Source organism: Gossypium raimondii, chromosome 11 (genome assembly GCF_025698545.1).
Source record: "Gossypium raimondii isolate GPD5lz chromosome 11, ASM2569854v1, whole genome shotgun sequence".
Lineage (NCBI taxonomy): Eukaryota > Viridiplantae > Streptophyta > Magnoliopsida > Malvales > Malvaceae > Gossypium > Gossypium raimondii.
This window is the reverse complement of record NC_068575.1, coordinates 52,187,078-52,257,157: the sequence shown is the minus strand read 5'-3', so window position 1 is coordinate 52,257,157 and position 70,080 is coordinate 52,187,078. Positions and strand designations below refer to the sequence as shown.

Genomic DNA, 70,080 nt, shown 5'->3' with positions numbered 1-70,080 from the left:
GCTAACATGCTATCTAACATTCGAGGCTCAATTCCTATGATTTTTCTTATTACTGATGTGTCTGTCGAAAGCAAGAGAAACATTTGTCACTCTATCAAAGGCGAGAGAAACATTTATCACTGTATACAAAAGCGTTTGACAAATCAAGAAGTGTGATGCAATCCATCCATACTTTCGGCATAGGTAATTTTCACGTGTTAGGGTCTCTTTTTGATTTCCTTTAAGTTCACTGAATTTAGTTCTCGATGTTGTTGACCAACGCCAGCTTGTTCGGTTAGTTCTTTACATCGTAATTGTTAGTTAACTTGTTGCGTGGGAAATGGGAATGTTTCAGGTTCATTCCGTAATCATTATTTTCTACGCATGCTTGCCATGATTGGTGGGAGGAATACAGTGCTGCTTTTGATTTAGGTCTGTATGCACTTTGACATTTTACATTTGAACTTCAAGCCAAATAATTATTTTGATTTCCCAAATTCTACAAGCATAAGTCTGAACCATAGGATAAATCCTTAAATTGTAAGGATATACAAAAGTTCACGTCATATTTCATTAATCTTACTAATTATTATTTTTGTTATTTCAAATTCTATTGAGGTTCAGATCAATAAACTATTTAGCACAGGTTTATCTAGTGTTCTAGCAAATATCACCATTGATGCATTTTTATGATTGGGAAGAAATAGAGGTACGTTCGTCCCCTCTGTATATCACTGATATATATCATGATGGTTATTGTGTATGCCTAGTTTCTCTGATTCGTTTTTTTTTTGCAACAACCATTCCAATTTAGGTTCTCTTCTAATTTGGGTTTCTTTACAATGTTTTCGACTCTTCCTATAAATAGATGACACCGGTAGAGTTATTTACACAACTTTTGAGAGATTGTTATTCTGTCGAAAAATAAAGAGAATTTATTTTTAACTTATAAATATATGTTTCAGAATAACAATTTTACCAGTTTCTATTATACAAGAGAGAATTTATGTTTTCACCCCAAAAGGAAAACTTTTTCTAGTTCTGTGTTTTGATTCAATTCGTTCGAGTCCACACTCGAAGCAATTTGTGGTACGAGAATAGTGCAAAATATTGTTAGGTTGAAAACTAGAAAATATCAAGGATCCGCTTATCCAAAAACGCATGTATGAATTCGGTTAAGGTTTATTGCTATAAAAATTACAAACCGGATCGATTTTCAAAAATTTAATTTTTCGTTGTGTAAGAAAATCGTTTTTAAACCAGAATTTTTCCAACACGTGTTTCATTTAGAAGTCCTATAATCAATGAGCATTCACATTTGCACCATGTACTATTTCATTGTGGCTAATATTCACATAATTTTTCAATTCAGTCCATATAAGCCACACATACCAATTTCACTAAATTTCAATTATATCTAAACATATAGATCAAATCAAATACAATTCACACGTAATATAAAATAAGATAGTAAGTTTTATATGAATTTGCCTGTCCAAAATGTGAAAAGAATAGATACTTCAAGAATCCACAATTTTAGTTTTTCTCCGACTAACTCCACTTCGATCCGATTCTTGATCTAAACAATTATTTATATCACAAATCAATATCAAACATTCTTATACTATACTATGATATGCATGATCCTATAAAATTTACTTTTCGATTTCCCCCAAAATGTTCATTTTATTCAATTTAGTACCTAAACTCCGGATAAGCTTAACTTTTGATTTCTAGCTTCGAATTAAAATCCGATTTCATGTCAAGTTTTACATTTATTTAATTTAGTCTCTAATATAACAAGGTTTACAATAAGCTAAATTAACTTTACAATCTAGTTCTTTTCATAACATAGGCTTAAAATCTATCAATTTCAAGTCTAATTCTTCAAGAAATCAACAATTATAACATTCTAAAACTTTAACAGTTTTACAAATTGGCACATGGGCTAGCTAAATGAAGCTCCATTGACTTTAAATTCATAAAGATCACAAGAAAATGACTTGAATTTGCTTACCAAATAATGGCCGAAAGTTTGTAGAATTTCCTTAGATTTTTAATTCCATGGACGGCAAGAAGAAAATAAATGAGGAAGATGACAGTTTTTTCCACCAATTTAACATTTTATACTTTAATTAACCTTAATTAATTAACTAAACCTTTAACTATTTTACATTAATTACCAGTAACCTTATTAGTGGAAAATAACATCATCATCCATTATCCTATGCTATAAAATAATTTATTTACCATTTTGGATCTTTGGCTAATTGCTATTTGAGTCCTTAAGCCTTTTGGCAATTAAAACTCTATAGCAATTGAACTTTTACAATTTAGTTTCTCAGTCTTAATTAACTATTAATTCGAGAAAAATTACTAGACCAATCTTTAATATTTTACAATTTAGTTTCTAAGTCTTAATTTATGAACTCAGTTTACAGAAATGGGGTTTTGAAACCGCATTTTTTGGTACCACTGGAAATTGAGCCGTTACAACTACATTCGTTGTCGGAGAAACTTCATTTAAACAAAACATATTTTCCATTAATACAACAAATAAATTCTAATAACACGATTATTAAACCATTATATCAATACATATTCCAAATCGGGTTTATACGAGCTTACGAAAACTCTTTGTTAACTTGGACCATTGAAGGATGAAATTGCAACACTTTCAAAAGATTTAAGGTTGATGTCATGACCTCGAGACAGTAAACAAGCTTCACTCCTCGAGGACCAAATTGCAAAGTTTTCCAAACTATACCGATTGGACGTCGTGACCTTGGGGTTGAATGTAGTCACTTCAAAGGTTGGCGTCGTGACATTAAGGGATGGTGTTCCGACCCTAAAGACAATATACTATGGTTCATCCTATCTTTCATCTAAAGTCACGACATCAAGGTTTTCAACGTCGCGACGTTGAGGTTGGCGTTGCGACATCCAAGAGATGGTGTTGCGACTTTACTGATAGTCCACTATCAACTCAAATCCTTCTTTAGTTTTACTCTATAAAACACATATGTGCAACCATGTACACTTACTTGTTTCAAACAAACATCAATTTGCCCATTTTACCAATGCATATTATCATATCAAACTATGCCAAATCTTCATTATAGCACTTTTTCATTCATGGAGCACAAAACACAACCACATTCTCAAACTTAGATATTCCAAGTCATATTCCCACATTAACAAGCCAAAGCACCTCATTTAGTATATTATGACATATAAAGCCTAAGTAAGCTTAAAATATTAAGTTCAAAATGGCATTTAGCATGATAAAACTAAGCACCAATTCAATCATATACCAAGCTTATAAAGCGACACAAACTTAGTCACAAATTACATCTTTGGCACACACATTAAATTGACCATCTACATGACATAGTGATCCTAAATACATGCCACAACATTAAGAACAAAAAAAAAATTATATATTTATACCGTTTTGTCAATAGTGTGATGTCCGCAAAGATTTGACTTTGAAAGTTCTGCAAGTTGATAATCTACAAGTAGGAGAAGCAACTAAAGTAAGCATACAAATGCTTAGTAGATTCAAATGGAAAATACTATGTTTACCTTGATCATACCTAAGCATGTTAGCTACCATAGTTTTAGCATAAATTTTGGCTAGAACATGACACTTAAAATAGCAACAAGGTGAGCATAAGTGTTCATACTCATTAAACATCAAAAGCAAAACTCAAAACATAACTGGTTTATACCACTTCCACATAACTCATATTAATTTCATTCTATCATTAATTTATAGGATTATACCAATTTCACCTATTTCATTTCAATGTCACATTCTATTGTCAATCTATAACTTTACACCAATTACATATTATTCATTTCAATATCGTATCCAATTGATCAATCGAATTCATTTTATTACATTTTCAAGTGTCCAATTTCAATTATAATGTTTTGCTCGATGAAACCCTAATAAAATGGACCCGGATACATAGATTAACTACACTACACCAAGTAGGTTGTAAGAACTTAAACTACATCACACTAGTGCACCAAAGTGCAAAACCCTTAGGCATCAAATGCATATTCATATGCAAATACATCTTTTCTAATTTTAGTTCATAATAAAACATTAAAATGTTCAATTTCTCTTTTAACAATTCAAATTTCCTTTTCATTAATATATTTTCCGATTCCTTTGAAATGGATTAAGATGAGCATGATCCACAATAAAAAATTAAAACAAATGAAATGTCATTCTTTTATTATTATTATTATTATTTCCGATTTCTTTCTTAGCATTCTATTTGGAAAAAGGAGATTGTGTGTCCAATTTAGTTTATTGTGTATTGTATTGGTTAACTCTATATATTATTGTAGTTGGTCGAAGTTTTATTTATTCTTATACTTACAATTTATATCATATCTTATACTTATAATTGTACTATGAATGGAACTTTCTATTTATATGCAAGACCTTAATACTTTTCAAATATGAAAATGTTAAGATAAATAGAAAGATTATTAATATTTTCTTCTCTGTCACTCATAAAATAGTTTGCACAAGTAGCTTTAAAATTCTGTTTTATTTTATTTGAATTTTATTTTCAGAGTTTTAAGATAAAAATTAGTTTTTTTTATTTCATTTGATTAAGCTTATTTTTAATAAAAAAAGTTTGATTTCAATCTCGATTTTGAGTTTTCTCAATTTGTTCAATAGTTTTAGAAATTTAAATTATAGTAGAAATAATTTAATTTTTTGAATTAAACTTATGTATATAAAAATACGAATATAAACAATGGTGTCAAAAACATAATTTAATAAAAAACAAAATTGAACATGGAGATAATTTATTAAGGACTAACAATATTGCTATTCTTTTATGTGTTTTAGTATAATCAATATATTTTAGGAATGAGAAGGAAAGTTTTGTGTGCCAAAAGAAGAAGAAGAAGAATGTAAGTTTTATTTGGTCTCGAGAAGCATATGTTATTTTCTTTTCATGGAAAATGAAAAGCATTCAAGAAAATGTATTTAGTTGAATTTCTTAAAATGATATTTAAAAAGTGAAAATATGTGAAAAGTAGAAAATAATAAAAAGTTGTTTTCATTATTTTTATTATAAAATAGAAATTAAATGAATTAACAACGTAAAATATTTTTAATAGTTTTATAATATTAACTCTAGTTGGATTTTATATACATGTAATTTATTTTATTTATTATGTTTTTATTATAGAAAAATGGAAACTGTTCTTTAAAAATAAAAATAAAAAGTAGTTTCAGAAAATTTAAAAAATGAATTTTTTCATGTTGTCGAAAGCCACTTGATTTCAAAAAGTTGACCAACTTTCATTTTCTTAGATGTCTAAGTAAACACAAAGAAATTTAAATTTTTGAAAATAAAAATATGTTAGATTTAGAAAACAATAAAAGTTGAAATTTTTGTTTTTAATTTAAATTTAATTAGTGAGTTATTCAAATCTATTTAAACGTAAAAATATTCTCTTGGTTAAAATATGCCATAAGTTCTTGTATTTTCTAAAATTTAGAGTTTAGTCACTTTATTTTTATTTTCAAGAATTTATTCCATTAACTTTTCAGATTTTAAAATTTAAATCTAATTGTTACTATTGTTAATTTTTTTGTTAAATTTGTTGGTGTGACATTGTTGAAAAAAATCACTTAGTAGTCATGTAATAAAAAGATGACATTATAATAAACTTAAATTTAACTAAAAAATTAATAGTGTTAATAGTTAGATCTAAATTTTAAATTTTGAAATATAAAAGACTAAATTCCTAAAAATGACAATACAATAACTAAATTCTAAATTTTGAATAATAAAAAACTTATCGCGTATCTTAACTTCTTTTTTTAGCAAATTTTAAATTTTAAATTTTTACCTCATTCAAATCTAATAAATGTAGTGATTTTTAAATTTTATTTCTCATAAATTTTATTTTGTTTATCAAATATAATTTTAATTTTAAAATATAAAATAAAAACATAAAATATTTTAAAACCTAGTTTGCTTAAGATATCAATGTAAAAGAAATCTGGGCCTTGCATAGTATATGAACATTGAACAGTCAACATCTATTGATGATACAATCTTCAAAATCTAAAGTTACTTATTTATTTTATTATTACTATAAATGCAAAAGGATAAGAAAAAAGCTACATCAACATTGAATAGTCAATATCTACTGACGACAGGCTCATTTATAAGCAGATTCAATATCTAACTAACCAATATAAATTTTCTACTTTTTCTATGGATATGAAAGTACGAGATCGTTGGCATTTTTAATACTCTTTGACTCAAACATAAACATTAGTTAATTTATAGGAGATAATGGGTAAAAGTGTCATGAACGTAGTTAATTTTTTTATATATTAAATAATAGATAAATTAGTCTTCGATCGTTTTTGTTAAAAATTTCATTTATTTATAGTGTTAAAAATTGGTGTGGATGTCAGAATAGGTAGACAGTACAGTACCATGTGTACCTTAGAGGTGATCATGGGTTGGGCTACCCGGCCCGGCCCAACAGTTTGCCCAAAAAATAGGAGGGTTCGGGTAAAAAAATATAGGCCCGAAATATGGGTTTGGGCAAAAAAACGAGGCCCGTTGTAAGACTTTTTTGCCCGGGCCTGGCCTGAATTGTATATTAAATATATATTTATTAAATATATATTTTTTGGACTTTTAATCCGAATTATATATTAAATATATATTATTTTTAATCAAATATGGGTCGGGCCGGGCCAGGTTCAGGCTTAGCAATTTTCTTTCGTGCCGGGCTTGACAAATTTTTAGGCCCATATTTCGGGTCGGGTCAAGCTCGGGCCTAGAAAACGAGCCTAAAATTTTGTCTGGGCCCAGCCTGGCCGGCCCATGATCACCTCTAGTGTACCTCATGTTGATGTATGGGGAGATAGAGATTATTTTTTAACAATAGAAAACAATGAAAATTTTAATACAATGACCAATTTACTTTTTGATCTAACGCCGAGAGACTAAATTGCCCATTTTGAGTAGAGGATGTAAAATGGAATTGCCTAGTACAAAGGCCTCCATAATACTTTTACTGTGATAATGACATTATGTGATGTTGAAAATGTTTAAAGTAGCTTCAAGTTTGCAATTAAAAAATTTTAATTATTATGCATCTAAAAAATCTAAAAAAGACATTTAACCTAACAAAGGATTATCCGCCATTTTATTATCTAATAAAGAATTACTTGCCACTAACTAGATTATTTCGAAATATAAATTTTAACATTCTTGCGTGAAAACAATTAAACACAGATAAGAGATTATCCGAAGTCTCTTAATCGGGACAGAACTCACCTTACTATTAATTAGATTGAATTAGATATCACATTAAGTCTCTTGCAAATATTAGGAATGCTAAGAAGTTTAAAAACCTAAAAATGACAAATTTATACGACAATCGGTAGCGCAAAGGAAGTGTACACCCTCTCCAACTCTTTGAAAGTTTTATTGATTCCTACTATCATCTTGTTTTCGTGGAAAAGTCCACATGTAATTGATAACCTAGGGATGGCAAAGATCGATGATGATATTAAGAAATGGGTGATAGGTAAGCGAACTGATACTCGTAAAGATGCCAGTATCAGCTAGATGTCATCACTAATCATTGTTTGTCTACTTTGATGCATGATTGCGAGAATTTTTTTTCAAAGAAAACAATAAATGTATCTAATTTTAAATTTATTCGAAATGAAACCTATTTTTTTTCCACTTATTTTACATGAGGAGACCATGTCACTCTCCAATAACACAACGAAATGGTTTAGGTTCAAAGACACAAACCTTAATAATATTTTTCGCATCCATAACAAAATATGTAAAAGAAAATGAATTTAAATGTTAATTGAAATTGATAAATGTTTTTTTCATCAATCCAAGTAATAAAAAAATGGAATTTAAAAAAAAATGACAAAATTTTAATTATATTATCAAATGGAAAGAGAACTGAAACTCTATATAAGTTGATTGGTAACTTGAATTTCCCATCTTCAATTATCTCCCTTTTTTTTCTGTTCTCTCTCTTGGAAACCCTAGAAATTCATTCTCGTAATAACAGAAAACAAGAAAAGAAACCTAAATTTTCTCAAAGAACCCTCTTCCCTAGAAAATCCTTATCGATTTTAACAGAGAAGAAAGTTTTAAAAAGCTACAATTCCAGGTTAAGGAAATTACTATTTCCTCTGGGGGAATATGGGGAGGGTTTTACGGGAAACGTTGAAGCCGTCGACCTCCTCCGTCAGCGCCACCACGACTTCGACGTCGGTGACGGAGACGGTGAATGGGTCACATCAGTTCAAGATCACGGGGTACTCGCTGTCGAAAGGTTCTGGGATTGGCAAATACATAGCTTCAGACACATTCATGGTGGGTGGATATTTGTGGGCGATCTATTTTTATCCCGATGGGAAAAGCCCCGAAGACAATGCCGCCTACATTTCGTTGTTCATTGCCTTAGCAAGCGAGGGGACCGACGTTAGGGCGCTCTTTGAGCTCACACTTTTGGATCAAAGCGGCAAAGAGAGGCATAAGGTTCATAGCCATTTTGGGAGGACGCTTGAGAGTGGGCCCTATACGCTTAAGTATCGCGGCAGCATGTGGTAAATTTTATTTTATTTCACTGGATTGGTCTTTGGCTTGGTTTTTCGTTGGAGCTAGGGGGTGGTTTTTTTAGGCTTTACAATGGCGAGTTATCTTTGGGTTGATTGATGTTTTGGTCGGTTTTGAGGGTTTGACGTGTTAATCATGGCTCTTGGTCCTCTGTCGTAATGTTTTACGGAGTTTAAAGTGTATTGCTACCCAGTAAGAACTGCTCGATGGGTTGGTTATGTTTCCTGTTCTGTAATTTGTTATTCCTAGGTTGACAAAAGGATGGATCCTGGGCCTTTTTCTGCTTCATTTTTGAGCTTTATGTTGGTTCGTACGGAGTTGGGATGTTTGCATGACAAGTGTGTTGCCTATTATGGTAGATAGCAACATGTTAGAAGAAATTGAGGAATGAACTTCTATCTGGTGTTATATTTTTTTTGACATCAAAAGAAGTTGGGGTGGCTGGCTGATCATAATGTTTCAAGAATTTTTTTAAAATTGGTTAGTGGCCTAGATGCTATTAGCCACTATTCTATGTTACTTGCCTGTGCATTATGCTTTTCCCATTATTGTTAGCTAGCTAAGTTCCTGGCTGACTTTAACATTCACTACTAGTATTAGATTTTAAAGTCATTAGTACTATTATTTTGGTTTTCTCTGTCATTCGTCTCGCCTCATTAAGATTATATGACATGTACTGTTAATTTGAATTTGGTAATATGTCTGGTTTGCTATTTCGAGCTTTGCATGTGTATGAGTTACTTTTTATTGGATATTGTACTAAAATTGAATGTTTTGAGGCTAATGTTTAAGTTTTGAGGTTCTTTTTTTAATTTGTTTAATATATTTTAGTTCTAGTATTTTGCATAGTGCCTTCAGTTTGATTGTTTGTCTACATTGATTATTTTTTGAAGCCATGCTTCTTGTGCTTGATGTCAATCCATACAGTTTAACCTCACTGCAGCTTGTGTATTTTGTGGCATCATAAAACAATTTGGTTACAAGTACAATCCTGTCAGAAATGATCCACAAAGATATATGCAACAACACTATTGCTAGCCTAATTGAATAACTCCATTGTTTGTAGCTTTTGTTTGCCTCATTGTCTGGTTGTTCATTATGTCTGACTTTAACTAACTAGATGTTAAATGTTAGTTATACATTTTTGGGTTGTGATATTTCAGAATTTTGGCTTAGCTGGTTTTCCTATAGGTTCTTAACTGAATGTTTGTTGGGGGATTTGTCAAGTTCCTGGTTTTGACTCTTCCAGTCTCTTTTGCTTCCCCCCCCCCCTCGGCCCCCAAAAGTAAAAAAAACAATGAGCTAACTGAAGAAGTATATTTGTTTGTTTCCCTTCCAATTGCATATCAAAACTTTTGGTGAGTAGTGAAGTAATTAGTTTGATTTGACACAGGGGATATAAACGATTTTTCAAAAGAATGCTACTGGAACAATCAGACTACCTCAAGGATGATTGTCTATCTGTTCACTGTAGTGTTGGCGTTGTTATGTCACATACTGAGGGTCCTAAGATTTTCTCCATAGCTGTTCCGCCTTCAAACATTGGTCATCATTTTGGACAGCTACTAGAAAGTGGAAAGCAAACTGATGTTAGCTTTGAAGTTGATGGGGAATTCTTTCCAGCCCACAAGTTGGTACTTGCTGCTCGTTCACCCGTGTTTAGGGCACAGCTTTTTGGTCCAATGAAGGATCATAATACAAAGCAAATAGAAGTTGAAGATATGGAAGCTCCTGTTTTTAAGGTTCAGTGCAATACCTCCTCCTCTTGTGTAGGACTAAAGCTCATGCTACTTCTTATAGCATTCACTGGACTCAGATTCATGATGGCTACTTCCCATTGATAGCATGCCTGATGTGAATAAGTAGTTATGGACACTTCGCATTAGAAACCATATGCTGTAGTGTCTGATTTTAGTAGTCTGAAATCAGAATCATAGCATGTATTGTCTTAAGCTTTTAGTTAATTGCTTCATATAAAGCACGTGTGGGTGGTCAAGTTGTATGTGTCTGTGCATTTCTGAAAAATCTTCATGCCATATTTTAAGTTTCTATAAGTTACTAGTCAAGCTAAAGTAAATTGACTACTAATGTGTACGCAATTATTGTACTGATTACTGATAAAGTATTGTCTCTATGCCATATTTTGCACATTTCAGGCCCTACTTCATTTTATATACTGGGATTCTCTTCCCGACATGGAGGAGCTCACTGGTCTCACCTCAAAGTGGGCCTTTACTTTGATGTCTCAACATCTGCTCGCAGCTGCTGATAGGTATGGACTAGACAGGCTGCGACTAATGTGTGAGGCTAACCTTTGTGAGGTTGTTGCCATTAACACTGTGGCAACTACTTTGGCCTTGGCGGAACAACACCATTGTTTCCGACTGAAAGCTGTGTGTCTCAAGTTTGTTGCAATGCCCGAAAATCTAAGGGGTGAGTCTTTTAAACTGGAAATCTTTGAAAATGGACTGCTCACCGCAGGCAGACAAATTGGTGAGAATTGGTTTTAGATAAAATCCTAGGAAGTCATCTTCTAGCTCCTTATTTCTGGGACCTTGCTTTTCAGCCTTGTAGATTGGGTGGAAAGACAATAGGTTTGAACATTTATTAGGATATGTCTTACTTTTATATTGGTCACACAAATGCCACTGCTTAATGCAGTCAAAGCTGGTCTGACCTTGGAGTTCCATGTAGTGCTATTCTTATCCTCCATGATATGGTGCAACCATTTTTCTTGCGAACAGATATAACAAATGCATAGGGCCTGTTACAAGCTTTTGTTGAGATCTCAGACTTTTCCACCCTTTATACAGTTATCCTGTATCCCTCATTTGGGATTTCAGTGGGTAATGACTTCATATGCATTATGTAAAAGTTGTTGCAATCTAATAAACGTCTGAAGAATCAGTTTTAAATATCCATAGTTGTTACAAGATTTATCCCATTGTCAGCATTGTGGTTGTAAGTTATCTTAGTTGGATGAAAGTCAACGGTGTGCTCTTTTCTAACAATGTTTCTTAACTGAACCGCTGGTTTAATTTTCTTGTTTGCAGCTGTAATGCAAACTGATGGTTTTGAGTACTTGAAGCAAAGTTGCCCTTCTGTCCTAACTGAGCTATTGGAGTATGTGGCTAGAGTGAATGAACACCCAGTGATCGTATGCAGACATGGGAATGAAGCCATCCTTGACGGAAGTGATGCCAATGGTAGGCGGGTGAAGCAGCGGCTATAATAGCTGCAGCTTTTGCAGTTGAAAAGGAAAAGCAAATGATTTTTTTTTCTTTCTTAAAGGAAAATATAAATTTCTGTAGGATTAGGAAATAGTTCCAGTAGTAAAAGGTTTTGGTGTTTTTTCAGTAAGAGATGTAAATGCAGTTGTTCATTTGGTGTCCATCTGTTTGCTTTGTATTGGGAATGAGAAGTTGTCCAAAATTGAAGCTCCCCCATTTCTTACCGCTGATGTTTGTTTGAAGAACGCATGAATCAGCTGCTAATTTTGACGTTATGAATAAAATAAATGCCGAGGACAATTAAATGGAGGAGTAAAATAATTTAATGTGGGGAGTCGTTCTGATTTCGAATTATTTGAAGCTCAATGTGGAAATTTCTTTTTGATATTTAAAAAGAAAAAAAATCTGGAGAATTTCAATTATGGCAGAAAAGCCTCATGCTTATGAAAGAAAGGTGAGGCTATATTCGTAATTGAGTAATGGAGTTGTTAAGTAATTCGTTTGGTTTTCGTTGTGCAACTCGGTTCAGCTTTAGGAAGGTTACTGGCTATGCTCCATCAAATTCTTATTTTAATTTTCTTCGCAACAAAACCCTGAAAACTATCTTGTTCAGGGATAATATTTTATTGCTGTAATTTGGATTTCCTTTTCTGTTAATTCTGTTATGTTTTCTTTTTTGTTCTTTCCTGTTAATGAAACGGTGTGTGTTAAGGCATGGTATGGGATGTCACTGTTTAATGAAACGGTGCGTTTCATGACTACAGCGGTACGTAACGACCTTTAATCGAAATTCAATTTCCTTGTAACTCCTCCCTCGTGTTTTTAACAGCAGAGGCAAGGGGCAATTGGTTACCATTCTGTTATGGAATAAAATTTTCATTTTCTTCCTCCTCCTCCATTGCTTCCTTCTCTTCTTGTGGACTTTTGGAGATTTCTCTTAACAAGATATCAGAGCAAGATGATCCTCGATGGCCGGTGATGAAATTTCAATGCAACTACAAAAGGAGGTTACCCATCTTCAACAGGAGGTGACCAAACTTCAAATTGAGTTATCTGAATGGGACATCAAATTGGAGGGACGTTCGAAGGATTTGAACGATGATTTTGTTGAAATACGTGTTGAAACCCATATATTTTGGGATATTGTTTAAGTTATTTAGATAGATAAGTCTTAGAATAATCAATTGAGATTTGTTGAGTTTTTTTTTAATTTTTTTAATAGTTTACTATAAGGGAATTATTTCTCAATTATGTTGTGAGTCTTTTTCCTATTTAAATTCAATTTTGTACATAATAAAATTAGAACGGTTTTATTGAATACTCTTTTGAAAGCTTTCATGGCATAAAAGCTAGGTTAAATCTCCAATAACACCATGTTTAAAACAACCAAATGGAGATAGAAAATTTTGACGTTGGAACAAGTACCGAGAGTGCAATGACTCAAGGTGAAAAGGCATCTCACCCTCTTTTTAGCTAACATCTCACAAGCTGAATGACAAGAATTAGCTCGAATGGTCGCAGTCTGTGAAGTTAGCAATTGATGAGCACGACAAGTTAGGCCATTTAATTGGGGAAGTCAAGCAACTACAAGTGGGCGATCCAAGGATGAGCACGTGGAGGTTAGAAAATTTTATAATAATTGTGTGACTTATCAATTCCATGGAAGCATCCATAGGTAAACTTTTTGTTTTCTCCCGACTGTTAAAATATTTGTGACGCTATGAAAAACACCTATTTAGATTTAGAAAACACTTTACAGATCTTTGAGTTAAAAATAAAACTCTAGAAGGCTAGGCAAGGGGAAAAGGAGGTTACTTTTTATTATAATGAGATGATGTCTCTTTGGGGCAAGAACCAAATCAATGTTATAATGATGAATGAGAGTGTCCTTAAGATAGTGTAAAAGCTATGAAAAAAGAAGAGAATGAGAGAATTTATTTATTTCTGGCTGGTTTAAATAGAGAATTTGACGAAGTGAGATATCAAATCCTAGGGAAAAATCGCTTCCAACACTCCATGAGATTTTTTCTGAGGTTAGAAGAGAGGAGACTAGGAGAAAAGTAATGTTAAGGCCAAGTTTTGAAGCTAATGATGATAATTATGCTCTTATGACTGTTAAAAATGATGATGACAGTGAAAAAAAGAAAGAAACCTTGTTCCCACCTCTGTAAACAAATATTGGCACACTCGAGATACGTGTTGGAAGCTTCATGGAAAACAAATGAACGAGAGAAAGAAGAGTGACAATGGTCGTGGTTCACAATTTGGAGATAGCAGAGCTTTCCAAACGACTAATTGAAATCATGAGCAACAAATTTCTCTAGAAGAGTCTCCATTCACTAAGGAACAACTAGAGCATCTACACAAGTTTTTTCAATCACCACAGTTTCAAATGAATCCTTCTATTCTTAACTCATCCAATACTCCTTCTTGCTCTTTTGTCCAATTAGGTATTGATTCTTCTGTTTTTTTTTTAGTATCAAGCATTGTAAAACAAACACGTGGATAATTGATTCTGGAGCTAGTGATCACATGACTAGTAGTCATTTCCTTTTCTCAAGTTACACACCTAGTGTAGAAAACAAAAAGATCAAAATAGCAGATGAGTCGTTCTCGGCAATAGTCGAGAAAGGCACTATTAAAATTTCACACTTCTTGGTTTTACATGTAATCACATATTTGTCAATAAATTATCCCATTCCTCGAATTGTCGTGTTATATTTGACTCATCTATGTATAAATTTTAGGACATGGTCTCGAGGAGGATGATTCACAGTACTAAATAATTTGGTGGAATTTACTTACCATCTAAGTCGACCAACAACTACTCTATGTTTGAACTATGTTTCTAGTTTTGATAAGGTTATGATTTGACATTATAGGCTTGGACACCCTAATTTCTACTATTTAAGACACTTGTTACTTGATCTGTTTAAGAATAAAGTCCTTCATATCGCCGTGAATTTTGTAATTGGCTAAACATCATTGGTCATTTATTTCTACCTCAGAAATATAAAGCTTCCAAACCTTTTTTCGTTCATTCATAGTGATATTTTATGACCCTCGAGAGTAAACTTTTTTAGGAAAACGTTGGTTTGTCACATTTATTTATGATCATACTCACATTTGTCGGGTGTTTTTATTAAAATATAAGTCTGATGTTAAAAATGTGTTTCAATCTTTTTATACTACGGTGAAAACACAAATTGGTGTGAAAATAAAAATATTTTGAAGTGATAATGGTGAATAATTTTTTAGTAACCAATTAGACGTTTTCTTAATTAAACATGGAATAGTCCACCAAAACTTTTGTACAAATACACTACAACAAAATGTGATTGCGAAAACAAAAAATCATCATCTTTTGAAAGTAATTAGAGCCTTGATGTTTACTAATCAAGTACCACGTTATCTTTAGAGAGAGACCTTGTTAATGGCCACTTATCTTATTAATAAAATGTCTAGTAAAACTCTAAACTATAGAACTCGTTTTAGCCTTTTTAAAGATAGCTTTCTCTGAACTAGGACCCTTATTGATTTTGGGCTAACTAGTCTAAATAAAAATTTTATGATTTTTTTTATAATTTTTACAAGTTTATATCTATTTATGTTAATTCTGTTTCCTTTCTGTTCATTTCTATTTATGTTGTTAGTCGAACACACGTTTAGTATCTTAGGGTCTGTTTGATTGCCAGTAAAATATTTTCTGTAAAATGATTTCTGGAAAATGTTTTACTTTTCTGTAAAATGATTTACTAGAAAATATTTTCTGCTGTTTGGCAGATTTCCTGAAAATATTTTCTGGAAAAGTTGTTTTTACATATATTAATAAGTTTTTATATTTTAAATTGTTTTAACATATATTGCAATGATTTATTTATAATAATATTCAATTATTAAGCTACAATATTAATCGTTATAAATTGAAAAAAACTAATATCAAATAAATTATTTGTAATTTTGTTAAAAAAATAAGTATTAAATAATTAAAAAAATAAGTTACTGGAAAATCAATAAACAGAAGCAGTTTTCTACCGGAAATGAAGGAAGGAATGAAGGAGGCGATAGAGAGGAGAGCACGGAAAATGTCTTACGGAAATTGAAAGGGTAAGACATTTTCCCTAAAATGTAACCCATTTCCCCTTGTTTTGGAGTTCATTTTCCAAATGGAAAATGTTTTCTGCCAATCAAACGTTGGAAAAGTTAGAAATGATTTTCCGAAAAATCAATTCCGTCAATCAAACAGACCCTTAATTTAATGAAACAGTGTGTTTTAACTTGAGGTTAAAACGATACGTGCGAAGGCTTGGTATGAGATGTCACCCTTTAATGAAAACGGTGCGTTCCATAACTACAGCTTACATAACGATTAACGATGTTTAACCGAAATTCAATTTCCCTGTAACTCCTCCCTCGTGTTTTAACAGTTTTTAACAGCAGAGGCGGGGGCAATTGGTTACCATTCAGTTATGGAATGAAATTTTCATTTTCTTCTTCCTCCATTGCTTTCTGTTCTCTGCTGCCTTCTCTTCTTCTCGACTTCTGGAGATTTCTCACATATCTCTTGGCTTCTGATTAGAGGATCAAAATCATGGTAATCTTCTTTTCCTTTCCTCTTTTTCGTATATTTTTTCTGGCTGCCATTTTTTTTATAATCTTTTAGATTCAATTGAGTTCAGAAACTATTTCCCCTTAATTCCACTGGGCTCCCCTTTGATTATCTTTTTGTTCTTTCTGTTGTTGGGGGTTGCAGTTGTTTTTTTCGTATTTCAAGGACTTAGTGGGAAGAGAAGTGACGGTGGAGCTGAAGAATGATTTAGCAATTAGAGGAACTCTTCACTCCGTTGATCAATATCTCAACATCAAGCTCGAGAATACTAGGGTTGTCGATCAAGACAAGTACCCTCACATGGTATGCCCCCCCCCCCCCGGTTCATCTGCTAATTGATTTCCACCTCCATTTTCTTATTTTCATTGGGATTTTATCAAGGAATTACTTTAAAATTAGGTGTATAAAGATTTAGGGTTCTTTTGGAAAAAAATTAAATTGGGTCCTTCTAGTCCCTGCACTCGCCCCCTTCCCCTCCCTCTCAGAAAAGGGTAAACATGAGATGATGGAAGCTGAATTTAGGGCTTTTCAGTTCTTTTTTACACTGTGACAGTCTTCCTTTATTTAGGTTATCTCTTTTTTTAGTTGATTTTGTACTGAGTATCTGCCAGCTACTTCATAATTTAGCCTTTAACTAGTATTCGCCATTGTTTTACTTGAGAGGTGATGAATATAGTAAACTTCGCATTTTTCAACACCCCAAAGTCCAAAACCTCTCATCTTAGTTTAAATTGCCACTCCCCAGCGTTTCTTCTTTGCATCTAAAATCCTGGCTCTTCCTTTACGTCTGTTAAAAATTGTCTCCTCTTATCATCTATTGTTATTTACTTTTTGTATTTTTTTTTTGTTTGCACGAATGGTATGTCTCTTCCCTGTGTCATGTGAATGCCAATTTTATCCTCTAAGGAGGTTTATCTTTAGGTGAAAATCCACAAGCACTCGTATTTTTTATGGGAACTTCTTGTTCCTATTTTTTTACCCATGGCTGTAGAGCGATAGTCAGAAAAGTGGATTCAGGAACATTACACTCAGTACTGCAAAATATGCCTTGTCAATATCATGGTTACCTGAAAGAAGTCGTCCCAGTATTATGTATTACCTGAAAGACTTTCATCCCAATATTGGCATTGGATTCGGCTCAACTTTGAAAACCCATGTAGTAATTGATCGCTTGATCTTGCCCCATGATGCTTTGAGAATAGAGTAGCAATGTAATCCAACTTGTTTGCTGCTATGAAAGATTGGTTTGTTTTGGACCCAGATAAACCTGTCAATGCTAGACCTGCCAATTCTGTTGCCAACCTAGAAACTCAACCCGATAATCTGAACCCTAACTCGTCTCAATCCTGATTTGACCATAAAAGCCAGTAACCGAAACCCACCTAACCCAAATCTGAAAATGTTTTGAACCAGAAATGGCTCAAATCCTAACAAAAAATTATTCAAACCTGAAATGATGCAAATATGAAATGATCAGAACTGGAGATGACCTGACCTGAGAACCCAGTTGTCCTAAACCCAAAATGACTGAACTCAAAACTGACCTGAACTTACTCGAATTGGTCCAATTTAAAGCCGATTCAACTCATCCAATGGATGGGTATAGCTACAGTGATCCTCTGTTGTGGCTAGCCTGATACAAATCTGTTGATCATTTATGAAATAGATTTTGCTAGGTTTTGGTTAGTGCATCTTTTCTCTTAAAAGTACATGCATTTTGAAACTTTCTATGTTTCTTTCTGTTTTCAGCTTTCAGTGAGGAACTGTTTCATCAGGGGTTCGGTTGTGAGGTACGTCCCGCTACCTCCCGAGGAAGTCGACATTGAATTGCTTCATGATGCCACAAGAAGAGAAGCTCGGGGAGGCTGAAATACTTTTTAATGAACATCTGATTTGAGATACTTATAGTTTCTGAATTGAGCAAAGATAAGTTACTTAGTAATGAAAGAGATCCTTTTTTGCATTAATGTACACACAAATTGATGTTGGTTTGTTTATCAACATATTTTATTTGCTGCAAGAATATTGAATTATCAGAGACGTGTAAAATGCATGCTGTGAAATGTCCACTGTTGAAGATGCTGTCTGAAAAATGAAAATATTTCATGTTTATTACAGTTATTACCGTTCCTAGTTATATTATCAATACCAATTTGGGAAACTCTGTATTTATTCTCCAGAAGTTATAATATTCAAGGCAATCGATCATCAATCAAATCATAACCCCCCCAAAAAAGAGCAATTAATCAAACCTTATTTAGGGGTCATTTCGGGTATCTTATCTTCAAAGAACAAACGTAAATTCTTGTCATCATTTATGGAAAAGTAATCTTTCCCATTGTACAACATGGTTTTTTTCCCCTTAAGTAAAAAAGAAAGGAAATAAATCATCGAGATTTTCCTTTTAAGTAGCCATCAACACGCTTCAAGGAACACGTAACTAGATTACTCCTCTCTTTACTGTCTTCTAACTACCGTCAGTTCCATCAACCATTTTTCTCTGTTTTGCTAAGCTTTTCTTAGACTCCAATGGCAGATGCTCCGACTGTCCCAGTATGAAACTCTTTACTTTATTTTATTTTATTTATCTTTTTCATGGTTTTTAACCTTTGCTTTTAATCTCATTGCAGAGTTGTGTTTTGAAAGTGAACGCCCATTGCTGTCCTGCATGTCCCAAGAAAGTGAAGAAAATGTTGCAGAAAATCAATGGTAAAGAATATTAAAAAAAAACACCTTTTAAAAATGCTTTCCCATTTTTTTTATTTGATTTTGTCACCTAGGGGTGAATGCCGTCGACATAGATACCGAAAACGGGCTGGTCACTGTTCATGGCATTGTCCAACTCTCTACGCTCATTCAAACGATATCAGAAAAGATGGGCAAAAAAGCAGAGCTTTACGCCTACGAGAAGAACCCCGAGACTAGAAACGAGAAACTAGACAATGACAACACTTGTTCTGCTTGTAAATACGAGGAAAAGAACCAAACATGTTCTTTTGCTGATAAATCTAATGACGGTAAAGCTAAAGACCCTGTCCCACAAGGACCCGAAGTATCGAATCACCCACAACTTATCACGGAAAAGAAGAAACACTGGCTTGGTGGTTGGTTTGGCAAGAAGAGCAGTGTTGAACCAAGAATGTTTGGCAGTTTTCGAGGAGCAAGGCCAGGGTGTTACTCATGGCTGCCGCCACCACCATTACCACCTGCATTTCAACTGCCACCATATAGATGTGGACAATATCGACCAGTTTATCCTTACTCGCCACCTTACCGGATAACACAGCCGCCGCGACCATATCCCTATGATTTCTATGAGGATACGGAACCGCCAATAGGCAACTCTGTTTTTCACACATTTCGTGATGATAATGTTAATGCTTGCAGCATAATCTGAGCTGTGTGCTGTAAACTTGACTACTTTCATTGATTTATGACTATTTTTTCCATGTTGTCCCGGAAATATATATTTTAACATATTATTTACTTTGCTCTATATACCATTTATTACCACATTTTTCTTAATTTGTTTTTTTATCAACTAAGATTTTAGTATTACATGCAGGGCGAAGCTAAAAATACTGATTAGAGATCCGCGTATTCATATAAAGTTTGAAATATTTAAATTCAGAATACTGTTGGCTATCAATCACGTTGTAAGTCCACGTGGTTAAAAGCTCGTAACAATTATATAAGAGATATCTTATAGGGCTATATTAGGGGTGAACATTTGATTAAGTCGAGTCAAATCGAGTAAAAAAAATTCGAGTTAGTCGAATTGATAAATTATATTTTAACCACTGAACTCACTTTGAAAATTTTTCGAATTGAGTCAAAAAAATTTTGAGTCAAGTCAAGTCGTGTTAACAATCATATTATTTATACAATGTTATATTTACATGGACTAATTATTTAACTAGTAAACGGAGTACAATATTACTTAACTACATAAACAATAATTAATTGGTAAACATTTATCAAAATAACATAGTTTTATCTTTGAACTTAATAGTTTTGATTTTATATTTTTCTGTTCAAATTTTTGGATAACTCGAATTGTATAATTCATATTTGTGTTAAACCGAAAAATTTAATTTTTTATTGAAGTTGATCTGAATGACTCAATTAACTCAAATAACTCGAACTATTTAATTTAAAATTTAATTTTTTATAAATTTTTCAAATCGAATCGAATTTTACTTACTCTTAATCTGCATAATAAATCGGTCTGTCTACAGTAATTACCAAAAAGGTTCACGGCGTTCAAAACGGCATCGTCGTTTTATGTTTTTTTTTTTATCTCAGTTGCACTTCCCACTCCGTCTCTCCCCCTCGTCGAAGAGTTCAATTGCTAACTTCTTTTTACCCAAACTCCGAAACCCACGTCTCTGTTTACCGGAAAATTTATCTTCTTATTTTAAAAAATTCCGGTGCTACTTCCGATGGCCTCTGATCCCGATCCTCCAAAGCCCAAAACCCCAAGGTCCCATTTCTCTCTAATCTTTTGATCGTTTATTTATGAGATGGGTTTGGCTGCTTCTTACGTATGGGCAAGAATGTGGAAGAAAATGTGTCATTGGTTCACTTACTTTGCTTTTACTTGATTTTTTACTTCTGGGTGCTAAAGAAAGTAACACATGCACTTAGTTCCTTTTGTTTGCTCGAAATTTCTGGGAGCCACTCTTTTATTGTGTTTCTTTTGCTCTGAGGTTTTATTTGGTTTCTAATGCCTACTTTTTGAGCTACAATGTTGAAAAGGGCTTACCCTTTTTCCCCTTAACCTCTTACTTTGTTGTTGCTTCTAGTTATGGACACAATAGACATAGGGAATCAGCAATTGGAGTTAAAACTGTTTGAGCATGATACTGTGAAATAAGGGGAGAAATAAGATATTGCTGGAAAGTTCCCAAAGCTTCAGTAGCCTCCTCTCTATTTAGATCTTTTAGCTGATATATTGTCTTTGTTTGATGATGATGCATTGGTTGTGATTATAATGCATGTGAAGTAAACGTTTCATTGTTCTTCATTTTCTATTACAGGCACAAATGCCCTGCATGCTATAAACAATTTAATAGAAAGCTGCATCTTATTGAGCACATGAAAATCTCGTACCATTCAGTTCATCAACCTAGATGTTGGGTGTGTCAAAAGCACTGCAAATCTTTTGAATCGGTGCGGGAACATATTAATAGTAAGACAATCTGCATGTTCATTCTCATTTGTCAACGATTTTATTGTGTAATTTTCTTATTTCTTTCCTTCTACATAGGTCCACTATCGAAAACAAATTGTTTGAAGATTTTTGTGGAACAAGGTTGCAATCTTTGTTTAAAAGTTTTGGATAGCCCCTCTGCTCTTAAGGAACATAAGCAAATGTGCTGCCTAGTGGCCCCTGTTCCCCTTGTAAGTAAGCTTTGTGATTAAAATGCTAATTGGAACCTTATCACTTATAGAGCTTTACTCCGCTTCCCTTGTTTAATTGTCTATAATATTAATCATTAATATGCCTGTTGCGTGTATTTTGACTATATTTTTCTTGATTTTGTATTTTGGATGTCTGATTTCTAAGTTCTATGTCAAAATAATCTTGAAAACAAGGAAAATTTTGGCTAAAATTGAGACTAGATGGTTGAATACCTTATGTGTAGGGACTGGAACACATTCATATTACATTATAACTTGATATAACCTAATATTATGTTGTTGTTGTTGCAGGGAACAAAGATCACGCCTTGTATAGAATCTAATTTCACTATGTCAGGTTCAATCATGGATGAAATGCACAATGGCAAAGCTCAAAAAGCCGTTGCTATGGATTGTGAAATGGTTGGTGGTGGAAGTGATGGATCAATTGATCTTTGTGCTAGAGTATGTCTTGTTGATGAAGCTGAGAATATAATTTTGCACACATATGTTCAACCACAAATTCCTGTCACCAATTACAGGTATTTCTATGCTCCATCTTCACTTAAAATAGCCACCTTAAAGCCGAACTACCTATTATGCTTTTATTCATACATATATGCAGATATGAAGTAACTGGGCTAACAGAAGACCATCTGAGAGATGCCATACCACTTAATGAAGTGCAAGATAAAATAAAGAAAATTCTATACAATGGAGAGTCTGTTGGAAGGATGCCCCCAGATGGGGTGAAGGCTAGGCTTCTTGTGGGCCATGACATACAGCATGATTTGAACTGCTTGAGAATGAAATACCCTGGCTTTCTGTTGAGGTTGGTTGAAATATTTCAGGCGCATTCAAAATCCTTTTGACAAGTGATTCTGCTGAAAATGGTGTCTGCATTTTTTAATGAAACCCTTTGTGATGTGTTTCCTTGATTGTCAGTTGGCATAACCTAGTTCGTTTTTAGGTGAAACATGTCTTGATATTAACATATAACAAACTAATGGCAAGTGGCAACATATTAGTATAATAAGGGTCATCAGATAACCTTCACAAATTAACTCATTCTGTATTTGTGTCTCATTTAATCCTATGCTTCTTAAGAGGAAATGATGCATGGTATAGCCAAGCACGGATGAAAAGTAAGTGTAGAAGGGTTGGAATAATTTTAGATTTTGGCCTTTTTTCACTATGATTCGACTTTGAATTTTCCCAAACCCCTTTCCCCCTTTCTGTATTTCTTTTTTTCGTATCTTCGACCTTCTAAAATAAAGATATGCAGAGATGTCTTCCATTACACAAGCTATTTTCTATTGTGCAGGGACACTGCAAAATACCGTCCATTGATGAAAACAAATCTTGTTAGCCACTCACTGAAGCACCTCACAAAAACATATCTAGGGCAAGTTGCTATTTCAGGATCTACATTACAGTTTTAGATAAAAGAAAATTGCTCTTGCTACTGCTCTCTGTACACTATTTTCTCCTTTTACTCCCTTTTCTTTCTGTAGCATCATGGTGTATTGTTTTACAGGTACAACATCCAGTCTGGAATTCACGATCCATACGAAGATTGTATATCTGTGATGAGACTGTACAAGCGAATGCGTGGCCAAGACCATCGGCAAGTGTTCAGACTTGGAGATGAAAAAGCTAACAGTGGCTTTGATTCTTTTCGATCAATGGAATTGGAAAAGAAGGCTCCGGATGAACTATATGAGATCTCAACATCTGATTATAAGTGTTGGTGTCTGGACTTGACCAAGATTGCAACCCTGGCAGCTGACTATCCATTTTCCTTTTAACACCTGCAATATCTACCCAAGAAAGGCACGGTTTTTGGTTTATGTATGTTTGGTTTCCTTTGGTGGGTTGTTGGGGCAAGATCAGATCATATAACTTTGGGTTTGGTCGATGTTTTGGTTTGTATGTTCCCTAGTGAAAGCAAAATGAAAGTTTGATTGGCTTTGTTCAATTTGTATGTAAATTAAGTGAAAGCAAAATGAAAGTTTGATTGGCTTTGTTCAATTTGTATGTAAATATTTTCATGTTAAATCAACTTCTAGGCGTGCAAGACCGAAGTCCATAAAAAAGGTTTAACATTTACGTTAAAAATTTTGAATTCTCCGTAAATTTTGAATTCTCATTAAACTATTAGCAAGACCGAAGTCATTCAACTGTAAAATGGTTGATGTATGAGATTTTCTTTTTGCATCAATTGCAAGTTTTTATTTATTTCTCTTCTACAATTTGATTTTTCTATATGAAATAGCTTTAAATGTTATAAATTTGTAAATAATTTTTTTCAATTTTAATATTTGATGTCGATCAACTTAGATTTAAGGAATATTGTTCTACTTGTCTATGAATAGTTTGTAATTTTTTAAAATTGACTCATCAAAATATGAACTTACTAATAAATTAGTGATTCATAAATTTATTATAAAAAAAGAATAAAAAAGTCATAAAAGAACAAATTTGGAAGAAATTATTGATGAGTGCTATCCCCCTAAGAACAGAGAACTGGTCGTTTGGGTGGAAAATTAAAACGGTCCGCAAAATTGACTTCAGTGGCCCCTTCATTTGACAAGCAGGCACGGATGGTCAAATTTTAAATCTCCCATACACGTTAAATCTCAGAGGGTGAAAAAATTTCCTAAGCGAACTTGTCCATTTTTACCCATTTATGTTCTCTTTCGATCAAGGTACCCCCATTGATTAATAATCTTGGTCTCAAGTTTTGATTTTGAAAAAACAGCCGACTCAACTCTCTACTTTAACTGAATCCACTGTAAGTACAAGCATAATCAAGCTCCATTGCAGCACCAGCTTGCGGCGGCAGCCGGCATGGCGGTTTCCGTACAGGCGGCGAGTCCGGTATGGGAGTCGGTGCTGGAGCTGACCAAGTCGGCCCAGTACAAGAACAGAGATCCACTTCTCTGGGCTGTTCAGCTCAGTTCTAGTCTTAACTCGGCTGGGATTTCTTTGCCTTCAATCGACCTGGCTCACCTCCTTGTCTCCCACATCTGCTGGGATAATCACGTGCCCATCACGTGGAAGTTCCTAGAGAAGGCCTTGACTGTCAAATTCGTGCCTTCAATGCTCGTCCTCGCCCTCCTCTCTACCAGGTCCGTTCCCTCCCCCCCTCCCCCCCCTTTTAAGTTTTTTTTTTAATAGAAAAACAGGGTCGATGAGTTTTATGACATATAAGTTCGACTTGTTTCTTAGCCATTTTTGTTATTTGGTGTGTACGCGTGTGTGCTTTTTTTCCCGGTGGCTATACTGCTTGGTTCTCGGTTTTTGAGCTGATTGAAGTTGATAGTATAGCCCTTTTGGTTGGCCTTGGTTTAAGATTCTAAACACAATAATATTCTATGGTTCATGCGAAAAGATGCTGTATATTTTGTTGTTCTCTTGTCTTGTAAGAATTAGCCATACGTTTAGGTTCTCACACCTTACCCTTGGTTGCCTATTATGATCTGTAATCTGTTTTAAACTCTATTGCCAGTGTACATGATAAACTTGTATGTACGTGTTTGTACTTGTTAACAGATCATGTAATATTAGGTGTTCCGAAAGTTATTTTAAGGCCATTTGCTAGCGAGTGACTAAACTTCAAGATATGTGACAACCAGCCGTTCTATTGTGGTTCATTTCTGTGGATTGTTGTTAATGTTGCTTTTTTAATGTCAGTGCAGGTTTGGAAAAAAAAATTCTGTTTGGTTTTATGTTCGATTGCAATCTTTAAAGAGCTAAATTTTGGTTTTTTTTGGCAAAATGTTCATCTTAAAGTATTCCACCAGTACATGTTGTCTAACATTTGCTGGCCTGTGGAATCATGATTTTGGTGGAAGTTCCCATTGACTTGATATTTCTAAGACTGAAATTGACTACACCTGGTGTCTATGACAGGGTCATTCCAAATCGTAAGTTTCATCCTGCAGCATATCGGCTCTACATGGAACTCCTCAGGAGACATGCCTTCTCACTTCAATGTCAAATCAATGGACCAAATTATCAAAAGTAAACTTCAATTTCACCCCCACCCTTCTTGTCATAGAAGTATGCTTTATTTATGAAATGCCATTCAAGTTGACTGCTTGCACTGGCTATAGTAAAATGGATGATTCATTAGAGCGGTTGTATATTTTATTTTATCTGCAAAGATATGTTATATATTAGTTAAATTATACATTTAAAAAAACAAAAACTATATAGCATGTTACAAAATAATGAAACCTAAATTTACGTCTGCTAATATTCTATGAAACTGGTTTGATCTAGTCATGTAAAATATCATATCTTTGCCAGTCTTTCACTTTATGTCATTTTAGGGATACTTGGCTAAGCTACTACTGTAAGTATTAATGCAAGTTGCTGGTGAAATGGCAGGATTATGAAATCAGTAGGTGATGTTCTTCATCTTTCCCAGATATTTGGTGTTCAAGTGTCTGAACCTGGTCTGCTTTTAGTTGAATTTGTTTTTTCAATTGTATGGCAACTGCTTGATGCATCACTAGATGATGAAGGGTTACTAGAACTTACACCAGAAAAGAGATCAATATGGCCTACAGTAACTCAAGACATGGAAATAGATAGCGTTGATAACTTTAATGAGAAGAGAAGTGAGCACCATGATGTGCTGTGTAAAGGAAACACTACAATGGCTATTGAGATCATTGGGGAGTTTTTGCAAAATAAAGTAACTTCAAGGATTCTTTTCTTGGCACGGAGGAACATGTAAGACTTACTTCTAGTGTTGAGTTTTCTTTCTGTTGAGGCATTATGGTACTAATTATGCCCTATGAATAAGAGAGAGATGCGAAAAAGGCAGTTCATGTAGTGCCTTTCCGATTTATGTAATTCCATCATTTGGTAGCTAAAAGAAAAAAGAAGAAGAAACGACTTTACTGAACTAGTGAACTTTGGGTGGGATCCTTGTAATACTTTGCGATAATTTAGTAAGATGTGACTAACACTTATATTCCTTTATTCTTCTTAGGTCTTCGCATTGGGGAACTTTCCTTCAGCAATTAAGAGTTCTTGCAGCAAAGTCAGTGGCATTGAGGAATGCAAAACATATAACTCCAGAGGCCTTTCTTAATTTGACGTCTGATATGCATAAAGTTGTGTCTAGGAAATGTAAAACAATATCACAACAGGAGCTTAATGCTGTCATTGGTTCTGGGTCTTTAACAACTTCATCTGGTCAATATCACGGGACTAGTCCATCTGCACATTGGCTTCCTATTGATCTGTTTCTTGAGGATGCTATGGATGGATCACAGGTGGCTGCAACTGGTGCTGTTGAAAGTCTCACTGGTACTTGTTAATTGCTGTCTTCAGATTCCGAATTCGTTGCTTTGTTTGAAGCATAGTGACTATGCGTCCTTGATCATGTTGCTAAGGCAAAATTAATATTGCAGGTTTGGTCAAGGCTTTACAGGCTGTAAATGGTACAACATGGCATGATACATTTCTTGGTCTATGGATTGCAGCTTTGAGGCTTGTTCAAAGGGTAGGAATTTGTGTAAACTTGATCAAGCTCTTGTTTACCTTCGACCATCATTCTTCTCTTTTTCCCTGAGAATAAAAGTTTTGAATTTGCATGTGTTGTGTGTATATGTATGCTATAGCATTTATGTATTCATTTATCTAGATGGATGGATGTGTTTGTGTACCTGTCTGTTGCAGGTAGAGAAGCTTCTGCATTTGTGGCTTCCTACTTTTGTGCTTTAAAAGCCACTTTAAGTTTAGTTCTCTGTTTTGATCTTATAAACTTGTCAATTTGTGAGGAAATTTAATGTGATTTGTTGTGACAAACCAGGAGATAATACAACTATTCTCTGGGAATACTGGAATATTTGAATGATTATATCTAATAGGAGAACATGATATTGAGAAATGATTAGTTTCTACTGAGTTCTGTTTCTAAAAGCATATAAATTAGAAATTATGATCTGGGACACTCTGATATTCTTTGTCCACTATTTTGTGTTACAAACTGATGCCTCTTTGTTCTGTTTGTTTCTTAGGAAAGGGACATTAGTGAGGGTCCTGTACCTCGCCTTGACACATGCTTGTGCATGTTGTTGTCAATTACACCACTTGTGGTGGCCAATATTGTTGAGGAAGAGGAAAGTGAATTGATTGATGGATGTGATTGCAGCCCAACCAATCAAATAAAAGAGAAACAATCCCCAGGAAGATGTCGTCAGGATTTAATTTGCAGCTTACAGATGTTGGGTGATTATGAGGCTTTATTGACCCCACCTCAACCAGTTCGTTCAGTAGCCAATCAGGCTGCTGCCAAAGCTATCATGTTTGTTTCTGGTCTCACTGTTGGTAATGGATACCATGAGTGCATGAGCATTAATGACATGCCCATGAATTGCTGTAAGCACTAGTACCCTTATAAAATAAATAGTTTACCTGATCTATTAAGGCTGTTTTGAAATGTGTTACTTGCATAGTTAACTTTAGTGCAGATGACTATTAGATCAGTTCAAGTGGAACAAGGGTAGCCACTTTTTTACTATTTAAGATTTTTGAAAAACACTCAAGTATGCTTCTTAGAAATTTCAGTTATGCTATTAAAATATTGATTTTGTTGACTGAACTACTCTGTTTGAGCATGCTTATTGTGGACTCTTTCTCTCTTTAGATTTGTTTTCTTTCCTGAAAACTAGTTGATTTTTTTTCTCTTCATTCTTTTCAGAAGGATTTATTTGCCCCATTTTCTAATTCTCTTATGTCTGTTGAAAGTTGTTTCTTTCCATAAATTCTTTCTCTAGCTAATGCTTTTCCAAATTCTTCAATTTATTCCTTGCAGCTGGGAACATGCGGCATCTGATTGTTGAGGCTTGTATTGCTAGAAATCTATTGGACACATCCGCATATGTTTGGCCTGGTTATGTAAATGCTCGTGCAAATATACCCCGTAATGTTCCTGTTCAAGTGATTGGTTGGTCATCACTGATGAAAGGATCCCCTCTAACTCCTACGTTGATAAATGCTCTGATTGCAACTCCAGCTTCTAGGTATGCTGCAAATAATTTTTTCCTTTTCTTTTGTTGTTGCTGTCGCTTTAGTAATGGGGAGAGTTAGGCTTGGTCACTTAGTTGGCCACCTTTCTCTTTCATTGTCCCAAATGTCTAAGATGGGGCTGTTGAAGCAAACATCAAACCTCTGGACCTAATACTATCCATGCAAGCTCTGCCATCTGCTTCTTTCTCAGTTGCAGGGGCCATAAAATTCATGGAATAGACCCATTATCTATTTTTTTATTATATTCTGACATCTCAGAGAAGAATGCACGGTTTTTATGAGGGTTCATATTCGCTATGCCTGGTCCCTAAAGTTTTATAAGTTACTAATACTACTACTTTGATTTTATTGGAATGTCTTTTGGCTTCATTGGAACCTTTTTTTATCTGCTTGTCTTTTTGGTTTTCCCAAATGGTTATTCTTTCTGCTTTTTATGAGTTTGAATGAACTGTGATCCTACTACTTTATGTTATTACTATACTTAAACGATATTTGGGAACCTGTCAATGGGATGGATGAAAGATGCCAAGAGTATCAGTATACCTTATGGTTATTATGTACAGCTTAGGAGTTGGTCATATGGAATTTGATTTAACTAATATCTGCAAAAGTTTTATATCATTTCCAATTCTCGCCGACTTCAGTATGTTTTTTCATTTTGCATTTGGGTGTTTGATTTATGATGCTGTAATTGAAATTAATTAGCTGAAAGATGGCTTAGTGATAGTGTGCTTCAACTTCATAGCATCATATTTTCTCTCTTTCTGTTCCCCTATGATTATTTTCTTCATCTTAATTTAAGCTCCTATATATGATATATATATACACACATGCATACAGAAATAAGAAATGTATGTCAGTATGTCTCCACCTCACAGATACTGGATATTTATCTCATTATGGTCTGGGTCTATGTCTGTGTTGTTGTGGGGACTGAAAGTGTCCAGACTGATTAACTGTTGTATCCAAGTAATCTGGTGTCCATGACCTGGTCTTCAGTTACAACCTTCATTATCCTGAAGCCAGGTATATGAGATGCTCTTTTTTGTAAATTTACCCAGTGTTAAGGCAACTGAATTTAAGCTCATGGATTTGATGGAAGCTTAGCAGAGATCGAGAAAATATATGAGATTGCAACCAAAGGTTCAGATGATGAGAAGATCTCTGCTGCTAGCATTCTTTGCGGGGCTTCTCTAGTTCGTGGTTGGAATATACAGGTAATTTGACAGAAAGTCCCTTGCTACAAGGTGCATTACAATCACATAATCTGTCACTACTACACTTAAGTGCTTCTGAAGTTTTGTTATCCTTTATTTCTTTAAATTTATTGTATGTTTACTATTTTTGGGTTTATTTTGGTGTTGCTTTGTAGGAACACACCATTCTCTTCATTACAAGCTTGTTGTCGCCACCAGTTCCTGCTGATTATTCTGGGAGTGAGAGTCATTTAATCAGTTATGGTCCATTTTTTAATATTCTTCTCGTTGGAATATCACCTGTAGATTGTGTCCAGATATTCTCTTTACATGGCTTGGTAGGTTTTTTTTTCACTTCGTGATCCATGTTTTTTGCTGGTTTATGTGTGTATTCTGTGTATCATATGAATTGAAGAATGTTCAGTGGAGCTAATCTTTTAGCAAGCATGCTAAAAAGATCCTCCTCATATATTGCACATAAATAATATATGGATTTCCCCCATTTTCTGTAGAACTGAAGGGAATTCCTTCTTATCTTTGCAACTTTGGACCATAAAAATTTAGTCAGCTGTTCCTCTCTGCACTGACAGAGAGAATATGTTGCATGAATCATTATGCATGCAATGTAGCATGCATCCACTTAACAAAAGAAGAGGATACAAACAATTTTCTAGTGGAAGTAGAAACCGTATGTGCTCCATGCACTGATATCATTTGATATTCTTGTCAGGTTCCACTGCTTGCTGGTACATTGATGCCCCTTTGTGAGGTTTTTGGGTCAACTTCTCCCAATGTGTCATGGACACTTCCAACAGGGGAGGAGCTGACTAGTCATGCGGTCTTCAGCAATGCATTTACTCTTCTACTGAGATTATGGAGGTTTAATCATCCACCTTTTGAAAATGCGATGGGAGATGCAACACCAGTGGGATCCCAACTAACTCCTGAATATCTGTTGTTGGTTCGAAACTCTAAATTATCAGATTTTGGGAAATCACCAAAGGATCATATGAAGCTTAAAAGAATGTCAAAAAATTTAAATATCTCCTTGGAACTCATATTTATGGATTCCTTTCCCAAGCTAAAAAGCTGGTACCGGCAGCATCAAGAGTGTATTGCTTCCACCCTGACAGGACTTGTACAAGGGACAACTGTCCATCAGATTGTTGATGCACTCCTCAATATGATGTTCAGGAAGATAAGCAGGGGTGGTCAGTCTTTAACTTCTACAACTTCTGGAAGTAGTAGTTCCCCTGCATCTGGAGCTGAGGATGTATCTATGAGACTAAAAGTGCCCGCATGGGATATCCTGGAAGGAGCTCCCTATGTGCTTGATGCGGCTCTGACAGCATGTGCACATGGAAGACTCTTGCCCCGTGACCTGGCAACAGGTTTGGTTTTTTTTTTAATTTTTTTATTATTGCCTCAAAGTAGACAAATAAATGGAAAATATATCAGTTTACCATGAATTAGAGATGATAATATATCAAGATCTTTTTGAGGAAGACACTGATACATCTTGTCAAGTTAAAGTGGATTGAATCTCATGATATCAGAGCTGGGGGTCATTTCATGCATGGTATCATATTCATATGCTTCTTCCTGATATGTTGGGGTCGATTAATAAATTGACCCTCTGGTTAATTACTCGTATTCTGCAGAAGTGTAATTACTTGATTTTACTCTCTTGAGTTTGTTTCCTATTCTAAAGCATGATATCACATATAGTAGGAATAGTTGCAAACTGTTTTTTTTTTTTTCTTTTTCTATATGGCATAATCTAACCAATTGCACATAACATTTATTGAAACAGTCTTTAAAGTGACCAAGGTTCCCTGTTCTTCTAGATGCCTTTATTCCTTTACAAAATAATTTTATTGCCTGCAATATCTCAGGACTCAAAGATCTTGCTGATCTCCTTCCGGCTACCCTGGCAACCATTGTCAGCTACTTATCTGCTGAAGTAACACGAGGTATATGGAAGCCAGTTTTTATGAATGGAACAGATTGGCCGAGTCCCTCAGCAAATTTATTCATGGTTGAGCAGCAAATCAAAAAAATTATAGCTGCTACTGGTGTTGATATCCCAAGCCTTGCCATAGGTATTATTCTATACCATTATGTAAATTTTCTACTGACCTACATCTCCAGATCTCCAGAAGTGACTTTTTGAACTAAGGTTGCATCAGTTATACTGGCCACTGAATAGGTTTTCTGTATCTTTGAATGTAATTAAGAAGAAAAAGGAGAGAAAAGATTGGACGTGTGTGTTTTGAGTTTTTTCCATGCTTAACAGAAACATGAATGGAAAGCGAATCCAAAATCTGGAGGAACCTACACTTACTTTAGACACAGACTGCTGCCAGTTATTTAGCAGGATTCTGGCAATTTTAGAAATGTTGGAAAACTGAATTTTACTCCAAGCTTATATTGGGAATTTTATGATTTGACAAATCTGTCAGTAATATTTTGGTCTCTGATCTTGTTTTCTTTACTTGCAGGGGGGAGCTCTCCAGCCATGCTTCCTCTGCCCTTGGCTGCCCTTGTTAGCCTCACTATAACCTATAAACTTGATAAAGCTTCTGAACGTTTCATTGTGTTAATTGGCCCAGCATTGAGTTCACTAGCTGAAAGTTGTCCCTGGCCATGCATGCCCATCATAGCCTCTTTATGGGCTCAGAAGGTTAAGCGTTGGAGTGATTTCCTTGTGTTCTCTGCTTCTCGTACCGTCTTCCACCACAATATTGATGCTGTAGTCCAACTTCTTAGGAGTTGCTTCACATCGATCCCCGGATTAAGCCCCTCTACCATTTACAGCAATGGTGGAGTTGGTGCACTCCTCGGCCATGGATTTGGCTCCCATTTCTCTGGGGGAATGTCTGCAGTTGCCCCAGGGATTCTGTACTTACGAGTGCATCGATCGGTCAGAAATATCATGTTTATGACAGAAGAAATCGTCTCTCTTTTAATGTCTTCCGTAAGAGATATTGCCAATAGTGGGTTATTCAGGGAGAATTTGGAGAAACTGAAAAAGGCGAAGTTTGGATTGAGATATAGACAAGTTTCTCTTGGTGCAGCAACAACACGAGTCCGATTTGCTGCATCACTTGGGGCTTCATTGGTTTGGCTATCCGGTGGATTAAGCTTGGTCCAGTTGTTAATCCAAGAAACATTACCGTCTTGGTTTCTATCAGCCCATACTCCAGATCAAGATGGTGGGGAACCTGGAGGTCTAGTTGCCATGCTGAGCGGCTATGCACTTGCATACTTTGTAGTGCTTTGTGGTACCTTGGCGTGGGGTGTGGATTCCTCCTCACCGACATCAAAACGGCGACCAAAGGTCCTTGGGGCGCATTTGGAATTTCTTGCGAGCGCAATAGATGGAAAAATATCACTTGGATGTGAGTATGCCACTTGGCATGCATATGTAACAGGGTTTGTGAGCTTGATGGTAGGTTGTACGAAGAAGTGGGTTTTGGACGTCAATGTTGATGTTTTGAGAAGGTTAAGCAATGGATTGAGGCAGTGGAATGAGGAAGAACTGGCTATCGCATTGTTGGGACTTGGTGGTGCTGAAGCTACCGCCTCCGCAGCTGAACTGATTATTGAAATTGGACCGTAGACAACTTGTTAGCTACTTATCCACTTCCAATTCTATGCGGCGTTGTTGCTTTCCTATAAAAGATCATAGCATGAGTTCTAACAGGGGAATTGACAAACCAATCTTATTAACATTTTGTAAATATGGTTTTAAACGTTGTTTTTGTTGGAAAATCTGAAAGCACTTCGCTCGCTTATGAAGCTGAAGTTTTATATTTCCTTAAGAACGTTGATACAGAAACATTCACTCAAAGATTAATTGAAAAGAAGTGGATATGCAACATTGCTTACCCTGAAAACCTTTAATGTTTTTGCTTACTTAAATCTGTTGCCATTACAATTATACAACAAAAGTAATGATACAGAAAAGAAGGTTGTTCCTATAGCATTTAATATTCTAAAAAGTTTTCAATGAAGAAAATGGAGGGTTAACTATATTATTAACTACCATCAGTGCAAGCTTCAAACAAAATGCAGCTGCGAGACTTCATTTTGTAAGCAACTAACCCCATCATTTGCTCACAAATAGGCTTACCATCAGTTGAGAAAAAGCCGGGGTAAGGTAAAGCTGTATCGACTAATTGACGCCATGCCATCCCATCTGGAGGTGGGGGTAGAATAATGGTCTCCGCTCTATCAGCTGCATTGAAGGCAATAAACAGGTCACCCTTTAATTGAGATGCCTCAGAGCTCAACTGGCCCTCTGCTTTATCAGCTTTCAATCTCATAGCCAGGAATTTGCAGGAGGGGTCTTCCCATCCTGGCGGTGACCGATTGCTTCCATGCCATTCAATGTTTTCTTCTTTGAGAAAGTTCCTTTTTTGAAGGAGGTCACTTCGGCTCTTTCTAAGCGAAATCAAGAATGAGATAAACTTTGTTGTTTGAATACCAAAACCTGTTGTCATGGTATTCCAATCTAAATGTTTTCTGCTACCACATGACGGGGAACCACTGGAAGAGTGGCCACATTCATCTCCCATGTTAAGAACAGGAATGCCCAGCGAAATGTACAAAACAAAGAGAAAATTACGAATTTGTTTCAGCCTTCTTTCGAGCACAGCAGTGTTAATTGTAGGTCCTTCTTCCCCACAGTTCCAACTTACTTCTGAAGCTAACTCAGCATTACTATAGCTGACCAAGTCCACAAGAGGAAGTCCAAAATTCCTAGCAATAAAATTGAATGAAAATGCTGGGCCTCGGCCATCAGAGAATATGTCCCCACTCCCACAAAGCCGTGTAGCAAGACTACTCAGAGCACCTTGGCCTCTCAAAAAGTTCCTTATATCGGAACAAAACTTTGTATTCATTTCTGCCCATTTTTTCCAATGAGGAAAACGTATCTCCTTTGGCATCTTGTCATATGGATCCCAGCAATCTGCAATGATTTTAGTCATGGACAGCACTGGTTCAAAAGCTATTGCTTCAACCAAAGGAGGACGAGACAAGCGTTCACCATGAACCCCTCTCAACAGACATGAAGCATTGATGAAACAGAAACCATCAATGTGGAATTCAGTCACCCAATGCCGAAGGCTATCTAAAATAAACTGTTGAACAACGGGATAGTTACAATTCAAAGCATTTCTAGCTTCTAAATCTTCAACACTATTGTGATAATAGGATAAATCATCAAGTCCTTGCAGGGCTCCACCCTCAGCAGTATGGGTAAAAACCACTTCCAGGAAGACCTCTATCCCATTGGCATGCAAGTTCTTAACCATCCCCTTCATTGAGTTGATAGCAGATACAGAAACATTGGAAGGCCCATACAGGTTTGCTGGTGAAAAGAAATGACATGGGAAATACGGTCCCTTCTGCTCACTGAATGTAAGTATTGGCTCTAATAAGACAGCATTAATGCCGAGATCTTTTAAATGCTGTACTTTCTCAGTTACACCTGAGAAAGTCCCTGCCACATCAGCTGGTAGCTTACTAGATTTGTCTTTAGTAAATTGCATAACATTCAACCGATACACCAGTAATTGTTCCAAAGGTATGTTTGGAGAAAGATCACCACTCCAGTCAAAAGCAGGCTCCTTGCATAGTCGCCCAAGGTGTTTCGGGAGCAAACCAGACTCATGATGATTAGGAATGGAACTCCCAATTATTTTAGCATAAGGATCCAAAAGAACATGTTCTGCATGGAATGTGTCCCTGTTTCCCTTGCACCGATAACCATAGCTCACAAAAGTCCATGCACCTTCTATTGAAGCATGCCAAATATTACCAGTCCGATTAACGTAAGGATCAAGGTCAAGCTCTAAAGCAGGTTTTTCTGATGCATTATCATCATACAAGCACAGGACCAAACTTTCTGCGTTTCTTGAATAAACTGCAAAGTTCATGGAACCATCTGTTGAAAAGGAAAGACCCAATGGAGCTGGATACCCTTGATCTAAACCAATCGGTACACAAAAACTAGACTTCCTATGACTCCTGATTTCTGAGCCACTTGAACTTGCACCTGATGAAGCTTTCAGCAAGAACGATAAGTAGCATGGGACTTCTTTAGCTTCAAACTCCAACTCAAGTGCCAACTCACTGGAAGACCTTGCTATAAATGGGGTTTCAATGATCTGGTTTATTATATCATGATTGGATCTGTACAGGCCCCCACTTAGCTTCAGCTGGCTGTCATCACTGGACAACTGCAGGGATGAAACTTCAATATCTACTACATATTTGACACTTCTCTTGCAAACAAAAACTTTGACCTGACCACCAGTTTCTGTTCGAAAGAGATAAGTCGATTGCTTTTGAAGTTCATCAACTTGGCTAGTTTTAGTGACTGATTCTTCAGTTTGCTCAACAGAAACTCGTGCTGCAGCAAAGCATCTCAAATCAAGACTCCAACGAGGAGATTGAGCGACATTATGTACAACTTCTCCAGGTAAAAGCTTTCTTCCTACATCTATTCTCTGAAGGCTCTGTCCCACTTTGCTTTTACAAACACAACTGGTAATAGCCGATTTAGACAGTTCATTGGCTCCCAAGTTTAGGCAATGGGACCCTATTGTATGGAAAGGAGAAAGAGTAGCCATAAAATCTTGCAGAAGAAAAAGGATTCTGAACCAGAGAACAGCACAGAATCTTCTCAAGGAGGATAATTTTTCCTTACTGAATTAGAGATATCTTTCTGCTAGAAATTAGAAACAAGTTAGCTTACTGAATCAGTAAAACTTAAACAGAATAACTGTTTTCGTCGGGTTTAGATACCAAAGCCTTAAGAAACATTCAGACCCAGAAAGCAATCAAATACATGTTAACGAATGCAATTGCGGAACATCAAGAACTCCCCGAAGAAGATCGATCAGATACATAACTAACATAAAGAAAGTAGAGAATGCATAAAAGAAATGAAGGTTTTACATACAAGAAAATCAAAAGAATGAAAAACCCAGATCAATTGCAGCCTAAGAAACTATGGAAATTTGAAATAAGAAGTGTTGATAATAAAAATGAACTGATTCCCAGTTGATAAAAGAAACGTACAGTAGCAGTAATAAACCCAGATAATCAAGAAATCAAAAGAATGAAAAAGTAGCATACCAGAAGCAGAGAAGGAGTAAATTGAAAGTAGAATTTACAGCATTGGAGACTTTCAGCCGAAATTGATTAGTGATCAAAAGTCGGAGTACTGAGTTAAGGAGAGCGAGTTAGCAGAGAATGAGAAGAAAAAGAGAGAATTGGGAGAAGTTAGTTGCAGTAACCGAAATCAGTGCAGAGTTGTCGTTTCCTGGAAATTGGAATTTATAGCTTCCGCAATGACCGCACAACGCATTCGTCTTTGATCTACGCTTTTTCTTTCCTCAAGGCATCGTTAACTTAAACGGTGCGTTATGGTTCCAACAAATAAAGAGATTTTTTCTTTTTCCTGTTTTCAGATAATAATTTTCTTTGACTTGCTGTGAGGGAAGGGAATTTTTTCTTTCTTATGTAGTAATGATTGGTTATAGAGAAATGTACGAACGGTCCATAATATTAAAAGTGTCCATCAACTATTTCATTTTCTTTTCTTAAATAAAAAGTTCAATTATTAAAGCTTCTATCCAAAAAAATATTAAACTATTAAAGAGCTTGCTTATTTGGAAAAAATTGAAAAATAAAGCTTTATTTGGATGTTAAATAAAAACATGAAATTTGTTTAAATAAAGTGATAAATTTTCATCAACATTAATAATAAAGTATCACGATCTATTTTGAATCTATTAAAAGTTTATCAAATTAAAAAACCATGTAAGAAGCATTGAATTGAAGAGAGAATATCTTATTCAATTGTTAAGGTATTTTAACTGTCAATCAAATTTGATAATTGAGATAAACAATCACTTTATCACAATCAAACTCAAAAATAAAATACGATTCAATCTTTTACCTACTATCACACAGTGTGGATAGTCATTGCTTTTGCAACCTCAATGAATGTCACAGGGACATCAAATAGAGCTTTCTGAGTTGTTATTTGTCATTTGACATACCACAAAAATTTAAATATAAATCTAAATTTACCATTTTAAAAAAAGTCCGATGATAAGGGTGTGAAAATTTTACCAAACCAAACAATTTAATGTTTTTCGTTTTAATGTTGAAAAGCAAGAGAATCATCTTAAGTTCATTCAGAACCAACTTAATGAATAAGCAATTTGTTTCGACCATCTTTCTGGCTACGTTTTAATAACTCAATACCAAAATCTTGTTGTATACTTATATTATACCTACAAGAAGATAGAATAAGAATATGAAGACCAAATGCTAATACTGAACACCCATGCTGGTTTATTCCATCTCTAACTACCATCAGAACTTGATACCGAGCACCGTTAACTGCTCCTCCTTGTCAGAACGAGCGTGTTGTTCTCTTCATCAGGAACCAACAGAGGGCTGTCGAAGTGGCTTCTGCCCTTGAAAACTGGATGTACATAAGCATCCTTAAGGTAGGCTCTCAAGTTTAGGTTAGGCTCTGTTGCCCGTTCTAGGGTATCTTTGGTCATTGCATCCTGTGTTTTAATAATAAAAAAAGTCACCAAGACAAAGATCAAGGAAGAAATATGATATTTTTCCTAAAACCTTGATCCAAATTAAATGGCTTCATAGAAACTCTAGAATTCCAAAGTGCATGTTACATTTTAGCAGTATCATGTAAATATATTCCTTTATATTGATGTTTCATCAAGTTTAAGTTCTGCAAACTCTTTTCTTTTAAAAGATTAATGTAGATCATAAAGCAAAGAGATCCTCACCTGCAACGAGAACCTTACAAATGCAGATTGGAAACGGCCCTTGCAGTATACATGAAACCAAATGGTCAAAATAGGAAGAGGAAGAAGTGCAATTGTTGACTTCTCAATGTTCTTTGTGCTCAACAATCCCATTAGAAGAAATTGAGATATTAGTAAACCAATAAGCAGACGTCGATGCACATCTGGCCAAAATGAGCCTCCACTCTCATATCTTTGATCGTACACGTTGATGACCTTGCAACATGAAACAGCATTGTGAACCAATAACGGATGAGTATTACACCATGAGAGGAACATTTTGCGATCATAACCATAAAAAGCAGGACATATTGAATATTGGCGCAATACGCTTCATTGTAGCCAAAAGAGAGGTTGTCTTATGGGGCAAAAGGCTGCCCCTACCTCAAAGGGATGTGCTATACCTTTATTTCACCATATTAATAGTTGTTCGACCAGATAACTCTGTATGATGAAATTAGCCCCTTGGATTCACTCCGCTTAATAATTAATCAAGGATACTATTTCTTCATCTTGGATTGGTCTACATGTACGGTATTGTACAACTATAAAATATCTATGTATATTTCCAGCATTCATATAAAAATTATGTATGAAAGGAAGAAAACAAAATGCTTATGTATATTTCCAGCATTTATTTAGCATCTAATGGAATGAAAGGAAACCTAAAAAGCTTCATATAGCTTAGAAATGCAAAGACAATAAAATAGGTTGAATAGTGTACCTGGTGACGAAATACCACATAGGAAAAAGCAAAGAAGATGATGACAAAAGGAAGAAGTACAGGTGTGACAGCAGAGTAAACAAGTCCAAGCAAGAAATAAAATTGTATCTTTGGTTCATATGTTGCAAAGTTCAAACAACCAGGATCCATTGCTTCCTCCCTATCTTGTTCTGTTTTCACTAAAAACATATTTTTCAGGTGGAAAATGACTAACGGTACTAATCTGAGGATTTCTGCAGCAATCCCCGCCCATCCATCAACCATTGTATAAGTAATGAAAAAAGTGGCTTTCATTGGGATAGATTCACCAACAGTTTTTGGAATCCTGCAGTACAATATCTCTAGTCAATCACACTTCCATATTCTGGTATGTTAAGATAAAATAGAATGATATAAATAGCATGAGAGGAGGGGTTTGATTTCAGGGGTGCAGACATAATGGTATGCTTATCAGCATAGCATCAACTCATAAACACATGAATAGAGGATCATGGCAGAGAAAAGCATGCACTGTGACTGAAAGAGTATGATAGGAACTAAAGAGTGAAAAAGTGAAAGAAAATCAGTGGCCCAGCATGGATTAAAAACTATGAAGGTAATATGTCTCAGTTCTGGTCACAAAAACATAGAACGGATTTATAAGAATACCTAATGAATTGGCATGTTGGAGTCCAGTACAAATAACTAAATGTCTTTCAGAATATATAGCAATCATTGCTTCTCAAACTTAATAAGTTTCTTGTTGCGGTAACCTGGGTTTTTAACCACCAACTTGTCTCAGTATTCAAACTGCATGTGTATATCATAGTATTAAACGTGTTACCCCGTCCATTTTTTTTGGAAAGAGTTTGTACATACTCTGTTGGAGGCTGGTGAAGGAAAGTTTTAAGCTGCTGAAATGCCGTGCCAGTGATAATACTTCCAAGAAATACATTTACGAGAAGGAATAGGTGATATTTCCCAGCTGATCTTCTATCCAAAGATGAGCGTGATGAAAATCCTTCTACCTTGGACATCATCATAAGAATTGTTGGAAGTAGAATGAGAAATATCTTTAGTACAATCCCAGGGAGAAACCCTTGGATGAAGGACCTGACAGACTTCCTGAAAATGCATTTTCCAACAGTTGAAATTTCACATACATCAAATCTCAGTCGTTAATAATTGAAAGGAATGGTAAGCCTAATGATTATGTCTAAGATATCAGCCTGTGGCGAAGATCAGGAAATAGACCACAGCTGCTAATATATTCATTTTCTTAACTTTTTCTTCCCCTCCCATTGAGAGCAAGTTATGCATTAAGCAGGTGAAAATATTCTACAGGTTTTCTCTGGAAATTACACCAAAAAGAAGTTTAACTTTTCAGCTTTGCAAAGCCAGAAATTTAACTATTTTACTTGTTGCAAATAACAGGAGCAGAAGTAATCGGTGCTATAGTGTGTCCATGAGGTTCAAGAAATTAACAGTTAAATACTTCTTTCTTTCCATAACAATATATATTATGTAGTGCAAGATGCCATCCCTATCCATGCCCTGCTTGAGAAAATGGTTAGACGAGATGGAGATGTGAACCAGGATTCATTTAGGTCAAGCACATGAATGACTGATTATATGGAGGAAAATATTGAGGACATATAAAGAAATGTGACACTAATAGAACAACACTGACAAGGAACTTACGTTTCTATTAAAGGCGTCAAGAAAGGAAAAACCTTCTCAATCCCTTCAATATTGGCTAGAGATTGAACAAAAGCTATAGGGATCATGAAGAAGAAAATAAGAAAAAAAAGTGCAATGGCCATGAGCAACCTTCGAATGGTGAGATCAAAATATGGTATTGCAAGATTCCTCCAATAAACATCACGTGGCTCAGGGGCCCATTCTGTCAACCAAATTGTTGGGTTATGGGATAACTGAGTTTGAGCACAGACAGCAGCCGCCCATCGGGACTTGAATGAAACAAATGCTGCTCGAACTATGGCCTTTGGATCACTCAGGACTTTTTCTCTTCCTAAAGCTTCCTACATAACAATAACAACATTACAGTTTTCCCTGTAACTAAATTACCCATTAACATAAAGGGAAGAAACAACAAACTCTATTGTTGTCTTTGACAGCATACAGCTTCATGTTTTTTCGTATTCCTTATTAAGAGAAGAGAAGAAAAGAGGAGAGAGAATATGATGTTTCCTGGAAGTAAACTTTATATGATCTTATTGTATTGTTGCCTTGCTCCTGTCAATTCTTTCCTTAATCGAATAAGAAATGGAGAAAAAAAGTTGCCTCACGTGTCAATGTATGTGTGTGTGAATGTAAGGAAGGGAGTGCGTCTTAACCAAGAGAGACAATATAGCAATTTCCAAAAGATAGACTCTTCATTGGAAACTTTAACCATCTAACACGGTTTCAGCATCAAAATAAGAAATGCTATTAAAAATTATTTCCCTTTAAGCCAAGAATGATTATAGCAAAAAAAGATGTAATGACAAATTGTCAAAGAATAGCAGGTACAAAGCATCACATGAAACAACAGTGGAATTTAAAAGCAAAAATCCCTGGTACAGTCGCTACAGTGCACTGAAACTTACTGCTTCACTCAGCTTCTGAATCTCAGAAGAGTAATAATCGATTGCATCAACTTTAGTGCCAACAACACCACCGAAACCTGTCTATAATAACAAAAAATTTGATAATGAACTACGCAGCTAAAAATCAATATGGAATAGTAAATTGCTTTGCTGTACACATCAACTTTATTCTGCCAAGAAATGGAATGGAGCCAAACAAACGTTAATAGTAAGATTGTTGTGCAAAGATATTACCCTTGTGGTCGGCCTCTTTGAAGTCCTCTCATACTTATTAAGGTAGTAAGTATACCAATTTTGTAAACTCTTCTTCTTTTGAACCAATTTTGCAAGCTTATTTGCGTTATATACAACCTATCAAGTTACAGAGTAAAGTAGTTTATGTTATAGAAACTTATATCACTGGCAAATAGAAAGATAGTACTTCTAGACACCATCAGTTCCAAAATTACGTCTTATTATTTTCTATGTTAAACAGCCTATTATTATCCTTTCCTGCACCGGTGCTACTTCAAACTAATTTACCGGCTGAATTATCATAGGTGATGCAACTTTTCAAAGAAACACACCTGATGAGTGAGATAAGAGTCGGGGTGATTTACACGAAAAAAATGTTCAATGTGCTCACTAACTGTTTCATCAGGATCAGGAGGAACATTTCTCACTAGAACCTGCGAAACATATTAAAGCAAACAAAAGAAAGGAAAATTAAGTGCTAAAGCTGGGATAAGACAGAAATGCTTCAGATACATGCACATGTACATTGATTGTTTCAAACATGACAGGCAGCTGCAAATAATTGTTACAACTCACAACTGCCATCTATCTTACACCAACAGCATGTGACCCTCTAAGTCGATCAACTTTAGGTAGAATGACAGGGTCCTCATGGAGACACCATGATTCTATAATTGACTTGCACAAAACTGGGAGCTTTCAAGGTTGAATCTTTAGTTTTAAGATGGAGGATCTTGTTTACAGAATGGGAGAGTGCTACCTCCCATCATATATCCCAAGGCTCAATGTACCCAAAACATTTTCAGTTGAATAAAGGAGCAATGATACGAGTATGTCAGTTGTTATAAATTATAATAAAAAAATGATCCTGGAAGACCAAAACTGGGGGATGAGAAAAGAGGGGAAAAACTAGAAGAAAAGTGCCAAATTCAATAATAATGCAATGCCATTGACAAAGATACTTGCAAAAGCTTGATCAATAGGAAGTTATATGACAGTTCATGTTATACTAGATGCACAACTTCATCATGTGCTAAAATACTTGATTAAGACAAAGCAAACCTTTCTCTATTTAATTGTATAATACGTTAGGGAGCATAACTTTAGGTTATCTGATTCAGATATTACGCATGAATGCATGATTTGTCTAGTCAGAGACTTGAGTATCTCTATATTCATCATGAAAAACATCTTAGCCTGCAATTTTAATACGAATAAAATATTAAATACCATTTAATGATGTTTGAAAATTTTAAGGACAGCCTTTTGAAGCTGTTGCGAGACATCCAATCTAAGTACTTCAAATGTTCAAGCTAGATATGGTGCCAGGATCAGGATATGCATGTGTTTTTATGTTTGCAATTAGAGATTCTGGTGCACTTAACAGATCAGCTTGTATAAGATAATCAACAGTTGTAAATAACAGCACAACAATATAGGCATTAAGCAATGAACAGAGCAAAAACTCACAGTGAATTGATCAGGACGACGATTTTCTGATGCTAGATACCGTAACCTCATAGCAGCTACTTCTTTGTATTCAACATATAGCACATAAAATGTCCAAAGTGCAAATACATATGACATAACAATATGCACCCAGAACCTGAAAAGGATAAACTGAAACCTCGTAACAGAGAAATGGAATAGATATTTCGTGCAAAATGAAAACTTTACAGTATAACAATACTCGGGCAAATGTAAAAGCTGAAAAGGAAAAGAGACAAAGTACTGTATTACTTGGATGAGGGCCTAAAACTGGATTTTTATCTCTAACATGCCTCGTGCACAATCCTTTAGAAATGGAAGTGCTAAGCACAAGCTTTACTTTTGCCTTGTGCTAATAATACAATGATGGCACCAGATGTTTGAACCATTCAACCCTAAAATGCATGTTACTGCATGAGGACCTTGAGAACAGGTAGCAACAAACCAAAACAGTGTAAGAATCAGATTTCAGAACTCCAAAAAGGAGATGGAGTACAGTAACACGGTATTTAATATAGTTTGCAACACCTCCTCAGAGCTGCATATAACATAAATATTGAAATATTAAAACCTGTCTCACATTCTGCTTGAACAAAAATTACATCACTAGTGTTGTAGGGAAGGCCTAGTATTTAAAAATTAATCTAGACCCCAATTTTTTTCCAATTCTGTAACTGATGAATTCCAGATGACAATCAGGGTAGGGTATTTCGATAAGAGAAGAGCTAAAGAAAAAAAGAAAAAGTTATTCCTGACCTTTTTGATCCATCTGGAACATTTGATATTGACAGCTTGTCGATGTCGTTGTATGCTAAATTCTTGACACCCTCTAATGTTTCCCCCGTCCAATTGACAGGTACCAAAACCAAAAAAGCTAGCACAGCTAAGGGGCCAATTACTTTCAAGCTGCACATAATCGGCATCATAATCATATTATGCTGCTTAACCCATAGCAAACAACAATACGAAACTGTAAACTGTACACTGATTCGAACACAATTATTTCGTATTATTCAGTACATCATGCATCATACTTTGGGGGGGGGGGCGGACTTCGATATGTCGCTTCCAAATTATCGTAAAGATTAGTATATTATTCGTTTCTATGTCTAATTGCACTTTTTGTTTGGCAAATAACAGAACAGAACCATCAACCCAACGGGTATCTAAAAAACTGACCCGAGAAGGTAAATTCGAATATATACAACAGAATCGAGCCCAGCGTGATCAATGAGCTCGAGTTCAGGCATTCTCAAAGCTGCAGGCATCCAATTCAAGAATTTAATGTATGTCCTCCAATCTAAGTTGACAAATCGGGTTAAGCATACTCCAGATCTCCTGGGGCTGTTTCTTATCCTCCTTCGATACCATTTCGGAAAGTAAACCCTATCATTAATTGGTTGAAGCCTCAATATTGCAAAAGCCACAAGGAATGCAAATGCAGAGAGAAGATTCAAAGCAGCTGAAACAGATATCTCTCGGAGGTTCGCCATTTCTTTCCTCACTGGTGCAATTTTCCTTGAATAAAAAGCCACTGAAATCTTGGTTATACCATCAGGAGATTTCGGGTAATAATAACAATGAGAAACCAGAGGAAGAAACGAAAAGCCGACCTGACAATGGCGAGGCCTTTTCTGAATTGGACTTTCGACGAAATTGGCGACGAACCAAAATCAGATTCAATTTTCTTAGGAAACGGAGATGAAATTAGTGGGTTTTTTTTTTTTCTTGTTTTCCTTTTTTTTTCTTTTCTTCTTCGCTTTTTTCTTGACATCAAATAGATTTGGAAGAGTGCAAATGCAATGGCGGCAAAAAGCACGGAACTATTTAAAATTTTATGGGATTACCCCTTTGATACTATGGTCTTTTTGGTTTCTTCACGCCCTCTCTGCACACTCGGTAGGTAAAAGTATGATTTAGATTGTACTTCAAATCTGATGTTTATATAGAAGGTATGATAATAAATTTAGTTTTTAATTTTATAAATTTTGAGATTAATAAAATTAAAGGATAAAAAATCTCAGTATTAATTTAAAAAATCAATTAAGTTTTTTAAAATTAAAAAAGTTATTTAAAATTATAAACAAAATTCATAAAAATTATAAAAATATATTTTTATTAAAACCAATATTAACCCAATAAAAGAGTAGGGTTAATTTTAAAAAATTATAACCATTTAATTTTAATGGGTTGTTATTTTATTTTATTAATAATTTTATAATTTTATAAGTTTTTTATAATTTTATGGTTTTTAATTTTAAAACGCTTAATTAATTATTTTTAATTTGTTAGTAATTTTTTACCTTATTAGTTTAAAAAATTTTATTTACTTTCAATAAAAATAGGGTTCAAATTGAATAAATATGTAAAAATTGAGGGTTAAATTTATTATTATACCCTATATATAAATATCAAATTTTAACTGAAAAACTATTTTACTCACTTATCTAATATATCTAAATAATTTACTCATTTTCAATAAAAACTAAAATACAGTTTAAAAGTTTTATCATACTTTTACCCTCCCAGTATTAAAAGATGGTGGCAAATTTTAATACTGCAAACGATTTTTAACTAAATTCATTGGGAGAACATTTATAACAATGTACTGATTTCCTAAAAGATGAAAGCATTTTCCGCCAATAGTGGCAATTTTTAATACTAATAACGTTTTAAAGTAAAGTCATTGATTAATTGATGTAATAAATATAGAAACTAATATTGAAGTTTAAATTGATTTTTTATTTGATATGTATTTTACTATTTAGGTTTTAGATTTATGATTATCTCTTTTAATAATATCGATATGTGTCTTCTTTAAAAATGTAATATATTTTATTATTACACTAAATACTTGTTAATACATTCCATTTTAATATAATATTAGATATCTAATAGTAATCCAAACCGAAGCCACATGAAATTGGCTCAATGAAAGAAAATAAAAGAAAAGTTATAATTCTAACAATTTCAACACATGAAAAATATAGTGAATAATTGTATAAAAAATATTGTTATTCAAATTTATTTGATGTATTTTTTCTAATTATTATTTAAATAGATTTGTAATAATTACATTAACTGTAACCAATTTTTGGGGAAAAAATAAATTCCCGGATACCATTAATTTCCATTCTAATGACCCATGATAATCAAATGAGAAAAAAGAGAATAGATAATAAACATAAAAATTAAATTCAAAATATTTTTAACAATTTTTTATAAATTCGGATCATAATTATATTTATATTTCGAATCTTAAACTAATTAATTTGAACTTAGACATTTCTAGTACCGATACGGGGTGATAATATTTTTATTTTCATGTTTTAGGTTTTTAAAATTACAAGGAATGAGAATAACATGAAGGGGTTAAAATATAGGAGAGATCAGTCGTCCAAACTAGGAGCTCTTCTGAATCATGATAGCGTTTTGCCTCGTTATCATTAGTGAGTGACACTAAGTTGGGTGAGTCACGTGGATTTGCTTCCACCTTTTGACCCTTCCACACCCCTCTCTTACCAGTTTCCGCCACCCCCCAAGTCTTAACCTACGCTCCCTGCATTTTAGCACTTTTCCTTTCTCACTGTTACTTAACCTACACCCTAATCGTGTACTTTAGCAATACCCCACCCCCTCCATTTTGCATATTCTCTTTAGTGATTATCTTTCTATTTCAAAACCAAGAAAGGAAAAAAGAACAAAAAAGCACTCTACAAAACAAAACAAAAAAAAAACTAGGGTTTTTTCTTCATTTCACAGAGTATCAGACTTTGTTGCTCACTCACTTTCGATTCGAGGTGGGCGTTTCAAATGCCTTCAGAATTTGTGCCAAATTGCTGCGCCGGAACCTTAGGGAGTGCCAAAGTATTATGCCTTTTGGGCGATTTTGGCGTGCCTTTGAGTTTGGGATAATTGTTTTATATATACTCTGATGGCGCCCAGCCGAAGGAAAAGCGCCAGTAAGGCGGCTGCTGCGGCTGCCGCTCGCCGCCAATGGAAAGTCGGCGATCTTGTCCTCGCTAAAGTCAAAGGTTTCCCTGCTTGGCCTGCTACGGTATGCCAAGACTTATATCACTATCTTCTATTTTATCCTGTTTTAAATCTCTGTTATGCTGGAATAAATGTTATTGCCTTAGGTTTGTGGTTGCATGTGAGTTTTAATGATCCTTTTCTTTTGTTGATTTAGTGGCATGATCAATTCTATTTAGCATATGTTTATGTGTTACTAGTGCATTAATCGGGAGGAATTCTTTGGTGGGTTTCTATTTTGTTTTACTGATTAATATTTAACTATGTTCTGAAGTTGCTTTCCCCGAATCCAAAGGGGAATTAAGTGTTTGTTAATTACAAATTTGAATGCATGAGAAATTAAATTAGAAATCTTTTCGCTAGTTTTATTTGAAAATTATATTTTAGGGAAAATTGAATCCTTGGTATCTCAGTTCTGCTAGAAACTAGAAAGTACTTAAGAGAGGAGACATATTTATCTTTTTTCTGTAAGATTTATTTATTTCATATCTAACTTCTTTACTTTTGATTTCTTAGTAATATTTTTTTTTCATATCTAAATTATAAATCTTAGAAAATACTTTTGATTCGTATCTAACTTCTATTTTGGGAGGAAAAAGGACAAATTTGACTAACATAAATAAAACAAAGGGAAATTGGTCCAAAATTTAATACTATGCCCGTAGTGTAAGTGGTATTAAGATTACACCCTGCATTCTGGCTTCTTGACATTATTTGACATTATTTGGGAATGTGAGATTATGGGGTGGCTGTAATGTTGAGAATCAAAACAACCTAATCTTATATCAGAATGATATTATGAGGGTTTAATGTAACATTAGCGAACCAAATGCACCTTTAGGCTTATGTTTCTAATTGATGTGGCAGGTAAGTGAGCCTGAGAAGTGGGGCTATTCATCTGATTGGAAGAAAGTTATGGTTTACTTTTTTGGAACACAGCAAATGTAAGTACACATTTGAATATTTTCATTTTGTTCAATTTATCCTTTCGCTTTGCTTTTCCTTCCTATTTTTGCCCCCTTTTATTATTCTATGAAACTTGTTTATAAGTCATGACAAGTTGCATCTTTGGATTCTCTGTTTTTGGTTTTTCTTGTTGATATTAATGCAATATTATGAAAATGTTTCGTTGACTTGTGTTATTTGATTATTCCAAGCAAATATGATTTGGATGGGATCTGTCCTTGTAGCATATTGTCTAGATTTATTGATCTATATATTTTTATCATCCCAACGAATGAGATAATTTGGATTTAGGACGTCCTTGAAGGGTAGAAGCATCTAACATTCTATTTCTAGATGATTTATTAAACTATATTGACAACTAGAGGTTTTCATGGGCTAGGATTGGGTTTATATTTTTCTACCCTGGGCTGGCTCGGCCTGACCCATTTTGCTGTTATACAATTGCATAACATTGATCTAATAAAGAAAACAAAGCTCAAACGTAGGATTATGGTGTGGTAGAATTTGGTCTACTAAGTGGTGATTTGTTTATATTATTCTAAGAGAGTTTTGTATAGGAACTTCATCAAACTGGGAGCTTGAATTTGTCAATTGCTGAATTTTGATGAGGTGAAGGAAAAAGGACATCTCTCTTTGGGATCCTTTGGATCATGGAATGTTGTATGGTTACCAGTGGTCATCTTGCATTTTGTAATCACATAACTATGTTTGGTTCAACAACATTACGTTGAGCTGGTAATATTATTACCGACAGTGCCAAGATTCAATAATATAAGGGGTAATCTTAATACCAATCTTTATTACTTTGATAACATGAGATTTGTGACAAATTTACCATCATTCTTAATGACTTTGATCCATTTTTGTTAAAACCAAGACAAAGAAATAATAAATACTAATAAATTAAACTCTTCAGTTCTTTTTCCTTATGTATATTCGTTCAATTAACAATCTAACTATATTAATTTATTTATATTTATTATAAGAGAGTTTTGTCTATTATTAATAGTTGAGGAAACTTAACATTTGTTTATTACATTACATTTTATTGATTAAATTACCTGAATTTTTAATTAGTTAATAGTATTACAAGTGAGTTTTTTCCATTATTCAGTGATGTTGCTTCCTAAAAACCTTATCATCAAGAAGTGCTCCTGAACAGCTCTCAAATAAACCTCTTTAAATCATCCCAAGAATGGAAAAGCAGCTTACTCACAGTTCACTGTTGCTTCAACTGTTTCCTTTGTTTTCTCTTGCATTAATCAGTTTTACATTATTCCATAGCTGGTTTCTTTTCTTCATGCAATGGATGAAAATTTCTGTTTTATATTATGTTGGTCTGGTAAACCTCTCATTTGTTTGTATTTTCCTTCTAAGTAATGTCTAATACTTTTCACTGGAGCTTGCTGCATCTAGACATAAAGTTAAAACTCCATATTGTAATTTTCAATTATTGATTCATGGATTGGGTTGTTGAAAGCTGTTGTACATTCATTAGATGATATTAAAAGTGAGTCTTATTAAGGCCTCAGTATCCTCCCAGTGACATGAGCTATCTTTTCCAGATTGTAGATTAGATATTTTCTTTGTTGTTATCCAATGTCTGCTCTATACTTTGTTTGGATTGTCTTTAGTCCTTCCACTTTATCTTATAAGAGTTAACCTGATAATAGATTTACAGTTCTCATTCAGAGAACCGGTAGATGGGTTTTTAAGGTGTAGAGAGTTGTATTCTGAAATGGACTTTTTGGGGACTCACAAGTGAATGCATGATGCATGCTTAGTTAGGATGCTACCATTCTAATTTATATTTCCTATAGGTGGTTATGACATTTCTTCCCGTAAATTTTTTTGTACACGATAGAGACATTAGGAAAGCTAGAAAATGATTTTTAGATTATCAAATACCTGAAACATTAGTGGTATTGTTTTTAGATTTTGTAAATCTCAATAGTTATCTGATGATGCTGATGTATAGTAAGATTTTGTCTTCAAATTTAGAATCTCTAAAGACCTGCAAAGATTTAAGGAGTCATTTGATAACTTGGGTTTAGAAGTTCCTTGGTATATCTATCAGCTGTGTTGTAACATTCTTTGACCTAATGATATTTCATCAGCGTAATTCTTGATGTGGATGTTCTGTATAACCTGTTAAACAAATGAAAAAGGTAGAGGAAAGAAGACAAATGCTTCCTTCTAATGTGTAGCAGAACTTGTATGTATGATAAGAATGTTGTCCTAATTTGTTATCTAAATTACCATGTGTGGGCTGCCCTTGGGATTAGATACATGGAAATATAATGGAATACATAATTTTAATAGGTAGTTTTGATAATTACTGTATAGAAGTCTTATACATCAAAAAAGCCCTTAAAAATGCAAAAAAAATTCAATTAAGCCTCTGTATTAAATTCGCACCCAATTAAGCCCCTCTATTTAAATTTCCGTCATTGACCACATTGACCGTTAGAATAAATTGGCAGACCAATCAAATGATGACACGTGGTAGCTTATAGTTTAATGTAATATTTTTCCCATAAAAAACAGAAAAAAATATAAAAATAAGAAATATTGAATATTAAAATTAAAATTGATATAAACTTATTAAAATTATAAGTATTATAAAAATATAAAAAATCTAATAAATTATAAAATTAATAGAACTTATTTAAAATTTAAAAAAAAACGTATTAGAATACTTAAAAAATAGAAAAAAAATTGTAAAAAAATTATAAAAAAAATTAAAATTGATATAAACTTATTAAAAATCATAAAAACTTGAACTAGACCGGTTAGCCCTTTAATTAGTAAGGGTCCTAGTTCGGGGAAAGCAATTAGATTGATTGACCTAGGAATCGGTAGGCTGAATCGATTTTTTATTTTTTAATATTTTTATCAAACCAAAATTTCATTATCCAACTATTAGCATATGTAAGAATGACATATTCTAACCAAGGTTTGCAGAATCGAACCAGTGGTCGAATCAATTAGGCCACCAATTTGGTAGTTTGATTGATCTGTCCAGTTCAATTAAATAAAATATATATATTAAAAAATAAAAAATCGGTTCAACTGTCTGGTTCCCAAGTCAACCAGCCTAATGTCTTTTTACCTTGCCGATTTCGGTCTAATCGGTCCAACTCAAGTTTTATGAATTTTTTTTATAATTTTTATAAGTTTATATTAATTTTAATACTTTTTTTATAATTTTTATGATTTTTATAGAATTTAATACGTTTTTATAATATTTTAAATATGTTTTATTAATTTTATAATTTTTTTATAATTTATTAGAATTTTTATAATATTTATATTTTATAATTTTTAAATAATATTTATAAATTTATATCAATTTTCAATTTTTAATTAATAATTTTATAATTTTTTCTTATTTTTAATATTTTTAGGATTTTTAATCATTTTTATGAGAAAATATTAGATTAAACCAGAAGTTGCCATGTGTCACCATTTGATTTATCTGCCAATTTATTTTAACGGTCTTAATTGATTATTTTAGTTAATAGCAAGGGCTTAATTAGGCGCAAATTTAATATAGGGGCTTAATTGATTTTTTTTGCATTTTCTTAAGGGCTTTTTTGATATATAAGCCTATATAAAATTACTGTAAACATCTTTTATGGGTTGGTTTTTTTTAAGTGGATAGTTGTCTGTTGATGGTTGCAACTGTGTCTGTTCATTTCCTTTTTTTGGATAAATGTAATTTCATTTATCCAAAGAAGCAGAAATCTCTGCTACTGTAAACCAAAATCAATAGAATTCCCCCATTGACAATTGATCCCCCATCTATTCAAAGCCAACAAACAATACTTCAGTCATCCCATATTGACAATTGATCCACCATTCTATACAAAGCCATCTATTAGCATTGTCTACCCTATTAATATTTTTCCCCAACAGTTTAATACGCACAATACCTTGGATGGAGTTGACAACATGTTCTTCATTTCTTTGTATACCTTGAAATTGTCTATAATTCCTTTCTCGCCATATCAAATATATACATGCATTCCATGCAATTTTCAGGATGAGAGTAATCAAGGATCTACCTTTCAATTTCTTGATAGCTAATAGCAACACTTAATTCAACTCATGACCCTTCTTTGCAGGTGGCATAACTTCAAAATCTACTCCCAAACTTTCTTTGAGAAAACACAATTAAAAAAATAAATGGTTTCGATTCTCTCTTGCGGCTCCACATAGCATGCGTGCTTTATCAACACTTAAACCAATAACTCTCAATTTCCCCTTTGTTGGCAATCTATCCAGTTTAGCCATCCATGTGATAACCGTTTGGGAACATTCAAAGAATGCCACAACAGCCTATACCATTTAACTTTTTCTTTCTTTCTTCTAATCTCCCTCCAAATGTTACTTTTGTATGTTGAGGGCATCTCTTGCAACCTCTCTTAGTTTTAAAATACTCTGCCAAGTCCAGCTGCCAAACTTTCTGTTAGGTAAATGCCAAAATGACACTTCCTTTATCACATACGCATAGATCCAAGCAATCCAAGGTGAACCTTCTTCCCTCAAAAAACTTTTAATATGCTGAATTAGACAAGCCTGGTTCCATCTTATTAAATCTTTCAGCCCAAGCCTCCTTCTGAATGCCTGTTCTTTTTCTCTTCATGCATAATTCAACTTAGTTTATTTTGCATTCACAGTTCACATATGGGTATCTTTCATGCAGAGCATTCTGTAATCCTGCTGATGTTGAAGCATTTACAGAAGAGAAGAAACAATCTCTTTTGACCAAACGTCAGGGGAAGGGTGCAGATTTTGTTCGTGCAGTCCAGGAAATTATTGACAGTTATGAGAAGTCAAAGAAGCGGGATCAAGTTGATAACTATAATTCTGCTGATGGAGTTACTCAGGCAAATTGTGGGAACTCAGGGGACTCATCTGTGTCAAAGGATCTGACTGACACTTGTGAGGCAACCGAGATTGCTCTAGCTGATGCAAGAATTGATGCTCTGCATGAAAAAGAATCAGTCTCGGAACAACCTTTAGATACATTACTGGTTAAAGAAGAACCTATTTTGACCACATACTCGTCAAGAAAAAGATCTGGAATCGTACAATGTCAAAAATCTATTGGACAGCAGAAGGCATCACCGGTTCAAAGAGGTAGAAGCTCAACAAGGGTGGAATCCTCTAGATTCCAGAACTTTATGATGTCATCTAATGATGGTAGGTGTGTCTCTAATGTATCAGCAAATGTGATTCAGAATGGATCCCAAAGGAGGAAAAAACAAATCAGGAAGTCTACAGATGCATCTGAGTGCGATGATGTGGACTTACCTGTGTTAATGCTGAATGGTAGAATTGATGAAAATGGGTCTGATATTGCCACTTTTGATTCTGATGCGGGTAGTTTTAATGATGGCAGCTCTATGGATTGTAGTTGTAAACCTGAACACCCTGGGACTGTTGTTGAGTGTTTGGAGGGAGATGCTGAGTTGAGCAACGGGCTTGATTTCCAAATAAAGGCTCTCGTCATTAAGAGAAAAAGGAAACCATTTAGAAAGCTGGTGAACATTGATCCTGCTGAGCCTCTTGCAGAAGCAGATCTGAGTTTAGGAATCAGTAATACGAGACAAAATTTGCAGAATACTTGTGATAATTTAAATGAGAGATATTCCAAAGATGATGGAGATGAGCACCTACCGTTGTTGAAAAGAGCAAGGGTTCGCATGGGCAAACTGTTAGCTGCCGATGAGTTTGTTAGTTCGTCACCAATGGAAGAAAAGCCTATTAGTGAAGGCACTGTCAATTTATTGCATTTGCAGCAGATGAGTCCATCAAGCAGTGACAATGATTCTCCTACTGAGAGAGACTCTTTGTCGTTGAAGGGTGCTTTGATTAATGTATCACCTTCAAAAGGTGACAGTGAAGTTCAAGGGAGTAGGCTGGAATCCATGAAAGTTTTAAGAAATCAGTTAGGGTGTTTGGCAGGCGGTGAAGCTGCCTTGCCTCCATCTAAACGCCTCCATCGTGCTTTGGAAGCTATGTCAGCTAATGCTGCTGATGAAGATCAGGCAATTGCTGAACTTTCTGCAACCATGAAAACATTAGATGATGAAAGTCACGACTCTCTGTTGAGTTCTCATGTAACTGTTGAAGACAAAGAAGCTAATGTGTTGGAGGAACATGGCAGGGATTTGATTGCTAATAGTGATTCTGGCATGTTTTTCGTATCAAACTCGATGCCTTCAGATAAGTTTGTTGAATCTTCTGTGGAACCACTTGTTTGCTGTCAACCTGTGAAGAGTCCTAAGAATCAAAAGCATGTACTAGATGAGGATGTCTTTGTGGAGCCTATGAACCATGTTAGTTGTAATACTCATAACAGCCAATGTTTAGACCATTCATCCCCTAATCCTGAGAAAAGCCAAGCTACTTTCAGATCTAATTGTGGTTCTTTATATCAAAAGTTCACTTCAAATGATGATTTGGATGCTGAACCTGCTGGCTTGAGCAATTTCGGGGCTGAAAATCCTGATGAACAGTTTAATACTTCAGAACATGCTGACATGAGTTCTGATCCTGTCACTGTGACTGGGAAAACTTGTAAAGTTTCTCCTCAAGATGGCTCCAAAAGTGAGCCACTGAAGTCTCAAATTAATGACAGCAGCTTAGTCAACAGCATGTAAGCATATTTATCTTGCTTTTATCACAGTTATTAGGTGAATTATATCTAGAAAGTAATATAGTAGAGAATTATTTGTTTTGAAGTATGCCATGAAATTTTGCATTTAACAGCCTAACTTGAACCTGAAATCATGAGAGTGATCTGTTATTAATTTGCAGAATTTGGAGTATGATGGCAGCTTACTGTAACCAAATTAAATAATCATGATGTGTAAACCTCATGAGAATTTAGTTCACTAAGGGCTCTTTGTTAAGCATGTTTTCCAAGTTTTTTTAGTGGATATCTGCTATTGATTTGCAGAATTTCCCCTTATTTATGTAGGCATGAGGTTGAGGAAGAGTTTCAACCTGAAATGAGGCAGAAGACAACTTCTAGTTTGAATCTTGATGACAACTCAGACAAGGATGTTGCGGGTGCCCAGTTAAGTCCATGTTCAGCTGATGGAGTAGATTCTCCTGCGCGGGTCTCTCCTTCAAATGCCTCTCTTTGTCATGTTTCTACCTCAGATAGTGCTAGTATTGTTCATAGCAATGGGTATTGTAGTCCAAATGTCCATTTGTGTCCCAACAAAGTTTTATCTGTTTCAAATGCTGACGATGAAGCCAAAGCTGATTCTGTGACCTTTGAAAGACCAAAATCTGTCAGTAAGTGCAGTACTTACACTGATGCACAAGCTGTTCTGTCGTCTTTTGAAAATATGCTTGTGATCTTAACGAGGACAAAGGAGAGCATTGCTCGTGCAACACGAATAGCAATTGATTGTGCCAAATTTGGTGTCTCTGCTAATAAGGTAGATAAAGGCATTTTGTAGACTGTCAAGTTATCAGAGGCATTTTTACTTATTAGCACTTAAATTGAAATTCTTCATAGATAAACTTTGGCATTAACGTTATTTATTCATTCGTTCCCCTTTTAGGATTTCTTTCTAGACTAATACTGTATATTCTGAATACTAAGAGAGCGCGCATGCTAAAAGCATGTACAGATGATATACCGTTATCACAAAAGTTCTTATTTTTTATTTTGAAATTCATTGGTTTCTTCTTTTTAATCTAGGTTGTGGAAATTATTGCTCGAAATTTGGAGAGGGAGTCGAGCTTACACAAAAGGGTGGATTTGTTCTTTCTTGTGGACTCCATTACTCAGTGCTCCCGGGGTTTGAAAGGTATTATTTGTATTTATTTACTTTGTGAATTTTTTATAATTTAGCAGCATGTTAGGTGTTTGGTCTGTAAGTTATGGCTATGTGCTTACCGAATTTGGTATCCAGGTGATGTTGGTGATATCTACCCTTCAGCTATTCAAGCAGCACTTCCTCGTCTACTCAACGCTGCAGCTCCCCCTGGACCTAATGCACAGGAAAATCATCGGCAATGCTTGAAGGTAGGTGGCTTTGATGTTTTTATTTTTCTTTATATTTTGTGTGGATTGTTGGTTTCTCACCTTTTCTCTTTGATGTAGGTTTTGAGACTTTGGTTGGAAAGAAGAATCCTTCCAGAATCTGTTGTTCGGCACCATATACGAGAACTTGATTCACTTAGTGTTTCATCTTCTGGTGGTGTCTTTTCTCGTCGTTCAGCTAGAACAGAGAGAGCTTTGGATGATCCTATTAGAGACATGGAGGGTATGCTTGTTGATGAGTATGGCAGGTCTATATTTCAGTATCTCTTCAACTTATGGTTACTTTAAACATTCTAGATCTGTGTTCCTGAGATTTGTTTTTTCTTGCCTCAGCAATTCAAGTTTTCAGCTCCCCGGATTTTGCATGCCTCGAATGCTCAATGAGGAGGATGAGGGTAGTGATTCTGATGGAGAAAGTTTTGAGGCTGTCACTCCAGAGCACTATTCTGGAGGTCCTGAAGAACAAGAGGCAAACCCTGCAAGTGAAAAGCGCAGACATATTTTGGAAGATGTTGATGGTGAACTTGAAATGGAGGATGTTGCTCCTGAGATTGAAATGAGTTCAACTAGTTGTGCTGCTGGAATCAATACTGCACAAACTTTGCAAGAGCATTGTGATCAGCATTTTCCATTGCCATTTGCCCCACCTTTACCTCACGATGTGCGTCCGTCATCACCACCACTGCCATCATCTCCACCTCCGCCACCCCCTCCACCGCCTCCTCTTCCTCCACCCATCCCTCGTCCTATTTCTGGTCCCTACACAAACAATGTTGATTCAACAATTCATACAAGTATACAGGTAGGTCCTTGTTTGTGTTCCTTTCAGTGGTTTCTTATTATTATGACAATGATGATAACGTAATAGTGAAATACGTTATTTATGTAGTCTTGTTCTTATTATATTTGCAGGAAAGGCAGGATGATTTGAGATCTATGGTTCCACCGTCAGTTGCACCCAGAATCGATTCAACAGTGTGCACCAATACAGTCCAATATAATGGTCCTGATCCTAGAAATCCTCCTGTTATGCAGGTTTCAGATTGTAATACTGCTTTTAACAGTTGCCCAGTGCCTCCAGTGAATAACATCCAACAACCTGATGGCCAGAACTTTCACAATGCCTACCCTCCACAGCCTCTCCTTCCTGCACCTACAAATCAGTTTGCATATGTTAATTCAGCCCCGCATGTGAATTTGATGAGGGATGCACCTCCTCCATACACTGACAGATACTCTTCACTAAACTTCGATGGTGCAAATTATTATCACAGCCATGAGAGAATGAACCTGGCCCCAAATGAACCTAGAGAAAGCTGGAGGTATCCTCCACCACCTTTCTCTGGTAAGTTTCTTGAATCATGTTTTGTATCAGTCTACTGTTATCATGCCTTGATTTGTCTGATGAGACCTGATTCTTTATATTTTCTCCTAACAGGACCCTGGTATGCTGATAACGCCAATTCATCGTATGGCCATGGCCATGGTTCTTATGGTGGGCCCCAATGTGAGCCAACAAGGTTTCCAAACGAGGGATGGGGCTTCCGCCCTCCTCCAATGGATCACAGAAACTTCTTTCCTGGCAGACCACCTGCAGAAGGTATGGTTCCCATTGGATCAAGAGGTTCACATTTCTCCTGTGAGATTGTGGTTTAAGTTGGACAAAGCTCTCTCTCTCTATCTATGTATGTGTTTGTGTGTGTGTGTGGATCATTTTGCATTTGCATACTTTCTAGATACCCTGCATTCAGGTAGTTTTACGTCGGGCCTGATACTTGAAGTCTCTTTTATTTGTTTCAGCTTCTTGCATTTGGCAGCCAAGATGACCTAATATTAATCAGTTGCTTTAATTGGTATGTCATATTTTAGTGATAGTTTTATCATATCTTTCAGAAGTTCTCTTTCTCACTAGTTTTGTTGTCATGAATAGGTATTAAAACCCCCTTTTTCTTTTGGCATGGGTTCTGCGGCTTGTTGAAAACAGCTGGGAGTTTTTGCATGCAATGAACCGATAATAGGATGAGTTGAGCCGAAGATGAGCGTGTCAGCATTGCTGATTCTGGTTTTGTAAATATGTAAAATCTACCACCGGGCAGGACAGTATGATTGGGAGAGTTAGGCTATCATCGTGTATCAAAATTTTATTTTGTTTTTGTTTCTTTTTGCATAATTTATTCTCGATCAGCGCCCCAATTAAAGACCTTTAGCAATTTTTTAATCGGGCCATTCCCTCTTGACCTTTTTTTCCCTATACTTGGTTGTAACAGTACTATTTTATTAATACAGTGGCAGGCAGGCAGAGTTTCAATGGATGAATCTAGTTGTATTCTTACTGTTGATGAACTGTTCTTATATATACAGGAAAAGAGTCGTAAAGTCTAACCTAAAAATTAGGATTTTTATATTTCAACTATAAATAAATTCGGAGCTTTATAATTTGCTTGAGTTATGCTTGTAGCATTGATTTTATGATTAAGTTTGTGGTGGTGCGCTTGATAGGGGATAATATTATTCTTTTCGAGAGTCAGTTATGATTTATTGGTTATAGAGCAGTTGCTAATCCGGTATTGCGCGTGGGCAATGTGGTCGTTTCTGAAGAAAGTATTTATACTTGTATGTACTTCTAGGGCTTGATTTTAACTATACTAATGAAAAGATGATAAGACATACAGTTATTAGTGTCCTAGCATTGACGGATGTTGAAATTATTGAGTGATATTATCTGTCGTAATTTAATGTCAAATTAAGTTCTCTGGCACACTTGATTAGCTTGTTGTCAAGAAATTTAAGAGTATTTTCAATTTTTTTATTTTTAGTTTTTAATGTTAATAATAGTTTTTCTTATATTTCAATCCTTTTGCAAAACTATTTCATTGGGAGTTTAATGGTTTATTTGAATAGTGTAGGAAAATGATTATGGTCACATCTTAAAGAAAATATCAATTGTTTTGGTTGTCGTGATGTCGATCCATCATCCTAGGGGAGCAAATTTTCAATTAGAAATCAACCTAGAGCAATTTGTCAAGAATGTCGCAACATCAGGTGTGTTGTGTCGCGACACCGAGCCCCGATGTCTCGACTCTAAGCCTTCGAGGTCGCTACTCCATTGTTGATGGTTGAAATGAAGGAGTCGGGGTAATTATTGAGGGTATCGTAACACCAGCTAGTCTGGGCCACGACATTGAGAACCCTCAAGCCAAGATTGTGCCTTAGAAGATGTTGCAACATCAAAAACTGGGTGTCGCGACATTGAAGCCTAACGAGGTGAAAAATATGCAATTTTGTGTCCAACATCGACTTAATGCACTCCATGGGTATTTTTGTCAAATACTAAAGGCACACTTGATGCCAAACATAAAAGAGTCTCTATCTTGTCTTAGCTCTCTTTTATTCTTTTCACCATTCTTTTAGGATTTTAATTTTTCCTTTCTTAGCTTAGTTAGTAGTTTGCAGTTTTTCATTTTCACTGTAGCTTACACTTTCTTTCAATTAGATACAAAACTTTCTCTTGTTATTTTGATTTCTTTTTAAAGTACCCAATATATTTTATTTTTGATAACTTTTAAAAGTGTAAAAATCTAAATTGTAATTGTGCGTTCGTCACCATTAGTGTTTCTATCATCTCCAAAAAAGACTCCATCATGAGTCACTAAGATTTTATCAACCTTGTCTTTTTGTATTTTTTTTTATGATTCATTTCAGCATGAATTTGGTTGATATTTGTACACTGATGATGGGTAGTTGGTTGATTTAAATGTTGCATGGCTAGTTTTTGGGTCAGAGGCTAAATCATAAAAATTGGACTAAATCGAATAAATTTCAAAACCTAGAATTGACCCCCTAGGTGAACATTTAGATAGGTGAGATGAGAGGAGAACTTATTGCAAAGCAATTTGATTATCTCCATTTAGTTTAGTGAGGTCGAGAGATAAGTTAGACTAAATCGTCTAATAGGGTAAAATGGTGATCGAAAGGTAAAATTGAACCAATTAGGAGTTTGCGCAATTTGAATCTCCAATCCAAGAATTGACTAGCAACATGGATAAAAATCAGCCACTTTAGCCCATTGATTTGATATTTGTACATTTTTTGCTGTTATGCAATTTAGTCCTCCCAAGTGTAGTTTATTAACCTTTGATGGTAATTTGTTGTAATATAATACTCAATGATTAGATATGTAACACCCCAAACCCGGCCTAAACATTAGGACCAAATCTGGTGATGTCACATTGTAACACCCCTTACCCGTATTCTACGCTGGAATAGGGTACGAGGCATTACCAGAATAAATACACTTATAAACATATTAAACCGAGTTATAAAATTTCATCCAAATTAAAAACTTTCAAATTATTATCTTCGAGTCGCTAATTAGGGTTTACGAGACCCAATACATACCTATTCATATGCTCAATATATCCGTTAAATCAATCCAATATTGAAGAATCCACTTTAAGTCAAAATCAATATTAATCACAATCATAAATCTTTTCATGTTATTTTCATATATCACTAACTGAACTTTGAATGTCAATTTACGAATATATAATTCACTAACACATTCTGGTATACACAATGTTTAATTGATGAAATCATTTAATTGAGCTAAATTTTATATTCACTCCGAATTTTCTTCTATATCCATAAATGCTTTCACTTACCATTTACCTAACCAATTTCTCGAACCAAGCTATCACACAACAATAATACATCACCTGTGCTTCATGAATTCAATGTTCGAATCTTATCACCATCAAATCCATGTCATTCGAATACTTAAAGTTTATTCAAGCATATATTATTACGTTTCATATACCAAGCATATGTCAAAATTACGAATACGTAATCAATTCATTTGACATTTATTTGACTAGAAAATTAATCTCAAAATTCATAACATTCCATTACTTAAGATATGCCATAAAACACTCATTTAACATAAACTAGCACCATGGCCGAATTTTCAGTATGCTATTTATTCCCCTTTTTTCGAATCACATAGCAAAATATTACAAATATGTATATATTTGAATACTATAATTATGCATCAACTTACCAACATGAGTTAATTCATGAGCCACTCATGACATCATTTCATGCCAAATATACCACACGCATATGCTATGAAACTTTATTTTCTCTCATGAGCTTACCATGACCAGTAATGCACCAATATAAGCATCACTCCTATTTCAACATTTATCGATTATAATTAGACATTTAACCAATTATACACAATTCATTCATATACTTTATTTTCCTCCTCCTCCTCTCCATCCCACATCCTTTATGTATATAATATGCTTAAATAGCATTATACATAATTTCACTATTCACTTATATTTAAATTCAAAGTTGTCTAGTCAAGTTATAGTCACTAAATTATTTTTATTTAGAGCTATAGAGCTCCAAATTAAGTTCCATTAATTTTCCCCGAAACTAGACTCACATTTATTCTTACCATAAAATTTTCAGAATTTTTGGCTTAGCCAATTAGTACATTTTATTCTTTAAACTCACCCCTGTTTCACTGCTCAACATCTCTGACCTCTCTTCACTAAAAATAAATTATCTCATTGTACAGAATTCAGATGATATTTCTGTTTATTTCCTTTGAAAATAGACTCATTAAGGATTCTAATCATATAAATTATAACTCATAATTATTTTTTACAATTTTAATTATTTTCCAAAGTCAGAATAGGCATTTCCAAAATCAATCTAACCCTGCCTCACTAAAATTCAAATATCTCAAAGTTTATAACTATTTTTATTTCTCTGTTTCTTTTATGTAAAATATACTCATTAAGCTTTCATGTAATATATTATTCACTCTCTAATTCAATTTCCACCATTTTGGTGATTTTCAAAGTCACACTATTGTTACTGTCCAAAACTGTTTTGTTGCTAATTTTACTTTTTCATAATTTCACTTTTTCACTTTCAATCATTATTCAATTAAATTCCACACATATATTCATCATTCAATCACACTTAATCGTTACATGATCTCATGTATTTTCACTTAGTCAATTTCCCGATGAACACTTCGGAATAATAACAGATACACAGTGGATTCAGCACACAGCAACCACTCTTTGTAATCAATGATATCCAGTGGGATCAGCACATAGCAACCACCTTATAATTAATGATACCGGTTCACATAGTAGCCTGCACATAGTATTACACACGTGATCGAAGCTATTCGGTACGCATAGTAGCCTGCACATAGTACTACACACATGACCATCACTTTCACTTTTACATAGTGGCCTACACATAGTCCATACCACACATGTGATCATTTCTATCACTTCATCCGTATCCCTTTTTATTCCGAATGTTCAATCGGGAAATTTCTCACTTTTTTTCATTTTTTCCTTTTTCACTAATCAAAGTCAATTCCTTGTCTTTCTTGACTTATAATAACACATTTAACTTATTTAACACTCACATTATTCAGTCCAGTCCAAAAACCACATTTTGGAAAAATTACATTTTTGCCCCTAAAGTTTCACAAAATTACGATTTTCCCCTAGACTCGGAAATTAAGCTTTATTCCTTTTTCTTATGTTTTATGACATGCTGAACATTTTTCCCTTCTATGGCAACATCAAATTCTCACACTAACACTTACTTATGAACATTAGGTATTTTTACCGATTATGTCAATTTACTCGTTTTCACCTAAAATCGGCTAGCAAAAGTTATTTAACATAATTTCAAGCCTCATATTCTACCGTAAAACATCAAAATAAACATATTTCACCTACGGTTATTTTTCCAAATATGAACCCTAGATTAAATTATTGCTAGAATAAGCTAAATCAAGTTACCGGGACTCTAAAAACGTAAAGAACATTAAAAACGCGGCTCGAAATCACTTACTATGGAGCTTGGAAGCTTCAAAACCCTAGATATGGCTTCCCCCTTGTTTATTTCGTTCACCATGGAGAAGATGGACAAATTTTTGGCTATTTTGGCTTTTTTAATTCTTTTAATTACTAAATGACCAAAATGCCCACAACTTAAAAATTTCCTATTTCACTTATCTCTTGTCCATTTTTGTCCAAAAAATAAACCAATGGTCTAATTACCATTTAAGGACCTCCAATTTAAAATTTCATAACAATTGGACACTTCTAACATGTAGAAATCAACTTTTGCACTTTTTACAATTTAGTCCTTTTGACTAAATTGAATGCCCAAACGTCAAAATTTTCGAACGAAATTTTCATGAAATTATTTTATGAAATCGTAGACCTTAAAAACATAATGAAAATAATTTTTTTTCTTGTCAAATTTGTGGTCCTGAAACCACTATTCCGACTAGCCCATAATTCGGGTTGTTACAAGTTAGCTAGACTTTTTAGTTGCATGCATTATCATTGTTAGTCACTTTATCGCCCAATCTCTCTTGGGTTCGATCCTTGAAATACTCAAGGTGTTCTATTGTAACACTTATAAATATTATAATTGACCTACCACACTTATAAATATTATAATTCTTGATATTTTATGTTGATTCTTTTCTCGTTGTTTCTACGTCGTGGCATGATCAATTAATAGATGAAATAGTTGTTTTAATGCTTTAAAGCTTTAACTTACGCAATTTGATTGACCTTATGTAACACCACTAACCCATATCCGTCGCCAGAATAGAGTTACGGAGCATTACCGAAATATACAGATCAAATACAGACAATTCATATTACTTAACAATCATATCAGAAATTATTCATAAAGTCACTTATATGAACCGTCGAGGTCTAAAATACACATTAGAAACAAGTCGGGACTAAACCGGGTACTCAGAAAATTTTTCACAAAATTTCAAAATTTTTCCAATGTGCAGGAGACACACGCCCATGTGGTCAGGCCGTGTGGGCATTCAAAATAGGGCCACGGCCGTGTCCGTACCCGTGTAACTCTCTGACTTGAGTCACATAGCCAAGCCACACGCTTGTGTGCCAAGCCGTGTGAAAAATATTATGTAATAGCCCGATTTTAGGCTTAGTCGGAACAGTGGTTTCGGGACCACAAATCCGACGAAAAAAAAAATGTAATGGCTTGAATTTTCAGAGGTGTCGGAACGGTGATTCGAGATCACTAAATTCGACAAATGGGTAGAAAATATTATTAATTTAGTAAGTATAAGTTAAATATGAAGTTAGGAAAATTTTTGAAATAGTGAATAGTGCACTAGAAATAAATATTAAAATAATTAGAATCGAAATGAGGTATCAAGACCTCGGGATTTTAAACTGAGCCATAAATATTTTTATAAATATTTATGGAGTGTTAAAAGTTAGTATTAAAGTTTCGTTAAGAAATTTTAAAGTTCCGATAATTAATTGAACAAAAGGACTAAATTGTAACAAATGCAAAATTTTGGGAAATGATTAAATAGCTTAAATGATAAAAGGAAGAGGGCTTAAAAGGCAAATAGACCCAAGGTCTATTTGGGCTGGACAACAGAGGCATGAAATCAGCAAGAAAGTAAGGAGAATTAAGGGCAAAATTGGAAAATTGCAAAATTTGCTTAATAAAGTTAGGACCCAAGTGGAATTATCTAGATTTCTCTTCATTTTCTGAATTCTCATCAGCAAAAACACCATGGAAGGGCTTCTTCAAGCTGGTTCTTCATATTTTTATTACAAGTAAGTTCAATTCTTGACTATTTCTTGAAATTTTGTATTTTTATGACTTTTACAACTAGGCCCACTTGTTAAATTCATTAGTTTTGATTTTATGAAAGAAGTTGAAAGTTGATATGAATATGTGCTGGAAGTATATGATGATTTAGCATGAAATTAGAGCTTTAAATTGTTCATATGCTGATTTTATTGAAAGAATTGAATAGAAAGTGAATGTTTGGGACCTAATAGTAAAAGAGTTTGAAGATAGAGTTATATGTGGAAATTCTGAATTTCAATAGTTGTGTAACAACTTATAATGTCTAGTAAAGTAATAATTGAGAAAATTAGATTAATTGAGGGGTTAATTGAGAAAGGACCGAATTGTATAAACTGTGAAATTTGGGGCAAAATGGAAATCAACATTTTGCACTAAAGCAGTTTTGGACAGCAGCAGTAGTGTAACTTTGAAAAATCACCAAAAATTGTAGAGATTGAATTAGAGGATGAATAAAATATGAAACTAAAGCTTATTGAGTCTAGTTTCTTATAAAAGAAATGATGTGAGCAATGGAATTGTAAATCATGAGATATAATAGATTTTGTGAGACAAGGTCAGAATGAATTCAGGTTCCCTGTTCTGACTTTGGAAAATCATTAAAATTGTAAAAAATGATTATGAGTTATAGTTTATATGGTTAGAATCCTTAATGAGTCTATTTTAGAAGAAACAAGCTAAAACATCATCCGAATTCTGTACAATGAGATAATTAATTTTAGTGAAGAGTGGTCGGAACTGTCAGACAGCGAAACAGGGAAACTTTAAAGAATAAACTGTACTATTTGGCTAAACCAAAATTATGAAAATTTTATGGTATGAAGATATGTGAGTCTAGTTTCAGGAAAATTAACGGATCTTAATTTGGAGCTCTGTAGCTCGGGATAAAAATAATTTAGTGACTCTGACTCGGATAAACAGCTTCGAATATACATGTTAGTGAATATTGAAATTATGGTTAATGTTGTTTAAGTGTGTTATACACATCAAGGATGTGGAATGGAGAGGAGGAGGAGGAAAATTGGGAAATATATGAATGATTCGTGTATAAATGGTCATATGTTTGATTATAACTCATAAACGATGAAATATGAATGATGCTTATTTTTGTGCATTATTGGTCATGGTTTAAGCTCATGTGTGAAAATAAAGTTTCATAGTATGTGTGTATGGTATATTCAGTATATGATTTGGCATGAAATAATACCATGAATGGTTTATGAATTAACACATGTTGGTAAGCCTGATATATGAATAAATGATCAAATTGAGCGGGCGCGGATTTGAGTACTTCGATCAAGTGACAAAGTGATAAGTGGTAGCTTTAGCTACACTTATCTGATCAAGTGACAAGTGGAAAGTGATAAGTAATAGCTTCGGCTATACTTATCTGATCAAGTAACAAAGTGATAAGTGATAGCTTCGGCTATACTTATCTGATCAAGTGACAAAGTGATAAGTGATAGCTTCAGCTACACTTATCTGATCAAGTGACAAGTGGAAAGTGATAAGTGATAGCTTCGGCTACACTTATCTGATCAAGTGACAAGTGAAAAGTGATAAGTGATAGCTTCGGCTATACTTATCTGATCAAGAGACAAAGTGATAAGTAATAGCTTTAGCTACACTTATCTGATCAAGAGACAAAGTGATAAGTGGCTACACTTATCTGATCAAGAGACAAAGTGATAAGTAGCTACACTTATCTGATCAAGAGACAAAGTGATAAGTGGCTACACTTATCTGATCAAGAAACAAAGTGATAAGTGGCTACACTTATCTGATCAAGAAACAAAGTGATAGGTGGCTACACTTATCTGATCAGGGACAAGTGATAAGTGATCATACGTAAGACCATAGTTATACTATGGCAAAGTGAAAGTGAAGTACTCAATTTTTCGTGACCGTTCCCTAATTTGATTAAGGATGGTAAGTGACAAATGGGCCCGAAAGAATTAAAGTAAATGGATAAGTGGTAGTGTATTTATATCAGGACGATGTTGTTATTCAAACTAAAGTGATATTTTCATTGCTAAATTGAGAATTTCATAAATGTGTTATTGAATGGTATAATCAATAAACATTGAGTTAAATGGTAAATACGTATTAGTTTTGAATTTGATGTCATTGAATTGTACGTGAATTAAATGGAAATTGCTAGTGATATGATTTAAATTATGAGCATGAGAAATTGCGAATTGAATGAAATGGAAATGAAGCATTAAATTGCATGAGTATGTATCGGGTCTCATGAGGCCCTAATTATTATGATTATAATATTTTGAGGATATATTGTGAAAAGTTATAGAAACATGTTAATTATTTTGAAAGTTTTAATTTTGATGAAATTTTATAACTTTCGGTTAAATCGTTTACAAGTGTATGTGTTTTGGTAATGCCTCGTACCTATTAGGTGTTGGATACGGTTAAGGGTGTTACATTTAGTGGTATCGAGCTACGGTTTAGTCGGTTCTCGGACCAAACGTAGCATATGTGAGCCTAGCTATACATGCCACGTTATTACTCTTGATGATGTGATATCTCGGGCTCTAACGAAATTGCTTTGTTAAGACAGAGATGATTTTCAATCGAGCTATTTTCGATAATGCTAAAATGATATTGAGATAAATGAAATATGCTCACGTTATGTTGGAATTTGGAAAGGTAAGTATAAAAATTTGTGATATGGATGTGTTCATGTATGAAAAGAGATGACTATAAGTTAAAAAAAAGTTTATGTTGTGATAAGCTCATCCAAGTATGTTGGTGATTATATAATGCTATGTGCTCAACATATTTGATTAAGTGAATATGATAAGCAAATTTACTTAAATAGATGGAACGTGTGTATGTACATCTGCTTGAATAAGTGAAATTAGTATGTTCATATGATAGAATCTTATGTTTAATTGTTAAATTAAAGATAATAAGATATTTTGTTTTATGTCTAAACCATGAATATTATAATAGTATGAAAAATTGAATTGGAAGTCAAATTGAGTAGAACGCAGGAATGAGTACTTTCGTTCAGTGATATGTGATGAATTGACGGAAAAGACCATGGTTTGACCATGGCAACATGTGAACATGTGATTATGTGATTCCGTGTAAGACCATAGCTGGGCTATGGCATCGGTATGTGATTTGTGATTACGTGTAAGACCATAGTTGGACTATGGCATCGGTAAGTGATATGTGATTTCGTGTAAGACCATAGCTGGGCTATGGCATCGGTATGTGATTTGTGATTACGTGTAAGACCATAGTTGGACTATGGCATCGAGAAAACGAAGTACTCAATTCCGTAAGACGTTCTCTAATTTGGCAAATGTCGGTAAGTAAAATAGAAGCCAAGTATTGGAATTTAATTAGATATTAACATTGAGCTTGAGTAAGTAAATTCGTTGTGTGAAATTGTGAGTGACAGAAAACATTTGTAATAAATAGATGTGTTAATTTGCTTGGAATGAATTACGTGGTTATGATGGTATTACATTGATGATGAATACAAAATCATATATATATATGTATCTATGAGAGCAAGTTGAAAGATTTATGACTTCACCATCACCCCTTATCAAGTATTGTTCTATGACGAAAATTATCTTGATGAGAGATATGTTTTTCAACTGAGTTAATTCTAATAGTATAGAAATAAATACTAAAATGTTTGAGTGAAAATGTATTGATTATGAGTTGAAACTCATAAAGGTATGGATCAAAGAATAAAACATTTTTTTTATTGATGAATGTTATAATTATACAAGCATATGAGTTATGATATTTGGATTATGATGCTATATAGAAATTTTGATTGTGAATTAGTGATTTGAGTTAGAATTTTGTGTTGAGAACAAAAGTGATTAAAAGCAAATGTTTATTAAATGCTTTGAGAATGTGAACTTAGTAATGAATTGGCTATTTGTGATGGTATGTGTTATGCGCATTTATGTGTAAGATAAATTTGAGGCTTTACTACACTCACCCCCATATTAGTAAAATGTTACAATGAAATTTGTGAGATTTTGGTTGAATAAGCTTACGAGTGTAGTGTTACAGAAGTTCGTGTACGGGAGAATAATAATGTGGTCGGAAAAGTGAATGAATTAGAAAATGAGGACAATATAAAAAGAGAGAAATATTTGATAGTTCTGAAAACTACTCAGATTATCAAAATGGATATCATTCTATATGGATTGTAATTTTTCGATACTTTGTGTAGCTTCAGATGTTGAAATATCGCTATCCTGATTTTCTTATGAATCTATGTGATTATCTGTAAAAGATATGAAAATCCAAAATCA

The 70,080-nt window shown here is 34.4% G+C and overlaps 8 protein-coding genes across 18 annotated transcripts; 6 read left to right on the top strand and 2 right to left on the bottom strand.

Annotated features, from left to right (window-relative positions):
* Nucleotides 1-7,994: 7,994 nt before the first annotated feature.
* LOC105803081 (BTB/POZ and MATH domain-containing protein 2) lies at nt 7,995-12,083 on the top strand. The gene is made up of 4 exons (XM_012635058.2): nt 7,995-8,620; nt 10,024-10,372; nt 10,787-11,063; nt 11,684-12,083. The coding sequence occupies exons 1-4, from the start codon at nt 8,214-8,216 to the stop codon at nt 11,860-11,862; spliced, it is 1,212 nt and encodes a 403-aa protein (XP_012490512.1). The 5' UTR covers nt 7,995-8,213; the 3' UTR covers nt 11,863-12,083.
* A 4,202-nt stretch (nt 12,084-16,285) lies between these two features.
* Nucleotides 16,286-18,590, top strand: LOC105803082 (sm-like protein LSM2). The gene is made up of 3 exons (XM_012635062.2): nt 16,286-16,454; nt 16,614-16,772; nt 18,219-18,590. The coding sequence occupies exons 1-3, from the start codon at nt 16,452-16,454 to the stop codon at nt 18,336-18,338; spliced, it is 282 nt and encodes a 93-aa protein (XP_012490516.1). The 5' UTR covers nt 16,286-16,451; the 3' UTR covers nt 18,339-18,590.
* A 139-nt stretch (nt 18,591-18,729) lies between these two features.
* On the top strand, nt 18,730-19,932 carry LOC128031879 (heavy metal-associated isoprenylated plant protein 42-like). Of its 2 annotated transcripts, none has more exons than XM_052623833.1 (2): nt 18,730-19,178; nt 19,271-19,932. In XM_052623833.1, exons 1-2 carry the CDS (start codon nt 19,160-19,162, stop codon nt 19,864-19,866), a joined length of 615 nt encoding a protein of 204 aa, XP_052479793.1. In that variant the 5' UTR covers nt 18,730-19,159; the 3' UTR covers nt 19,867-19,932. The 2 variants fall into 2 exon arrangements, with proteins under 2 accessions (XP_052479793.1, XP_052479792.1); XM_052623832.1 differs by having other exon boundaries at nt 19,250-19,932.
* Nucleotides 19,933-20,785: 853 nt separating this feature from the next.
* LOC105803083 (RNA exonuclease 4) lies at nt 20,786-23,903 on the top strand. 2 transcript variants are annotated; one of them, XM_012635063.2, is made up of 7 exons: nt 20,786-20,952; nt 21,509-21,660; nt 21,739-21,872; nt 22,185-22,414; nt 22,498-22,704; nt 23,197-23,277; nt 23,410-23,903. In XM_012635063.2, exons 1-7 carry the CDS (start codon nt 20,912-20,914, stop codon nt 23,678-23,680), a joined length of 1,116 nt encoding a protein of 371 aa, XP_012490517.1. In that variant the 5' UTR covers nt 20,786-20,911; the 3' UTR covers nt 23,681-23,903. The 2 variants fall into 2 exon arrangements, with proteins under 2 accessions (XP_012490517.1, XP_052479264.1); XM_052623304.1 differs by lacking the exon at nt 23,197-23,277.
* Nucleotides 23,904-24,484: 581 nt separating this feature from the next.
* LOC105803084 (mediator of RNA polymerase II transcription subunit 33B) lies at nt 24,485-34,017 on the top strand. Its single transcript, XM_012635064.2, has 12 exons — nt 24,485-25,003; nt 25,788-25,898; nt 26,268-26,615; nt 26,878-27,197; nt 27,302-27,393; nt 27,911-28,271; nt 28,708-28,915; nt 30,025-30,139; nt 30,295-30,456; nt 30,849-31,509; nt 32,014-32,220; nt 32,620-34,017. Exons 1-12 carry the CDS (start codon nt 24,723-24,725, stop codon nt 33,738-33,740), a joined length of 3,987 nt encoding a protein of 1,328 aa, XP_012490518.2. The 5' UTR covers nt 24,485-24,722; the 3' UTR covers nt 33,741-34,017.
* LOC105803085 (isoamylase 2, chloroplastic) lies at nt 34,006-37,523 on the bottom strand. 2 transcript variants are annotated; one of them, XM_012635068.2, is made up of 2 exons: nt 37,268-37,523; nt 34,006-36,857 (listed from the first exon to the last, which is right to left on the bottom strand). In XM_012635068.2, exon 2 carries the CDS (start codon nt 36,757-36,759, stop codon nt 34,159-34,161), a length of 2,601 nt encoding a protein of 866 aa, XP_012490522.1. In that variant the 5' UTR covers nt 36,760-36,857; nt 37,268-37,523; the 3' UTR covers nt 34,006-34,158. The 2 variants fall into 2 exon arrangements, with proteins under 2 accessions (XP_012490522.1, XP_012490521.1); XM_012635067.2 differs by having other exon boundaries at nt 34,006-36,854.
* A 740-nt stretch (nt 37,524-38,263) lies between these two features.
* LOC105803086 (CSC1-like protein At4g02900) lies at nt 38,264-45,912 on the bottom strand. Of its 5 annotated transcripts, none has more exons than XM_012635073.2 (12): nt 45,624-45,912; nt 45,190-45,544; nt 44,767-44,916; nt 43,993-44,128; nt 42,855-42,956; nt 42,523-42,639; nt 42,289-42,369; nt 41,381-41,721; nt 40,559-40,804; nt 39,701-40,025; nt 38,959-39,192; nt 38,264-38,715 (listed from the first exon to the last, which is right to left on the bottom strand). In XM_012635073.2, the coding sequence occupies exons 2-12, from the start codon at nt 45,501-45,503 to the stop codon at nt 38,539-38,541; spliced, it is 2,223 nt and encodes a 740-aa protein (XP_012490527.1). In that variant the 5' UTR covers nt 45,504-45,544; nt 45,624-45,912; the 3' UTR covers nt 38,264-38,538. The 5 variants fall into 5 exon arrangements, with proteins under 5 accessions (XP_012490527.1, XP_012490526.2, XP_052478968.1 ...); XM_012635072.2 differs by having other exon boundaries at nt 45,190-45,528; XM_052623008.1 differs by having other exon boundaries at nt 41,510-41,721; nt 45,190-45,528.
* A 1,556-nt stretch (nt 45,913-47,468) lies between these two features.
* On the top strand, nt 47,469-59,395 carry LOC105803087 (protein HUA2-LIKE 3). Of its 4 annotated transcripts, none has more exons than XM_052624340.1 (12): nt 47,469-48,067; nt 48,910-48,986; nt 53,717-55,675; nt 56,000-56,468; nt 56,735-56,843; nt 56,949-57,061; nt 57,140-57,327; nt 57,413-57,881; nt 57,992-58,424; nt 58,518-58,764; nt 58,880-58,932; nt 59,064-59,395. In XM_052624340.1, the coding sequence occupies exons 1-10, from the start codon at nt 47,945-47,947 to the stop codon at nt 58,733-58,735; spliced, it is 4,158 nt and encodes a 1,385-aa protein (XP_052480300.1). In that variant the 5' UTR covers nt 47,469-47,944; the 3' UTR covers nt 58,736-58,764; nt 58,880-58,932; nt 59,064-59,395. The 4 variants fall into 4 exon arrangements, with proteins under 4 accessions (XP_052480300.1, XP_052480299.1, XP_052480302.1 ...); XM_052624339.1 differs by having other exon boundaries at nt 59,010-59,395; XM_052624342.1 differs by having other exon boundaries at nt 47,470-48,067; nt 58,518-58,679.
* The last annotated feature ends 10,685 nt before the right edge of the window (nt 59,396-70,080 follow it).

Bases quoted from the DNA above. Each gene is read 5' to 3' on its own strand.
- LOC105803083 (XM_012635063.2), top strand. From the start codon at position 20,912: ATGGCCTCTGATCCCGATCCTCCAAAGCCCAAAACCCCAAG. The intron at 21,661-21,738 runs GTAAGACAATCT...CCTTCTACATAG, and splicing joins GGTGCGGGAACATATTAATA to GTCCACTATCGAAAACAAAT. The intron at 22,705-23,196 runs GTTGGTTGAAAT...TCTATTGTGCAG, and splicing joins TACCCTGGCTTTCTGTTGAG to GGACACTGCAAAATACCGTC.
- LOC105803085 (XM_012635068.2), bottom strand. From the start codon at position 36,759: ATGGCTACTCTTTCTCCTTTCCATACAATAGGGTCCCATTGCCTAAAC.
- LOC105803084 (XM_012635064.2), top strand. From the start codon at position 24,723: ATGGCGGTTTCCGTACAGGCGGCGAGTCCGGTATGGGAGTCGGTGCTG. The intron at 25,004-25,787 runs GTCCGTTCCCTC...TGTCTATGACAG, and splicing joins CTCGCCCTCCTCTCTACCAG to GGTCATTCCAAATCGTAAGT. The intron at 26,616-26,877 runs GTAAGACTTACT...TATTCTTCTTAG, and splicing joins TTCTTGGCACGGAGGAACAT to GTCTTCGCATTGGGGAACTT.
- LOC105803086 (XM_012635072.2), bottom strand. From the start codon at position 45,784: ATGTCAAGAAAAAAGCGAAGAAGAAAAGAAAAAAAAAGGAAAACAAGA. The intron at 42,640-42,854 runs GTGTGTTTCTTT...GTAACTTGATAG, and splicing joins ACTCTTATCTCACTCATCAG to GTTGTATATAACGCAAATAA. The intron at 40,805-41,380 runs GTAAGTTCCTTG...ATGCATTTTCAG, and splicing joins TTGACGCCTTTAATAGAAAC to GAAGTCTGTCAGGTCCTTCA.
- LOC105803082 (XM_012635062.2), top strand. The intron at 16,773-18,218 runs GTATGCCCCCCC...TTCTGTTTTCAG, and splicing joins AAGACAAGTACCCTCACATG to CTTTCAGTGAGGAACTGTTT.
- LOC105803087 (XM_052624340.1), top strand. From the start codon at position 47,945: ATGGCGCCCAGCCGAAGGAAAAGCGCCAGTAAGGCGGCTGCTGCGGCT. The intron at 56,469-56,734 runs GTAGATAAAGGC...TTTTTAATCTAG, and splicing joins TTGGTGTCTCTGCTAATAAG to GTTGTGGAAATTATTGCTCG. The intron at 58,425-58,517 runs GTAAGTTTCTTG...TTCTCCTAACAG, and splicing joins TCCTCCACCACCTTTCTCTG to GACCCTGGTATGCTGATAAC.
- LOC105803081 (XM_012635058.2), top strand. From the start codon at position 8,214: ATGGGGAGGGTTTTACGGGAAACGTTGAAGCCGTCGACCTCCTCCGTC. The intron at 8,621-10,023 runs GTAAATTTTATT...GATTTGACACAG, and splicing joins AAGTATCGCGGCAGCATGTG to GGGATATAAACGATTTTTCA. The intron at 11,064-11,683 runs GTGAGTCTTTTA...TCTTGTTTGCAG, and splicing joins AATGCCCGAAAATCTAAGGG to CTGTAATGCAAACTGATGGT.